Here is a 71,888-nt window from a genome sequence, read left to right as displayed (position 1 = left end):
GCATCTTTCAGGTAAATGCCAAGGAATGCTATGGCTGGGTCTTAAGGTAGAACTATTCCTAATTTCTTGAGAAAGTGCCAGATTGGTTTCCAAAGTGGTAGTACAAGTTTGCACGCCCATTAGCAATGGAGGAATATTCCCCTTGCTCCACATCCTCACCAGCATGTGCTATCACTTGAGTTTTTGTATCTTATCCATTCTGATAGAAGGACCTGGAAGGGTCAAGAGATCCAAAAGAAGACCAATGGTGCCAACAAATCTGGGCAGAGGAGGAGGGTGCTGCAGAGACTAATGCACCAACCAAAGACTGTGCATGGTGAGGACCTAGACCCTCTGTAGCAGATAGGCAGCACAGTCTCCTTATGGGTCTCATAATATGGGGAGTAGGGACTACCTCTGACATGGACTCTGGCCCCCACACATTGATCACTTCCCCCTTGTGGGGTGGCCTTGACAGTCCAGAGAGGAAGAGGATACAGGCAGCCCAGATGAGACTTGATAGACTGAGGTCAGATATTGGAGGAGGAGGGCTCCCTTTCTGAGGAGTAGGGGATGGAGGGAGGGGACATGGGGGAGGGAGGGTAGGACTAGGAGGTGACAGGGAATGGGGCTAAAATTGAGATGTAAAGTGATCAAATTAAAAAGAAAAAAGAAAAAAGAAAAAAGAAATGGAGTATAGATATAAACAGAGAATTCTCAAAAGAGAAAACTCAAATGGCTGACAAACACTTAAAGAAAATTTCAACATACTTAGCCACCAGGGAAATGCAAATGAAAACAGTTACTTACATTGCTGGTGGGAGTGAAAACTTGTAAAGCCACTATGAAAATTGGTGTGGTTCCTTGGGAAGATGGGAATTGATCTACCTCTAGACCCAGCCTTATACCACTCTTGAGCATAAAATCCAAAAGATGCTTTTCCCTACCACAGAGTTGCTTGCTCAACTGTGTTCATTGTTGCCCTATTCATAATAGCGAGAAACTGGAAACCATCTATATGTCCCTCAACAGAAGAATGAAAAAAGAAAATGTGGTACAATCACAACATGGAATTCATGAAATTCTCAGGCAAATGAATGGAACTAAAAAAGTAAAAAAAAAAAAAAAAAAAAAAAAAAAAAAAAAAAAAAATCACCCTGCACCAGGTATCCCAGATGCAGAAAAGTAAATCTCAGCCATCGCCAGAAAAGCTTCCTCCTATGGCAGATGGGGGAAAAATTAATATGTAAATAATGAGAGACCTTAGACCACTCAGCCGTAAATAGGATGTTTCCATAAAATCCCTTTTTTTTTTGGGCTTCAGGGAACCATGAAGAAAAGCAGTCAGAAGGGTATTAAGATCCAGAGGGGATGAAGGACACCAAGGAAACATGGACCTCTTCATCAATGTGAGCAAAGCGCATATGAGCTCCACAGAGTTCATGCTCAGAGTTCATGAGGCAGCAAGCATAGCGCCTGCACGGGTCCTTTGCTTCTGTGTCATACTTCCAGTTTAGTGTTCTTATAGGATTCACAATCATCAATGAGTGGGTCTCTGATTCTTGGGCCTGCTCTTGGGCTCTTTCCCTCTCTTGGTTTGTCTTGTCCAATTGTGATGTGTTAGGTTTTAAAATATCTTATTCATATTCTGCTATGCTATATTATATTATATATATTATCCCTTAGAAGCTGCTTTTTTTTTTTCTAATTAGAGACACAAAGTGAGTGGCTCTGGATGGGAAGGGAGGTGAGGGAAGGGGGGAAGAGTAGAGGGAGAGGAAATCATAATCAGGATACTAGAAAAAAAAAATCTATCTTTCATAAAAGAAAAACATGTAACAGAGTGAAATAGATTTTTTTGCATACCATTTATTATGATTATGGTTTGCCCTCCCTGAAATCCTCCCAGATCTTTCCTACTTCTCATCCCATCCAAAATCAAACACTGCTGTACTCTCTCTTGTTAGAAAACAAACAGGTATCTAAAAAATAATAGTAAAGCAAAATAAGATACGATAAATCAAACAAACCAGAATAATAAAAATCAGCTAACCTAAAGGAAGAAAAGGTGCCCAAGGAAAAGCACAAGAAATACATACAGAGAGAGACTCATGTTCACATACATAGAAATCCCGTAAAAGCACAAAATTGGAAACCCTAATGTATATATTTATATACATACAGATGCACACACATATATGTACATACATATATGTATATATGCACACACATATATACATACATATATGCAAAGGACCTATAAGAGAAAAAAAATTAAGAAAACCTGAAAAAGTTTTATGAGACAAAGAACCCCAAAAGTGCCATTGTGTTTGCTTTGTGTTGGTCACCAGTGCGTGGACCTGCCCTTGAGAGTCTTTCTTGGCTTTTGAACCATAAGTTCTAACTGAACTGGGGGCTATTACAGTCACCTAGACTGGTTAGCCTACAAGCCTCAAGGATCCTCCTCCTGTCCAATGCTGAGCATTATACACAGGTGCTCCTACACCTGGCTTTTATGAGGTTTCTTGGGAATCTGAACCTGTTTCATTCCTGCTCTGTAAGCATATTACTGACAGAGGCGTGCCCTAGCCCTTTGCCTTCTCATGACTTAGTGCATCCCGCAACTTTCATGAAGTCCTTCTTTTCAACTCTGTTCTTTCTTGAGTCAAACTTCTGCAATAAAAGCAATTTGTGTGTGCTACGTGGTCATGGCATTGCTTTCCACTCTCTCATTCTTAATTCATGCCACTGCTTCCTAGCTGCTGAGCTCCACGGAGGGATCAGTTTTGCATGTTTTCATTATTATTGTATCCCAGAGTCTAATTTTGCATTCAGCACTTAGTAGACACTCAGCCAGTGTTAACTGATCTACTCCCGAGTGACTTGTGCCTTCACTATTCGGTGGATTCTGTGTCTCAATTAGTGTCATCATAGCAGCCTGAACTCCTCTGCCTCTTCCCTTTCATCTTTCTTAGCAGGAATTCTACAATCACAGATGACTGAAACTGTGTTGAATTTCATTGCTTGCACAAGACCAGCGGGTCAGTAAACTAGATCCTCATCATGGGGCTAAGAATAGTTTTTATATTTTTTTCAAAAGTTCTTAAAACAGCAAAGAAAAATAATCAAAACATCATAAACAGTGCTGCAGGGTCAGGAATTGATCTGCTTGGAATTGGGCCAGCTCTTGTCAGCGTCACCCCTGTTGTAGTCCATGACTCACCTTCAGGCCAACAGAATATGCAATCCTTGGGGATTTGTGAGAGATCAAAGAAATGCCAACCAAACCCAAATATGCCACTTTGGCCTAAAGATTATGTTGACTTCAACAATATTTTATATGACAAAGAAACCTTCCTAAATCTTTTGACTGAAAGTAGAAATCTTCTAAAAAAAAAAAAAAATAGACTCTCATCTGCTCTTTATCCAGAAGTTTTATGACCACAAAGAAGATGAAAAGTCTGTGCTGAAGTGTATCAGCACATCAAAGCTTTAGTCTGTTAGTTCCTCCGTGTTTCCCTTGCTACAGTTTGGTATCCTAGGAAGCCCCAATCTCTCTTTCCCCTTCCTTCCTTCCTTCCTTCCTTCCTTCCTTCCTTCCTTCCTTCCTTCCCTCCTTCTCTTTACTATTTTTTCATTACTTCTCAACCTTTTTTCAAAGATACCCTGGAGGCTCAAGTTCTAAGCATCTGTTGATTGATTTGTCTCTGTGGATGTCTGTGCACATGTTAAGAAATTCCATTCTTTCATGTATCAGGTATCCTTCGCTGGTCTAACTGACCTCAGCCAATGAGCTTCTGAAGATACAGGGAAGGTTTCCCTCCCCCTCTCTATTTTCATCTACCCTTCCCATGCACACTCACGCTGCCTGATTTTGAAAAAGGCATATGAACAAAATTGGATTGGTCCCTGACCTGGAGAAAAATGTGCAATCTTTTCCCTTGAAGGACCTCGCTAAAGAGCAAAGGCTGGGAAGAAGTGAAAGAGAGGGGCTGTTTCACAATACTTTCAGTATGATTTTACTAGAACCTAGGCTACAGAGCAGATTGGTCACTGAAAAGATAGTGGGATGGATAGCAAGAAACCGGCTTCTTTGTATTACAAGAGTCGATGAACACCCTGGGTGGGGGGACACTCCAGTAGTTGTAAATTCAGAGGTGCTGGCCTTGTATCTAAAGCACAGTCGTGTATTTTTATTCCAATGTGTGGGATGTGGAATCCTTTCTATTCTCTCTCAAACGGCAAGCTGTGTGCAGTAAAGAGCATAAAGTTTCTCTCTCCCTCTTGGTAAGGAAGAAACGACGCAAATACCTCTCTTCCCTGTGAACCCTTAGATTCTCCTGGGTTTCTTTGCCTACATCACCAGTATAGCAAGTGTAAAGCACTAGCCATCACTGTAGAAGGCAGAAAGATCTGGGGGAAGGGAGCTAATGCAGCCCTTACTGTATGTAAGCACAAACAGTCGGTCCCTGCTTAGAAATCTTATGAAGATAAAGCTAAAAGCATCAATATTTACAATACTGACTTCTACGTTCAAAAGGAGGCCATAAGGTCTCATGACATGAGAACCTTTGTAGTTTCCTGTGATATCCTCAGTGCCTGGCACAATTTGGGTTAAAGAAATCTTTGGTGATTGCTTGTTGAATAATAAGCAGCTTTCCCAGGGTCCTGAAGAGTGGCTAAGTGCCACCCTGTAGATGTGAGGGCTGGTCTAAAAACCCTAGAGTTCTGATGGCTCAGCACATAGGTAGCGCTTTCCTGTAGTACCTGAAGGATTCCAGGGACCTCTAGCTGATAGGACCAGCTTGGTGATGATAACACAGTGCCAGTGTTCTTCTCCTCCATAGGTCATTTTTGGACTGATCTAGAACATCACTGTATCTTGTTGTTATCCTGGGTACTTTCCTTGAGGGACTGTTTATACTGAGGGAAGGCTTTGTTTACAGTGCTATCTGCACCTTGCCCAACAACTCTGTAGCCTTCCCATCTGTACCATGAAAGGGTAGTGCTACAGTTATTGTAAGGATAAAAGGAATCAATTATATAAGGTAGTTAATATAATAAAGGCTTATGATGATTTAATTAATTAATTAATTAATTAATATGAAGTGTTCAGAGATACACATTCAATAGATTTTTTGGGCTATTTATTGTTGGTTGTTTTGGATACTTATTGTTTAACCTGAAAAGAGCTCAGAGATAAAATAAAGTCTAGTAGAACTAATTTTGAGTCTAATGCATGAGACAGACATTTATAGCCACTGAAAAATATAGTTGCAACATCTAAATCAATGATGCTGTCTCAAATTAAGAAATTGTTTCTACAAATTCAATAGCTAATTTCATCCCCACAGTAAACTCCCTCAAATTAATTCACAGTGAAAGGATATTCTAAGTGGAATTATCTGGGCTGTGTGAAAATTAGGGGGAAACTTGATCGGATTGCAAGATATGTATATAGAACTACCATGAGAAATTCTAAGAACACAAGTTAAAACGTGATCTCTGCTTTCAAACAAGCCAAAGTAATATTTTCAAATGCTTTTTAAAGCCATATATTTGTTATCATTTGGAGGCCTGCTTTCATAAGAGGAAATAAGATTTTTAGGCGAAGAGGCTGCCCAGGGAACATCTGAAGCCTAATTGTTAACTATAATGGGTTGGCCCTGTTTTTATCCATTCAGCAGTCACCAGTGAGTGTGTGCTGTGGTAGACTTTTGAGTGTTTATTTAGAATGTGCAGTGAGCTAGCTGGCTTCTCAGTAGTCATGAAGTGCAGCCTCATGTCACTAAGGATGTTGACAAGCCTCATTGGATAACACATGGCACTACCAACAACTCAGCTCTTGGTTGGATAGATTGCGAAAGAGGCCAAAGTCTAGGTCTGATTCCCAGCTTTCCAGCACTGTTGGATCATAAACCATGCTTTAACCTAGAGATGTAGCCCAAAGGTTAGAATTGAGCAATGGGTTATGATAGGTCAGATCCGTTGCTGTCACGGACACATGGCAAGCTAACATTGCCTTTGAATCTCAAAGACTATGCTTATTATTGTTGCTCTAGGAATTTACCACAAGGCCTGGTATCAATTATTCAACATTTTTGATACTATCTATGGATACTATCTATATAAAATGTTCTATGTGCCAAACACTAATTACATGTTTTATCTGTGTTAACGTCTTGATTTTCACAGAAATTCTATAAGGAAGAGATTATAACAGCAACTCAATTTCCCAGGCCGGAGAACTGAGGCATTTGAGCTGGGATGAAATCTAGGCCCCCAGTGCTCAGAGGCTACATGGTTTCACAGCTGTGACACCTGGGTGATACCTATAGTTTTCATTCATCAGCACATTCAACATTATGTAAATATTAATATTAGTTTTCATACATTTTAATGATCATTTGATAACATTTTGAAAATTGACTGTAAAATGAATAATGTTGAGATTTTAGGCAGTAGTTCCATTTTAGTTTATACTTTCTTGTCTTAGTGAATGTCTTGTGAGTACCTTAGATATTCAAAGTCTCTCCGCATGAGTTCCCACATTCCTTTGCAACATTCCCAGATACTTTCTTCAATGGTCCTTCTACTTCCCTATGGAAATGATCCCTATCTAACCTCAAGTCACTTTCTTCCTGGAAAGTTTTCACACTAATCAATATTAGTACATTTTCCTGCGTATATTAGGGATTGTTGCATCTCCTGTGTTATTGATATAAACTGCCATTAAAATCATGGTCACTATTTAACATTTCATAAACTTATGTTTTGACTTTTGACATTTTCAATGGGACTCTAGCTCCTTGAGAGCAAAGGGTGAGTGTTGATCATGTAGTGAAAGGCTCAAGTTAGTTGTGTGTGCATATTATAACCATAGCCCACAGGAAAGTAAATATAAATTCTTTCTAAGATTTATAAACATGTCGTTAAAAATGTTAAGATAAGGGCCAACATGGTGCCCTTTCAGGTAAGAGCACTGAGTGCACAAGCCTGAAGTTCAGAGTCAGATCCCTGGAACTGAGGGTAGAAGAAGAGGCCAAGTTGTCAAAAGTTATTCTCTGATCCCATACACATGCATGATGTCTCTTGCATGAGCGCTTCTTTACAATAGAGATAGCTGGGAAGACTCCTCAGTGGTTAAAGCATTCACTGTATAAGCATGAAATCTGGAGTTTGGATGCCCAGATCTCACAGAAACGCAGAGCAGGCATGGAGGCCACCTCTAAGTCTAGTGATCATACAGTAGAGACAAGAGACCACCAAAGCAATCAGTCTTGCCAGACTATCTGTATTATTGATAAGCCTTGTTTTCAAGCCAAAGACTCTGCCCAAATTAATAGTGTACATAGTGACCAAGAAAGACTCCAGCAAGATTTTTATTGTATATCTATCTATATAACCTTTAATCAATAATCCTGGGAGTTATGTGATAAGCACTACAATGTTCCTGACCATTTGAGAGTTCAGAGGATGCAGAGATGCCCAGTCAGTGTGGTTGGGATTTGAGATGGGTCTAGGAGATTGGATAGTATTAAGACAAAAGAGGAGAGAGAACGGGATTTAAGACCAAGAGAAATATATGTATTCATTGCTCAGAGGATAGCACACTGAACAGATAGAAATTGCAAGACTGATCTGTTAGGCTGGGTTGTAGAAAACCACAAGCCTTGTATAAATACCAGATTTGTGGACATTGGGAAATTAGTAAAGGGTTTTTTTTTGCTTGCAGTAATATTATGAGAAGGCTGGTTTAAGGGAATTCATCTTGAGGCAGATATCTATCTTTCTATCTATCTATCTATCTATCTATCTATCTAGGAGTTATTCTGTAAGCAATTAATAGGAAATATAGATTCTATAAAATTTGAATTTGAAGTCCCTTCCTTAAATTGCAACCCAAAACAAAGTTATTTTGCTTGGAAATGAGTTTAAATGGAAAAAAACTACTAAATGCCAAGGCCTATTTAGGGGCCATATCTCGCCAGAGAGGCATAGCTTGGTGAAATAGATCAAATCTCTGGATTTTCATTAAACAAACAAACTTAGATATTAAAGTTTTCATTTACATTTATGGAAGGTAATATACTAATAAATAATTTCTAGCTGTACTGCGTTATTTGATACCACTCTGGGTGTTACCACCACTATATTAAGTGGTGGAAGGGAAATGAAAATAATATCTTATATTTTGTTAATAAGCTCTATGGTTTTATTACTGGGTTTGTCATTACATGGGCTTATATCATTTTCACATCATTTAATAGATTTTACATATTATCAAGGCTATTGGTTTTGAGTGGATTTTAATGTTAGTTTACACTTGGGAAAGAACTAAAAACTCTCATTTCCAACAGGGAGCTTTGATATGTGGACAATAACAGGTTTTCATGAGGGCTCAAGTGAGCAAGACAGGAGAATACTCATAAAATCTAAAACAAAACAAACAAACAAAAAAACCAACAACCCAACCAACCTACAAACAGAAAACTAGACCACCTGCTCAAGAAATTGTCTCAGAAATGATTACCTAAACTTTTATTTAAGTTCTTGTGAAATACATGGTAATTTCCAAAGGCTAAAGGTGATCACTGGAGGTGACATCAAAGAAAAGCCTAGTTTGGAAGCAGATTCTGGAGTCTCTGAAACCCTGCAGAACTCCTTGGCTATAACTTGAAGTATAAATCCTATATAATATATGTACAGTTATCTGGCAGGATTCAAATCTGTTCTAATAACAAGGACCTGTTCCAGGACCAGAATTTGACAAGCATGTTCATTATGCATTTACTGGGTGAATATGCACTGAGTGCTTAAATGACTGGCTGTAAGTGACAAAATCGAACCCTCTAAGCGAAGGAGGCTGGAAGAGTGGCGGGGGTCAGAATGTTTCACTTTAAGTGTCCGTGATGGAAATTCCTTGACTTCTTATATAGGTTCCAGTGGAAGAATAGAAGTACCTCCCGTCTTCCAGCCACAGGCCAGATCAAAGTGACCAGATGATGCCACATACTTTGCAGTGTGGGTACAAAGACACATGAAATGGATTCCTTCAAAGTGCAGCAGGAGAGCAAAGCAATTGATCGAAGTCCATGACCTGCTTCTGCCTCCAATGATCTCTGTTCGGGTAAGTCACAGAAACAGAGACCAAATAATCTTACCATTTATAACCAAATTTGAAATGTGGGTGAAAGGGTCTAGACATAGTCTGTACAAAGATCTGTCTCCTTTGTTCATTAAAGAAAATAATCTTCTATGGGGATGTACACATCAGCTTGAGTGAAAAAGGTAACATTTTGGGATTGTGAGAGAGGACGGTGGGTAAATTGTTTCTTGCAAAAGCATAAGGATCTGAGTAACATTTGTCAAAGCCCATGTAAAAGGCTAGGCATGGTGGTATGCACTGTTTCAAAAATGGGAGGTGAGTAGCTCCTGAAGTGCAATACCCCAGGTTAAATTCTAGCCTCTATGCACACAAAAATTTGCACACATACACATTTGCACACACGCATACACCTCTGTTTATATACACAAAGGTACATGGGTGAAAGCTTAAAATGTTATTTTCTACCTGTCAAGCAGCTCGAACCAAGGAAACTGTACAGCTAGCCACCTCCCCCTTCTGTGTGTGTGTGTGTGTGTGTGTGTGTGTGTGTGTGTGAGAGAGAGAGAGAGACAGAGACAGAGACCAGAGATAGAGAGAGACAGAGAGAGAGAGAGAGAGGCAGACAGACAGAGAGACAGAAACAGAGACAGAGACCAGAGATAGAGAGAGAGAGAGAGAGAGAGAGAGACAGAGACCAGAGATAGAGAGAGACAGAGAGAGAGAGAGAGAGAGGCAGACAGACAGAGAGACAGAAACAAGATGATAGAGAGATGATAAAAAAAAGATGATAGACAGAAGATAGATAGATAGATAGATAGATAGATAGATAGATAGACAGACAGATAGATGTACAAGTTTCCTTTAGAAATTACTGTGTCTTTCATCTAGACAGAAGGAAAATGAAGCCAGGAGAAGAAATAGCATCATCGGTAAAGAGCCACTGTGCAGGTTTTTTTAAGGTGGTGGTATTTCTTGCTTTAAATATAATTAGTTTTGTAACGTTTCAAAATTTAGTTATGGCTCGCCCATCCCACTAATCTCATTACTCTAAATTTTCTTTCTCCTTCTTTTCCTTTCCTAGTTCTCATTTGCAGAAACTTGCTGTGGACTCACTTTGATCCTGTAAAGTGAAGAATCCCTTTAGTCGAAATCATTCATTATACTTTAAGATTATTTTTAAAAAGAATTTTATAAGACCACATCACCATTATAATAAAAATATTTATTATAAAATTTCACATTTCTCCAAACATGACCTAAAAACAGAAATGTAATGCACACATTAATAAGTTAAGTGGGCCTGGGCATTTACTGTATATTTACTAGAGTTTAAAGTTTCCTATGGGTTTATAAATAAGAGGGAGGACAGATGTTATTAAATTTACACAGATGTTATTAAAATCCTAAATAAACATTCTCTCCCTCCCTCTTTCTCTCTCTCTCTCTTTTTTTTTTTTTAACATAGCTCATGGTATTGGACTTAATCAACTAAATGCCTTAGATCTTTGGTAAACACAACTATTAATATGCACAAACGTGTAGCTAAAATTTCAATTAAAAAACAAACAAACAAACCAACAATAATGATACAACAAGTAACCTGAATGCTAACAGTTTTGGGTGATCAACCAAGGCAGGAGGCAAAACCCTGCCTTCACAGTCACTGCCCAGGAATTCCAAGGATGAATCTGAAATCCCAAAGAGTTGCAGCCTCTGTTGCCACAACCAGAAGCACCTCAGCTCTAGGTCACTGCGAGATTAAATACAAATTTCAAACTCAACTGACACACAGGACTGGTAATTTTACAATGCAGAAAAAAAGCATTGACGTTAACTTGACACGAATGAATTTATTATCTCACAAATCCCCTTATCTTGTCAGAGTGTGACCCATTTAAGAAGCCATCCTGCTTTCAAAGGCGCCACTTTCTCCTCCTCCCCACCCAGGGAAACATGGAGGATCTCTGGGGTTAGCTTGGGGAAATAGGAAGATGGCTGCCTTCTGGTTCCTTCCTTCCATCCTCCCACTCTCCATTCCTTTCTTTGTTCCTTGCCTTTCCTTTTCTTTCTTTCTAAAGGTGATCTGCATGGATGACCTCCCTCTGCCAATTACACCTTTATCCTCCCAGGCACCATGCGCACCACAGCTTTTAGTTACTAGTTCTCCATGTCTCCATGATTCACAAATGACGTCATTCTATCATGAGAACCTTTTACCTCCAGACTACTCAAAAAAACAAACAAACAAACAAAAAAAACCCCCAAAAAACAAAACACCAAAAATGATTTAAATTTTAATGCTCTCAAGCCAATTGTCAACTAGAAAACTTCGAGCATATATGTTAATGTTGGAGTGTAGAGAATATAATTAAAATATAAAACACACATCTACACCTGGGGAGTAGATAGATGCCCTTGGATTGGTCATCACTTTTAACTAGAGAACAGGGACTTCTTCTCAATTACCAATTAAGATCTGAATATGTGATTTCTTTCCCTAATTTTTTTTTTTCCCCCACATACAATCTTTGGATCACTTTTTATCTCCTTTTCCAACCCAACTTCCTGAATTCAGCGCATATTTAACACTTCACTGTAGAGAAAACAAACAACACTGGCTTATTGAGTGCAGCCCAATCAAAAAAGGCTCCGTGATAGCAGGACTTGGTAGAGAACCTTTCCTCGGAGTTTGCACATAGCCTGCTCAAGCTCAATAAAGTACTTTGACCCCTCCCATCCTGTCCACACCTATAAAATGTACATTTGTATACATTTCTAGTAATGCTTTAATCTTGGCATGGCAGGAAAACACTGATGTCTTAACCCTTGATGTTCACCAGACACCAATAGATTTGGATGGCAACAAGAATTCTAAAACACCCAGCTGTTGAAATTGCTAACCTCAAACCTGGAACTTGTTGAGAAAGAGATGTTACTCAGAGACGGACTTCTTTTCCGGTACTTGGAATCATCTTGAGTCATTCTGCATTGCCAAATGAGGAGCAGGCCACCTGTTATCTACTGGAATTCTGCCCTTGGCTTCTCCCGGGTCACACAACGAAGCTCCATCCCTCACTGGAGCAATGTCTGTCCTAGTGTTTGTTTTTTTGCTTGCTTGGTTTTATTTTGTTTTGCGGAAACAAGCATCCACACACATTCTTGAGCAGCGCTGCCGTAGACCCACTTTGATCCCATAAAGTGCCCCACGTGGTCCTCTTCACACTGCCGCCTCCTTTGCCAGGTTCTTTGGTTCCCTGCTTGGCATACACCAGTCATCGGCCTCAGAACTCATCTGATAATGCTTGAAGGCTGACTTGTTAAAGACAGGGAGCTTTTCTACAGACTCAGAAGATAAAGCCTAAATGGAGAGTAAAGAAAACATCAAATTAAAGAAATTACTCATTATTCACAATATACTCAGAGGTATGATTCGATATCCAACTAGTCTCATTTAGTTGGCGTTGCAGTAAAAATATACTAAATCCATAGTGTTCTAGGTATTTTACAAAACAAGACCAAGAAATCTACTATTTTATTTCAATAGAATATAGTAGTAGGTATGGGATTGTGAATTTGGGTACAGATTTTGTGTTCAATATTTACATGGGTCCCTCTGATGTAACGGAGTTGAATAAGAAAGCAATTCTTTCCAGAAAGAAACTCACATATCTCTAATATAAACCTAAGATGATATTATTCATCTATTAAAGGGTTACTTCTCTACAGTTTGAACACTTTTGCCGATTTCAGAAATGAATACATACAGGACTATTTGAGACAGTCAAAGAGCACTTCAGCATTTAATTCCAATGAACAAAACACCAGTCTAGAAGCTTGCTGCTGCAGTTCTTACTATCTGTATATAAAATTTCAGTTGAAATAGTTGACTAATGATGTACAGAGCTGGGATGGTGATCTTAACAAATACAGGCTTTATCTGAGACAGAAAAACATGCCCTCTATTTTAAAATTTAAACAGGAAATTCCTGGCACCCCACTGACAGCTCCTGAGCAATCTTTTCTCTGGGTTTTAAATAGAATCAGTTTAAAGTTACAAAGTTCTTGATTTGTATTGTTTTAATCTCGAGCATCGTTAGCATGTATTACCCACAAGGGTGAGGAAAATAGAACTCTAGCTACCCTCACGTCTGTCAAGGGAAAAAGGTTTGCATCAGTGTGCTGTCACTCTCAAACTTAATCTGTCTCTGGGTCAGCTCTTGGCATGGCAGGTAGCATGGCTTAGCTTTCTCTCGGGTAAGTGAGTGGCATATTAAGTATGGTGTGTACATACCAAAACAGGAACTTTAATAAATGGATGTTACTTAGATTAACTTAGTTGGAAGAGTTCATAGAGGTCTGTAGAACTCAGAGATTTAAATGAAGCCACGACTTCAAAAAATGGCTTCCTGCTGCGTTCAAAGCATACCTTTAAGTAGATGATGGCGTCTGTCCCATAGCCTGACATAGAGTAGAGATTTAGATCTCCTTGAAAATACTTGGCATAGAGACGAGAAATTGGCAAGCCATAACCAAAGCCAGCCTGGAGACGGAAGATCAAGTGTTAGTGAAAAAGCAGACATGAGGGTCTAGGCTCCTCACTGATACCCATGTTTGAGTACCTAAATAAATACCTTCTTCTCCCAATCAGAGGTCCTTAGGATCGTCACTCTAAACTTAGCTTGCTTTGTCATATTTCTCATATGCCCACAAGCCTGTTTCACTAAACCAATTAGCTTGCCCAAATACTATTTCTATTGTTCCCACCCTACATTTAGAACCAGGTGCCTGAGATGACGTCAGCTGTATCCTTGGCCTTACCAAAGGGGCATTCCGGGAATTGTCCATGACAGGCGTTGGAGCAGTGGAATATGTATAACTAAAGAGGCGGTCAGTAATCCTCAGAGGAACACCACCTCCTCGGTCAGAAATCTGAAACAGGCAAACAAATAGGTCAGAGCTATACTTTAACAACAATGGACCTCTATCTAAAGAAAAAAGTCTTCCCTTCCTTTAAAAGTCACATGGCACACATGACTTTGAGAGGTACGCCAAATAGAAAGCCATGTTATTATTGGCCCCTTTTAGTTCTCTCTAGACAAAACCAAAAGCAAAGGCGAGATGCAGTTACCTTGATTGTAAGATCTTCTTTTCCCAAGACGACAGTTGCTTCGACTGGTGTCAGGGAAGGGCGATTTTCTTGATGCTCAACCGTGGCCCTCATGGCATTCTAAAGACAGCAAAACCAAAGGAATTCAATGGAGAAGAAGAAGAGACAATAAATAACTGGCTTTATGTTTAAAATAAAAGCAGCAGAGGGTAATTCAAACTTCCTATTTCTTAAGTGAGTGATAAAACATCTCTGTAAATACAGCAGTTTATGAATGTGTCATGTAGAATGGATAATGAAAAATCTTCATTTAGCATGTAATATAGCTCCTGGGAGTAATATCTAATGTAAAAACAATTCTGCTGGCTGTCAGCTTCTTATTTGTAAGCTTAATTTAAATGTAGAAATTGGTTTTTATAGTCCATTTCCTAGTGCTCCATTTTTCTGTCTTTCCATTACATTTTATATCCAAACACCAAAGACTATTACATAAGGAATGAACAGTGAATCATTGAACCAATTTATTGGCTTTTATAAAAACTTGCTTGGAAATAAAGAATGTTACTATTAAAAGGACAGTCAATAATTCTAAATTAAATTTCTATTTGCATTTGAATATCATCTTAACTTTCACCAGTGATGGCAGAATAAATCTGTGTTAGATCATTCAGTTAAAAACAAACCAAATTGATGAAAAAGTGTCACGTGTTCTTTAACACAAAGTAAACTAAAACAAGTCTTATACTTACAGGGGTAATGCCCCGTAGGTAAAGTCTCATTTCATTAGTCTATTTTCCTTTCTGACTATCTTTTGGTATCTCTGAATGATACCAGATATCCACTGAGGTGAAATAAAATATATCAGGTGTTTAGAGTTTAATCAATTCCTAACTGCAAAACATTAGAGTAAGCTGGAAAACAATATATTCTGGGTTTATGTCCATATTAGAGGCAGATTTTAGTTTTTAAAAGACTTCCTCCTGTCAATCTATGAAATCATCTTAGATCATGACAAACTTCAAGTGATTCTTATTTTCTTGCTTAAGTTCAGAGTGTTAGTATGGTCATAGAATGCATAAAAGGATTTGGTATCAGTGTTTAGTTACCCAGAGTAGAGACATTTGTGTCTTCAGAGTACTAGAGGTACAAATTCTCAGTCCTACAGAACGTAAGTAGCTCCATGCATCTGTCTTTTATCAAGGCCTGTATATGGCTGAGGCACACACTGTCTGCGAATCAGGGTTCTGCAGGCTGCTTAGAAAGCATGGACTGTGGATAACCATCGTGTCCTTGGAAAGTCAGAATCCGGGACACCACTCCAGACTGGCATCAGACTTTGCGTTTAACGCAGTTGACACGTGATTCATATTCATGTGATGGGCTGGGCTGTTCTGGACTCAGAATGTGGCCACTCCACCTCTAGAACCTATACCTTGGAATCTGCAGCTGGAGCCTATGGCCCAGAAGTTCCAAGATTTCATTCACTAAAGCACTCACCCCACGCATAAAGACTAGTGCTTTGTTCCACACCTGAGGGAATGATGGGGACCCCCTTTCCACTCTACAGTCCTGGGATACAATGAACCAGGCATGTTTTCAAGCACTTTTCCACAGATCAGCTCTTTGGCTATTACATGCCAAAGCATTCTTGGTAGAATATATAGAGGTCCTTATTAACTGGAGAATGATGCGACTGTGAGCAGCGAGCTACTCAAGACAAGCCCATGGCTGCCGTGAACTGTCGTACCTTGAAGAGTTCAAAGAGCATATGATGGAGGTGGGAAGGGACATACACGATGTGGATTGGCTGCCCTGGAAACTTTCCTAGAAGAAAATTAAACTCGTTAGAATTGAGAAACAGATATTTTGCTGATACGAACTTCCTTGTCTGACTGAGTAATGTTTTCGTTTTAGATAGGATTGAGATAACTGCCATTTCCCTCCCTTTGAACCAGTAAACACAGTTGGCTTACGTTCTGAATGCTGTTCCAGCTATTTCTTGGTATTCAAGACTAGAGTCTGCATTTCTTTGCAGGATAAAAAAAAAAAACAGAAACAAAAAACCTCCTGACACCGCTTGAAAAGAAAAATAAAAGTATTCTTTAATGTCCCAGGACTTGGAAATTTTGAATGAGTAAACACGAGGAAGGTCTGGGACAATCCTGCCTTTGTTTTATCCAACAGCTCAAGCAGTTTATCCGCAAGTATTATCCAATTCTGCTTACTCTGAGCTGGTCATCGTTAGCCCGCCGGCTTTATCTGAGTGTTCACTGACATGCCCTTAAGTCAGACAACTGCTAATCTTGCCACTAATGTATTGCTGAGATATAAGTGCACTGGCTCTGAGCTATCTTATTCCCTATAGGGCAAGTTATGAAATATTCTTGTTGACTGGTCCTGTGAATAACTTCTTGAAAAGGATAATATCTCCATTCACAACTGTTTTCCATACTTCAGATATCCTTATTCTTTATATTCTACTTTTTACTTTCTTCCTTTTCTTTTCTTTTTTTTTTCTTTTCTTTCTTTCTTTCTTTCTTTTTCTTTTTTTTTTTTTTGAGACAGCGTCCTATATAAGTCTGGAGGTTGCAGCGTAGGAAGGACATGAACTCCTCCACTTCCCAAGTGTTGGGGTTACAGGTGCCATGCCTGCAGCTAACAATAAGCCGTCTTTCCTTGATCTAAGGTATAGGAGCCTGGGTACATCTTTGTCCAAACCTTCTTCCTTATGAATCATTGTTAGTAAGTGATATGCACAGTTGAAGCTTTTCAGCTGAGGCAATTAGGAAGAAGTTTGTCTTAAAAAACAAAACAAAACAAAGCAAAGCCAAACTTTGTACCAATTCTAAGCAAGCCCAGGAGACTTAAAGGAACATGAAACCTGCCTTATGTTTACAAAACAATGTTTTCTTAGGTTTCCTTGTGTCTCACTACTAGCTTACCATTTACTTGTGTGAGCTTCAGTTCTGGTGACGTTAGATAATACTGATCACAGAGCATCTTTGCACACTCAAAGGCATCTGGAATAAAAATGTTTTATTTTATAACAATGAAATAAATTTGCTCCAAGTACAATTGTCAAGTGATATCCAATGTGTTTACTAGACTTAATCTAAAATTCTATTCACTGGAGAATTGGCCTATATGTATGAAAAATGTCTCTTTAATATTTTACTAAAACATAATATTTTATTGAAGTTGTAGCAATAGGGACACGTGCACTTCAGAGATCAAATGCAATATATAAGAATATGGCAAGTGGACCGCTTATGTTTAAATATTTTATCATACTGTAAATGAGTGCTTACACTCCAGGCACTCCAAAGCAAGGGACCTTGATGGTGGAATTTATAAAGCATAAACAGAACACGGTGAACACAAATTCATTTACAGAATGACCTACATTACAGATTTGCCAACCATGTATTAACATTTTCACTAAGAGAAATACAGAAGTCTAGAAATTACCTTGGACCACAGCTACCACATCACAGCTTGGGTCGATGCTTCCGATGTGGCTCGGGTTGCCTGTCTTTGAGTCACTGAATATAAGGACTGTTGAAAAAAAATGAAAACAAAAACACGGGGTGGCTATTAGAACTGCCACAGAGGCTATGAGTCCCCAGTCCTGGACCCAGCTTCAGCGTGATTTATACACAGTACCCACAGCTCTGGACCATTTGTTGAGAAGCTCACTTACTGTGCTGGTTCATCAGCATCCGAGTAGAGATGCGATTCATATAAAACCGGTCCAAAAAATACTGAAGATTTTGATTGGTAACGGGATCAACTGTGCAACTGTCTTTATATTCGAGGATCCCTTGAGCCATCGTAGGGACCACATTATGGTGCCTGTTGCGAACTTTGATGAGCGTGTCTACAAAGCTAAGCCAGAACATTTATAGTTAGTGGGCATTAAGGATGCTTCCCCACCCCCCACGTCTCTTCCTTAGGTCACTGCAGAGAAAACTAAAGCTCTTTTTGCATAGCCAATCTAAGCACGGCCAGTTATAAAATTCTGGGCGAAGCTTCTCTTGGATGCTCACTCCATGCTCTTCTACGGTAGCAGAAGAGGCAGCTTCATGAAAGGGTTTGTATTTCTAGGTTCCATGTAAACCTCCTCACTTTTTGACTGGCTCATTCATTAAAAATATTCATTAAGGCTACTTGTGAGAGAATAATTACAATCAAAGATGATTCTAGCATGTTATTGCAGAAAATAAAACCCTTGAAGTTTCCTGCCAGGTTTTGAAAAAGATTGCTAGTTAGCTAGTTAGAAAGCATCACACTAAAAGAAAATATGTAATCACCAATGCCCCTGGAGTCCATTAAACTTACGTTATGGCAAGTTCTTTTGCAAATAGAATCTTTGGAGTAAATTTAAAGTAAACATGGAACTCCTCGGAAAGGAAAAACTGCACATCCTCTATATTTGGTCATATCTAGCATTAACTTCAGCTCCATATTTCTTAATTTCTAAAACCATAATGAGCCAAAATTTATAAGAGGTAGCAATTCACTGTGAAAAGTCAGAACCCCTTAAGCTTAGAAAAGATCCGTGAGTTGTGCCCAGATGGACTCAGATTTCTAAACATGTATTTTCACAAGAGAAGCTTACTCGGATAGAGCTTTCTGGTCTTCTGGACTTTTCTCATGAAACTCCACCAGGTCCATCAAGCTCTGAATGTACCTATGAAGGGAGAAGTTTTGAAATTAATGTCACCATGCAAATAAGTGGCTGCAAATAAAATGCCTTTTGAAATGATGGGAAAGGGGAAAAGGAACCACAATGTTTAAAATTGGAACTTCAAGATGTTTGGAAAATAACATGTTAAGATGTTTTTAAAGCTGCAATTTTCCACCCTCTACTTTCTTGGCCACTTTGGTTTTCAGATGTTTTCATTTCTTCTACTAAAACCACTCAGAATCAACTTAGAAAGTGTTTCTGGTTGTTCTTTTTTTCCTCTGCAGGAGAACTGAAGTCTTGACAGTAGCAGTAAGTAGCACAGACTGCACATAATGTTTCAGATTGGAATCATCCATGGGCATCTCATATTTTTTCAACCACTGGATGAAATGCTGCAAGTCAGTGGACGAGGGTGGGTCTCTTTATTTACCATAGTCTATAGCATGGATCTGTTTGCTAGGCATCATTACAGTTAGTTTAAAGACAAAATCATAGTAACTGACTTTTTTTGTTGTTGTTGTTTTTAGAGACAGGGTCTCTCTGTATCAGCTTTGCCTGTCCTGGACTCACTTTGTAGACCAGGCTGGCCTCGAACTCACAGCAATCCGCTTGCCTCTGCCTCCTGAGTGCTGGGATTAAAGGCGTGCGCCACCACGCCCAGTAACTGACTTTAAATGCTGGCCATGTACTATGTGTGTTAGTTAAGTGTTTAAAAGGAATAAATTACTTCATTTAATTATATACAACAACTCTCATAACAATAGGTGGGGCAGCTGAGGCAGCGAGGGTCGAACACTTGGGAAGACACCAAGGGAGACACAAAGGCAGAATCTGAACCCAAGCCTCCTGTTGCAAGTTGCTGATAAGGAACAAAATGCAGACCCTCTCTAAACACCAGACGTCTCCATCAACACAAAGAGTTGTTTGTGCAATTCCAGATCTTGTCCTTTGTAATGTAAACCACAAAATTTAAAAACCTGCATATGTTAATTAATTCTCAAACTTATCCTATAAATCAAAATTATATTATAGTGGAAGTTGTGTATGGCAGTGCATGTTTATAATCCCAGCAACTAGGAGGTGAAGATAAGTAGAGAACACTTTGAGGTCATCCTAAGCTGTATAATAAGTTCTAGGATTTCCAGGAAGCCTTGACACACGAGATCCTGTCTTGAAAAACAAATAACAAGGGAAAAAAGAGAAAGGAAAGGAAAAAGAAAAAGAAAAAACAAGAGCCAAACCCCCTAAAGTAAAGGGGAGTTATCTTGTTTATATGAACAAATGTCTATTTGTAGATTTATAACTGTCCTAAAGATAACTTGCCTTAAATTAGTACAAACTTATTTACAACATTCAAAACTGTTCTCTTTTAAGATGGCCTGTTATCCAAGTAGGATGCTAATATGGCATTAGAAGCGGTACTTAGGTAACTTTTGAAGTCAGAGACTTCAAAGCAATGCGCCCCTTACCAGCTCTTCACCAGCTGCACCGAGGAGGTGTTCACTAATCGGTCAGGGAGGATGTCAATCTCTTTCAGGATATTAGCTAGTCTCACGGGCAATTCTTGCCGCAGGAAAGAAAAAGAAGTCCTTTCACAGGCGTTTTCTGAACCTGCAATGGTTGAAACATGTTCAGCTTTGGGAAAAAAAAACTGAAAATAAATACCAAATATTTATTTCAAAAATTTCAAAAAAAAAAAAAAAAAAACCCACCAACATAGTGGAATTGCTGTTTATTTTCTTTCTGAGGAAAGTTCTCTGGAGATATCAGAGCACTCTCCGGTTATTCCTACCCGTGAGTGCTGGGCCAGCTTGCACCACAAAGTCAACAACACACTCTCTAGTCAGTATGAACTGAGAGGTAGGAGGCAGAGGGGTTTCCAGACTAGCAAAAAAACCAATACAATATTAACCTCTTTAAATGTTCTTATGGCATCCCTGCAGAAAGGGAGTAACTGGTTTTTATTTTAGTGGCAATGTAAACACTTGTAAAACAATAAAGGCAAACCGGTAAAAGATGTCTGTTATGGTGGTAAAGATGTCTGCTAAGGCATGCCAACAGATCAAGGAGGTGGGTGGGGTACAAGATTAAGTTTATGTTTTTTAGGAAGTATCACATTTTAGGGAAAAATGAAAATAAATAGTAAATATAAAGGACATTTTAAAACGATACCTTAACCACAGTTAGGTTAGTGTTTATAGATACTTTAAGGACAGATATTTTTAGTGTCTCGTTCTTTCTCTTTTCCTTCTTTCTTTTAAGAGTGACTCTGGTGTCTTCCCACTTTGGGAACAAAGGAGGAAGTTTCTAGTCCACTGCTAAGATTTAGACAGTGAGAAGAGGAGAAAGAAGTCGAAGTTGAGCATCAGTATGGTTACAGGTGACCTAGACAAACTGTCAGCAAGCAGCCAAACTAGGAAAACAGGTGCCCTTTGAGGCTCCTGGGTTCTTTAGCCAAGTGGACCTCAGTTGTCCTACCCGTGAGCTCAGCCCTTCCTATCCTGAGAACTCCCCAGCCTCAGCGCCACCCTCCTGGGCCCTGCATCTCCTCTCACCGAAGTCCAGCAGCTGCTTCATGGACAGCGGGGACGGGCTGTAGCGCGAGAACAGCTCGACCTCCCTGGGGACCTCCCTGGGGACCAGGCCGGCACTGCTCAGGGAGCTGGCGCTGCGCATCACGAAGCGGGCCGCCTTCATCCTGACGCCCACCTAAGCTGGATCTGTGGAGGTGGCGAGGGGCTGCGGGGCAGGAGCGCGCTGTGAGTCCCGGGGTGCTCGAGGCTGGGTGAATGGCTGGCACTCGCGTCTCCCCACCTCCGTCTGCCGTGCCTTTTTATCTACCCTACCCCCCCCCCCCCCCCCCCCCATACACACTCCGCCCTCTCCACAACTCTAGCCGGGAGGAGTCACTGGGACACTGAACTTGGGGCCACACCAATCAGCTCAGGGAAGGAACTTTGGGCCCCGCCCCTTGGCCACGGTCACCAGAAAGTCCTGGCACCATGATCCCGACGGGGGTGCTTCGGCCCGCGAGGGGCACTGGGTGAAAGGGAGGCCAAGGAGGCGGTGGGGGTGGAGGAGCTACCGAGGGCATCCGGGACGCGTGGGCAGGAGATTAGCCCCTTGGGACAAATCCCAGGTCACCAGGGGCTTCGGGCCCGCCCAGACTTGTCCTTGTTTACAACTCAAGAGCCATCTCAATGTCATGAATTCCTCGCCAGAAACTGTTTTCAAGAATCTCGGCGCTGAGCGTGCATTGGTGCTTGGTCAGAGCGGGACTTTTACAGTAGCCAATCAGCTGCTTAACAAAGTATGGGCTTCCCTGCCATTGGACCGCGAAAGCAGACCCCTCTATAGTTTGACCCACTTTCTTCTTAGCAAACAGCTCACCGCTTTGAGTTTAGAAACTGCCTTAAAAGGCTCTTTATTCTTGTAGGGGAAAAGACCAGTTCGATTCTCTTTTGTAACACTTTCTACTTGTTAATTAAATGCAAACTAAAAGGATTAGCTGCCGGTTTGACTGGCTTTGTCTCCACCTCCCTCATCAGAGAATTTGTTCACCCCTTCTTTGTCTAAGGCCTTCTAGTTTGCTCACTAATGCCCCTCACAAACTATCTGCTTCAAAAGCTTTCTTTACTGCCTGGCTGCCCTCCTTCTAAATGCAGCCTTTGCCAATTGTAGCCATGGTAGCATAGATAGTTCTTTGGGCTCTTTCGAGTCTGCCCCTGACAGAGGTTAGTGCTCTGTCAGATAGTGCATCCTTTCCTGCCTTGTTAGAACTCAATATTTGCTCAGCTAATGACTGCTATTGAAACATATTAGCCTGTCATAAAACTCTCATCACCTCTCTCTCCCTTCCATCCACTCCAAATGAACTGTAGACTGAGCCCAGTATTTAGGGACTCTGGTAACAACTTGGTTCCAAACGTATCGGAATGAAAACTAATGAGGAGGCAAGGTCAGTTTGTTATCATAGGTCCCTGCTAGCCTTCTACCCTTGCATTTAAGGAGAATGGGGTGTTATGGAAGTCATGGACGACCCTAGGGTATGCTCCCACTTTTCATTTTTTCCTGTGAGATCTCACCCAGTCACAGGACTGATGTCCAATTGCTATCTCTAGTGCAAACTCTGCCCCTGGAGCCAGACTCCAGTATCCTACTGTTTATCTGACTTGTCTCTTCACGTGTCTAGCATCACTTTTCCTCTCAAGTCCATTGCCAAGCTGCAGGTGGTGGCTCACGCCTTTAATCCCAGCACTCGGGAGGCAGAGGCAGGCAGATCTCTGTGAGTTCAAGGCCAGCCTGGTCTACAAAGTGAGTCCAGATAGGCCAGAGCTACACAGAGAAACCGTGTCTATAAACAAACAAACAAATACCATGTCTATAAACAAACAAAGAATCCATTGAGATTACTGGGGGTTCTGAGCTAGTCCTGTCAAACTCTGTGTCAACTTGTGTGACATGGTCAGAAATATCACGCTGGCTTTTCTTTCATCTCTTGCCCCTGTCTGGTCATCACCTATAAACTCTAGCATTTATGATTGCCTTGGTACCAGCCATTTTGCTCTGACCTATTGGAAAAAAATCCTGTGGAGACATTCAACATTCATAGTGTTCTGATAATGATGGTAAGGGATGGGTTCTTAAAAAAAGACACTGAGGAATGATCTGGAGATGAACGAAATGGCATAGGCAACTGCACCTTAGTGACAGCGCTGACGCCACCAGAACTCATACGTTGTGCTCGGAATCCTATGTAATATAAAGCTTTGGGGAGAAAAGAAGTGTCCAGGAGGGCAACAAGTGAAGTAAGACTCTCTTTGATGAAGCAAGTGAACACAAGGTAAACGTTCCCTTTCTATCCTGAACTACATCCCAAGAAATGAAAGTCACACACTCACATCTCCTTTCAAGTATGAGATCAGGCATAGGTGAAATTTCATACTACAAAGGAGGATATTCTAATCTGGAGTGGGAAGGAAACTGTGTAGAGTACACTACGTAAATCTCATTTAGAAAGAAAGTCCCATTTTTTCTCAAGCCTATTGTGTGCTCTGCTTTCCCCTGTGGTGCTGTAGGGTGATTAAGGGTGGAGTCACATGATGCTCACAGAGATGACTAAAGGCTAAGTGTGAACCGAGGTCACAAAAATGTTGTCACCATGTTATCCTACCCAATAATATTTACCAGGTTGCTCTCAGCACACTGCATTTGTCTGTGTCACTTATGTGTGATGCTCACTGATGTTATTATTACCAACATGGACTGTGCCTGAGCCAGAATGACCAGGTCAGGTTTTTACCTAGTTGGCAAATGTGCCATGTGGTACCGTAATTAGACAATGGCCTGGGATCTCTATCCTTAGACTGGCCGTAGATCCTGGAGGGGAGTCAATTGAGACAAAGGTGAAGCACACAAATTATTTGGGAATCTCGGGAGCGAACCGATTCATGTGTTCATTTGAGTAAACACAAAGTGTGAGAAATCTACTATCTGACTCAATGCTGGGGAGTGGTACTCCATGAGGCCCCTTTGCAGAATCTGCTGGATACAACATCCCAGCTTGAAACAGAGGGTTCTTCATTCTGCCAGCTGTACTTTCACCTACATTATATTGTTCAGCACCTAACAATATAATGTTGTTAGGGAAGCTTTTAGAATGTGAGTCAGTTTGTCTAGAAGGTGTGTGTGTGTGTGTCTGTGTGTCTGTGTGCGTGTGTTGGTCACATTGACAGAATGCATCAAAACCTTAAAAAAAAAAAAAAAGAAACCAAATCTTTTTTCCAAGGAAGCAATGAAAAAATACACATAGCCAAACTCCAAAGTCATGATGGAAAAGTTAGCAAATTTGACCATAGACTATTTATAGTTATTTATAGTTAAAGACTGGCACACTTGAAGCAAACATTTACAAAATACTTGACAAATAGTTAGTTCAGAAATGGGTGTTTCAGCAGGATCAAAGCAGTCGTGGTTTGTTCCCTCTCGGAGACTGTGCACTTGAGTAGGGTATGGCCATTGCTCAAGCAAATGGACACTGAGCCTATACAGTAAGCTAGGTGAGAGCTATAGAGAAAAATGCCCGAGAAGAAGATATGAGCTGGAGTGACCTTGGACTTGGTGGAGAGAATGACCATTGAGTGAGATGGAGTAGCTTTCTGTTGGACATGGCAGAGAATGCTACTGAAAGCAATTGTAAATAATAGTTTAGACCAGGCCCTAACATTTCTTCCAGCTGCTGGTCGTTTAGAAGAGATTTGGTCGAGGAGCAGAATTAGGTGTCTTGGTAGATGCGACATCATCTACTCTGAAGTACCCCACACTCAGAGTGGATGATGGAAAACAACGGTCATTTATTTTTAAATTTATGAGAGTTTCATTTGATCAATAGCCTAAACATTGTGACTAAAGGCATTAAAACAACAGTCCAAAAGAAAGACAATCAATGTGTTACAGGCTGTGGTGACAGCAATATTGCCAGATACAATAGCAATGCTATTGAGGCAAAGGGGCCTTTAGAGGGAGAGCTAGGTTGGTGATCAGGGACTTGTACCCCTGAGAACTGGTATTTAGGAGGACCTTAGAAGGATGAGTAAGATTAGCAAGTTACTGGTAGGTAACAAGGAAGAATGTTTGTGTCTTGATCAACGAAGAGTATTCTGAGCCACAGACATACAAGAGGATTAATGGTTTAGTTTGCCTATTGCCTCGAGCATTCTGAGAGAAGAGGGAATGAGGTTGGGCTGCTTATTCAAATTTATTAGCAGCAATTTAATTCCACTAAACTTTATTGAGGGCTTATTGTATAACGGGTACTATGACAGATGTTAGGACCATAAAGATAAAAATGGGACACTTATACCTAAAGGATGGTAGAAAGATTTGTGAATAATCTTGACAAACAAAACAAAACAAAACAAAAAACAGTGTCATCAGCTTTGTGTGAGTGTGGAGTAAGCAGTCAGGGAAAAGTTCCTTGGAAGAGGTGACACACCATGTGTGTTTTGATGGTGGAAGAGACCCTCCCTCGTATGCAAGCAAAGAATTTTTGAGAAGTAAGAAGAAACAACTGTGGTTGTAGCATTGCTGGGCTTTGGCAAACACAAGAAAGAAGTGTACTTATTTCTTTTTCTTTCTTTTCTCCTTTCTTTTTCCTTATTGAAGTTCTCTTGTGTTCTGAGTCTGTGCTACTGGGAGGAGGTGATTTCATCTCTGAAAGAAAGACCATTGGTAGATTCAGGCTGGGCTGGTTGGAGGACAGCTCAAGTGATGAGCTTGTTTGGGAATGTGGTTGTCAATGAGAAGCTGTGGGAGAGTCCTTACTACCAAGAGGGAAGATGAGAACTCAGAGGTCACCCAATCACTGCTGAAAAGTGACGCAGGTGTGGCTTCTGTTCCCAGAATCTTCACTCAAAGGCCTCTTTGTTTACCCTCCAACTACAGCTCACTTTCCCCTTAGATTGCAGTCTTTCTGGAACAGGCTTTTGTCTTAATCTCAGGCTTCTGACACACACCAAGTCCCTAGTACTTCACAACACGGAAAAACCAACTCATTCTTCTTGTTGTCCTTGTGACTGCAGACCTACCAGAAAAAGGAAGGAGAGAAGGGAGAGAGGGAGGGATGGGGGGAAAAGGGGAGGAGGAGGGAGAGAGAGAGGGGGGTGGGGAGGGAGAGAGGGAGGGAGAGAGGGAAGGAAGAAGGAAGGAAGAGAGGGAGGAAAGAAGGAAAAGAAAAAGCGTGAATTCTGAAACTCTTGACATTTTTTTTTTCAGGTAGATAAGAAGAGTGTTTGCCTCGTCATAACTTATCATTCATTTTTCTCCCAAGAATTTTTCTGATTACATTTCATGGTTGCTTTTATGAACCATGGAGGGAAGATGAGGGCTGGAAATGAGAAATTAAGCAAAGAAGAAAAATAAATGTATAATAAATAAACAGAAGCACGCCTGAAGTACTGATGATTAAGAAGATAAAGTAAGATGTTAAGGCATTATTGTCTGCCATCAGATTGGCAGATTAACAGAAAAGAAAAAGCTAATGGAATCTGTTTGTAAGGTTTTGGGTAGCGAGCGCCATTCAGTGCTCTTTCTGTTGGGGTAAAAACAGCAATTAGCTGAGCTGATGGGGAGTTTAGTAATGGGTACATTTGAGCCTTGGTCCCTTTATTTCTAGAGGTCTGCCCTCCAGCATTAAGGACAGAGAAAAATAAATATTTATGTATAAGACATCCCACTGTAGCATTACCTGCAACAACACAAGTCACAGACCCTGCCTACCTCAGGAACGAAATGTAGCCGATGTGACGCATGAGGTGAAGCTTCCCAGGAGCCTTGGAGGTCTGCCACTCAAATCTTGACTGAAGAAAAGCTTGCTGTGAGTTTTGGCGAATGGAATTAGCTGATAGCTCCAGGCTGTAACATCGGAGGACCCTTACAAGATCTGAACTGAGCAGTGCCCTTCCCAGAGCTCTCTAAGTGGTGGGCAAGCACTTGAAGGACTGCCCATATGTCCATCCCAGGCCTTCTGAGGCCCAACAACGTCTACCCTGCTCAGTTCTGCTTGCTGTGCCTCCTTTTCTGTCTCAGGATTCAAGTATGTATCACAGGTGGGAGTGTCCCTGCTTTCCTCTGCTTCCTCCCCAAAGGGAAATGATATCAGACTGTGTTTCACCCAGGACTGAGTTGGAGCAAACAGTTCCCACATGAGTCCCACATTGGGCAGGTAGAGGTTATTTCTCAGGGCCCCAAATATGTGTGAATGTGATATATATATGTATGAGACACACACCATATATATGTATACACACACATGCATACACACATATATGATATGGATTTACATACTTGGTGGATAGAACTTGGAGTAATCCCATACTGGGACTTTGGTCTATGGTACTAGAGCTGTCATAGCAAGAAAGGTCGAGTTTAAGGCCCGCACTCCCCTGCTAAATCAATGCACTGTAGTAGAGCTTTTCTGATGAGTTTGCGGAGGTGTCATCCATATTTAGGGGTGCTGACACCACATTTTTTAAAAGCACACTTTCATGCACTTGCACTCCTTTATGTTAACTGGGTGGTCTTTTGAAGGTGACCTCTGCCTGACGACAAGATGTTGCAGTAGCAGTCGGCACTACACCTGTAGAGGAGCACAAGTCCCTATGCTGGACACGGTGTTCCAGTTGGAGCATAATAACTGCACTGCCATTGTGGAAAACAGTACGCAGATCTCCTGAAAATGTAAGAGAGAAACGCGTATTTGTTGCAATCAGGCTCACTGAAGTAGTAAGGCCTCAGACAAGAACTGCGTGCTAATATGTGAGAGGCGTTTTCAGTCCTAGGGTTGTTGGAGCACTTTTCATAGGCTTAAGTGGCCAGTCAGTGGTGAAGAAATAAAGATAATAAATACGTCATAATGCACAGTGGAATACTGTTCAAACTTAAAACATAAGGAATTTCTGTCATTAAGAAGACATTAAGTGGTCGGGTGTGGTGGCACATGCCTTTAATCCCAGCACTCAGGAGGCAGGCAGATCGCTGTGAGTTTGAGGCCAGCTTGGTCTACAAAGCGAGTCTAGGACAGCCAAGGCTACACAGAGATACCCTGTCTGAAAGAACCAAAAAAAAAAAAAAAAAAACATTAAATTTGGAGAAACAAGCTAGGTACAAAGCACAAATATTTGTGATTTTACTTGTATATGAAATATGGAAAGGAAATGTTGGACACATCAAAAGAAAAAAAAAACAGGTGGACCCCCTCAAAACAGAGAGTAAAATGGTGGTCACCAGAAGCTTGGAGAGTGGGGACTGAGAGGATATTGGTCAAACCCCACAGTGTTTCAGACCTGAAAGCTCAAAAGATCTCTTGCACAGCACGGTGCCTACTGTAAACAATGAAGTGTGTGTATACTTGAAAATTGTTGAGTAGATTTTGTGTTCTAACCACAAAATAACTATACACAAGGTAATATATTATTAGTTCCATCCAGCTGTTCCACAATGTATATCTAGCTCATCGCATTGTGTGTACATCATCGATGGATAGAGTCCTCGGAAATTAGAGAATTTTTAAAAAGGAATGATTTGGTGTTAACTATTTTAAAAAGTGCTCCAGGCTCATGCTATGAAGGCATTAACTTTGGTGAGCTAATGCTTCTATTGAGCGTCTCCCTGTAAATCCTGGCACATTCCTGACGCAGTACACATATATCTGCTTAGAAAAAATATTTCAAACTGACACATATGTAAGTTGTGAATTCTAACTTTTATTTATAAGACAGAAAAATGGTGCATATGTGAATATGAATTAATCTGGGCACAATGTCTCAGAGGGAAACAAACCAAGCAATGGAGGCATTGCAGACGCATGGTGGGAGGAATTTTCAGTTCTTAGTCTACAGCTCCCTTTTTCATTCTCCATGGCACTCAGCTCAGCATACCATATGTTAAAGCCAGCAACGGTCCTTCCATGATTAGTGTGTAAGGCAGACTGATCTGCAATGTTGTTTTCTCAGGATCTTACAGGATGCACCAACAGTGACTTGGGACAACTAGGCATGTGATGTCTACTATTGCTAATGACCACTGCTTGTTCTGCTTGTTGTCTGAGGCTGTGCTGCCATTGTGCAGAGGGCTGGGTAGGTAAGGAGAACATCGTTTCTAGAAATAAACTGCAGCATGATAAATCATGAAGATCCAGCCATATATGCTGCTTCAATGCCAGTGTGTTCTAGAGACAAATATAGCCTGAGACAACTTCAAAGGTCAAGTATCCAACCCTGTATTCATAGTCTTTCTAACAATGGAGTCCCAATAATTTTGACCCCTACTGCATTTCTGTTGTGTTGTGGGAGCACACGTGGGCTGTGATCTGTGGTTTTCAGGTAGAATTACTTCATCCCTAAAGTCAGTGGGGATAGCAATTCCTTGTCTCTGGACTCCCCAAACCTCTTCTTCCATCTTCTTTATTTGTACACTCTCCATGATCTTGCTGAGGTGAGATCCATGAAGATCTTTTGATCCTAGCCCACCCCCTTTACTCACACAGTGCCATTCGCCCTGTTTTCCATCCCCACCCTGTAGCCTGTAACGTGTCTCCATCACTTCTTCCAGTCTCATCTTCTGGCTTTCTGGTTAATAACCATTATTTTCCTAGTGATGTTTCCGACCCCTTTCCTAGTCTACTGTCCTATAGCACAACACTAAATAAATGGCCAGGCTTTTGCTGAACCTTCTGTACATGGAGGAATTGCCTCTGTAGCATATATAGATGCAGGAGTCAACAGTGGCCTTCGGCTCCAATAGTACAGTTGAATGACTATGTTTATATTGTGTTTACTGAATGGCAGAATCTACCTGGTTCTACCTAAATCATGCCTCAGGTCCTGAGTTAACTGAGGCACCTCTGGGCGCTTTCTCCATCATTTCATCCATATTTGACTAGTCCCTCCTCTCAGTTGTTCCGGGCACCCTCTAATCTGAAGTAGTTCTCAGTCTCCTCACTTTTCTTCCAAACATTCCTGCTCCCTGGCAGCTCAGAGTTTGTTTTCAAGCTCCCCACACCTGCAGCTTCTTCTCTGAATCTTCACTTTGTTTTCTTACTGTAATCCGAGGACACCACATATCATGTAGTCTCAAGTAGGGATCACTTCTCTGGCCCTAGGCATTTGGTCTGAAGGTGAAATAATTGCTCTCATCCTCCATCTCATCTGTTATTCCTGCTGCCTTCACACACCTCACGTCAAGTCTTAAGCACAACCGGGTCTGTACAGGTCAAGATGTCAGGCAATACAGCTCATGACCTTTTGTTACCACCATTCATAACGCCTGGCTTCTGTCATCCTTGCCAATATGATTCCTGTCATTATTGTGGTTGAAGGCAACATTCCTGTGAACAATCTGGGTACCACTGTTCCCCCAGTTAACCAATCTCTTCACCTTACTCTCTCCTTAGAACCCAGCTCAATTCCCCACTTCCATGATCATCCCCTTAGTGTCTTGACAGATGATATGCCATGACTAAATAATTTGGTGTCGGCACTCCATTCCTTGAATACTGCCTTTTGTACTTTGACTCAACCATTTAAGTCCACCCTTTTCTCAAGTACAATACCCCAGGATTTTGAAGGCTCCCTTTTCACCTCCCTTCATTCCTTGTATGTCTCCACCTCACTCTTAGCCAACCATACCTCCAGGGGCCAATACTATAATTTTACCCTTGAGAAAACTTTTTTATTGAAAAATGAAATAATTCATATTACATCTCATTTGTTATCCTATCCCATGCCTCCTCCCATTCCTCCCTCCCTCCCATTTTTACCCCATTCCCCTTCCCTATGACTGTGACTGAGGGGGACCTCCTCCCCCTGAATATGATGCTAGGGTATCAAGTCTCTTGAGAAAACTTTTAACTGCCTCTTTATGTTCCACTGTTTGAAAAATTAACCCTTGTTAAACCACACTAAATATAAAGTGTGGGTACAAACTTCAGTCCATAAACACTAAATGTGCAAATGTTGATTTTGCTTTCTTCTGACTTTTATTGTAAGACTCTTGCTCTAAGATTGTACTCTTCCTTCCTTCCTTCCTTCCTTTCTTTTCTTTTCCTTTTTTGTCTTTTTGTTAGGGACTGCATTTATATTCTCAGGAATGTATAAACACCCAAATGTCAGGGCAATGGACATCTAATCTGTTAGCATCCACAGAAATGCTTCTTCTCAGATGTGGTCCTAGATTGTTAGTTCAAGTAAGCTATTGATCTAATATGGTTCTTCCCATCCAAAAGACCAATTTGTGTCTGGCACACCCTCTCTGTGCTTTTGTTCCAATCTCTGGGAAGTGTTTCATTTTGCTACTCCTGAAGCATACTGACACATAAGCTTATACTCATCCACTCCAGTGCCTTGCTGACCTGAGTAGCACATTGGGCTGCCACAAAATGTACAAGGCTGGTCCATACCTGTGTCTCTGCAGTCCCCAGGCAGACAGTTCTGTTCCTGCTGCTTTCTGAGTATCTTGGTAGCAGCATGAGTTCTAAAAGCTTAAAATTTGAAGCCATTTGTAGTAGTGTGACTCTACAATAAATCACATAAAGATTCCCACAATTATTGCTCGAACTATGAAAGAGTGTCTTGGCACAGAGGGAATAAAAGTACAAGAACTAACCACAGGTTCCAGTGAACCATAAAAGGCGACAGCGTGTAGGTCATAGAAACCACGCTTTGATCTTGTGGATCTGCGAAAAAAAGGCAGACCAATATTTTAATTCCTCAGTAAGATTGATCTTAAATTTCTACTAAGTACCTTTGGCTTCTTCTGAGTTCTGCCCCCTCTTCCCAAATGGGAGAAGGGGTCATGGAATCATAAGAAATGTTTCAAAGAAACACATGTGATTAATATTTTGAAACCTTGGCACCGGTGTACACACTATGAAGACATAGCAGACATTCCGTAGTGGTTTTATGTTTCTGGTAGAGCTCCTACTATCTAGCTTTGCTTCTTAAGTACTTCTCTGAATGTTAAACAAAAAGTGCTAGTTTTTAATTATAAGAAAATAAGTATTACTTCAAGAGTTAAAATGGTAATAGATACAGTAAGAGAACTGGAAGAGATTGGCAAATATATTCTCTTTAAAAAGTTTTTTAAAAGTTAATTAGAAGGTACATAAGGTAATAGAAATGGTCCAGTAGCCCTCTTGCCATCATTTCAATCCCTTTGCCATGAAGTAAGACTTAGGATCTACGGAGTTTGTACCCTTATCACTTGGGTTCATGTCTTCTGGGAGCTGATATTGAGCTACATGAGGCTGAAATTCGGCATCCTTCCAAAGTTTATTCCTTTCCTCTGATTGCCAACCATTGCCTAAATTTCCCAAAACAATCACCAAACAGGATATTTCGTCTCCTTCCATGAAGCCCCACCACTCACAGAATTCATGTAGAAAACTCTTTAAGTAGAAAACTCCAATGTTTGTCCTGCTCGGCCCTTGGTTTGCGTGGCTGTCACAGCTTTGGCTAACCTTTCCAACTTTCTACATAGTCAAGCCCTGGGGCATCTGGAAGATACATATTCACTTGAAGAAATCTTGTGACTTTTTTTTTTTCTTAACTCAGAGCAGCAATAAGGCAGAAATTCTATCAACATTACACTGACTGCTTCTTGGTCGTCAAAGGACAGGTACCCAGATGTTATCCCAAAACTTTCTTTGCCTGAAAATCCTAGTTGAATCAAGAAAGTTTTACAAGTGGTGATTAGTCCTTCCGGATTCTGCTGGGATTGCTACCCTAAAAGTAGCAGTGCTCTTTCCTGTTTGGTCTAACAGAGCCTTCCCAATCAGCACTCCAGGTGTTCACGAATTTGTTTCTAGCTTGGGGAGATTTGGTTCTTACTTTTGACCCGGGGTCCATTTGGGCTGTGAGTGACACCTTCCAGCCTGCTGTGCCTTTCTTCAATGACACAGAAGGACAAGCCCTTAGGACAACTATCAGAGATTAAAAAAATAGAGCTGTTCTACTTCTTCACCATCTTCCCTTGCAAAAGACAACCGAGAGCCTTAGCAGGAAACACGAGTCTGTTAAACCTCAGTTTGAGAAGAAATTTCTTCTTGCCTGACCCTCATAAATGCTAATTTTTCCAATTTGTAAATGCTTTAAAAATGCACACACTTTTTTTTTTTTTTACGTTAGTGGTTTTGATATCTTATGGCTAAGATCTTCTGTTTAGTATGTTGATCAAAACCAGGCAACAGTGTTATGTGAGTTCAAAATACACTTGTTACTGCGTACTCCATATTCTTGTTTCTTGCACGATACTGATGTTTTATGATGCTTTTTTATCCGCAGAGTTGTACCCTATCTGTCTGAGAGAAACTAGACTATCTTTGTACCCATCCTGGCAGCAGTTAAGATAGTCTAGAGACATTTGTCCCCTCCTTTTGTCTATCAGAGACTATTGAGACAGTAGTCTGCAAGGGAGTTTCTCCTGGAATCTCCTGTTGGGAGAAGAAAGAAGGTGACGTCTGATGCCAGCCATAGGAGTGTAGTGCCCAGGAAGAGGTTTTATACAATTCTGTCAACTTTTTGAGCCACCTGCCAGGCAAGATAAGGTCAAAGATGGGGCTCCACCCTGACCAGAACTGTTTAATTATGCATACCTCTCACTCTCCATTTACACCCCAAGGATAGACTCAGGAGGGAGAACTGGACTTGACACTGCGGGCACCTGAATGCATTTTCCTGTGTTTTATTCCTTGTCTCTTTAATGTCCTTACTGGGGACTTGTGGAGGAGCCTGGTTTGTTAGGGCTGCCGGGGCCCACGTTCTGACACTGGCCGCTCCACTAACGTCTTCCGTTTTAATAATTCTCACATAGGCATAGAGTCCTTACCTTATTTAGAACCTTTGCTCCAAAAATAAACTGGTAGGTCCAAAGTGCTGAGTGCAGAAACATGTTTATGATCTTGAGTGACAAATAGGGACTTGGCTGGATTTCAACAACCAGTGCTGGGGCCAAAGAGGACACGGGTAGAAAAGGAAAGGTTGGGGATCCCCTTTTCCTCCCGTTCTTCTGCTCTTTTCATACTAACCCTATCACCAACTCTTCTTTCAGTGTCCAGGCTCCTGAAAACATGCTGTTTTGAGCAAAAGGAGAGTTTTTTGCTCTGCCAGAAAAGTAACTCAAGTCTTGTTTGCAAACAAAGGCACTTCCTGTTATCGGAACTGTTTTTTGAATAAAGAAGCAGCTCGCCTTGCAGAAGCTGAGCAGGTACTACCTCGCTTTCCCAAGCCAGATGAAGTAGGTGAAAGGTCAGTGGCACATCCACACCCACAGCCCAGCCGGCACTGCCTGGCAGCTCAGTCAACAAGAGGAAGTTTAGTAGGTGAAGGGTCACTCTTGGGCAGTAATAACTTTCCTTGCACCAACTCTCAGGCATCTAGTTTCTGTTTGTGGAAAGAGAGCTCTCCAGGTGAAAGGTCACGCAGACCAGAAGCAGCCCTAGAATAGCCAGTGCCTTTTCAAGTCTAAGACATGAGACGCTATGGCTCAGATGCCATGACTTTTTCGAATTCTGCTGCCTAAGTGGAAAAACAGATCGGGAAGTACTGCAGAGGCCGTCCAGTCCCCACTAAGAGGAACTGAACAGCCTGCAGGCTCAGACATTCTATGTAAAAGTCTATTTTCATAAATGAGCCCGTGGGTTTTCTTATTACTGGTTCTAGACAAGAGTAGTGACTGTCGTCAGGCGGGGACAGTAAACAAGCTTGAAAACATGTCTTAATAACCAGCTTAGGAAAATACTTTCCTCCATGTTCCACACCGTGAGCTGTGACGAACAAGAGGGCCATGTCATCTGTTTACCAGGTCATGAATGGCAACAGAGCGGGGAGATCATGCTTGTGATGGGATTTTCAAAATTAATACTTTTCTTGCAGATCTCTGGGGTAAGATCTCTGTTGAAGATTCTAGAACAAAAGCTGAGGCCTCAAGCCCACTCCCTTGCTCCTTGCCCTAAGTCACTGGCTAGTAGGTTTTGTTTTTGTTTGTTTTTTTTAATAGGCTCTGGACTCTATAGGACATGGGGTATTGAGTTTGGGAGGCTACCATGGCATAGTTTTGAGAGAGACCTTGCCAACAAGATTCTACTCAGAGGCTTTTCAGAGTTAGGCAAATGGGAGCCCACTACCCCTGAGAGATGTAGCAGGGACAATCATGACCAAACCTCTCAAGATGAATAAATTCAAAAGACAGAGAACTCACTTGCTCATAGCTCTCATGGAAAATTGCCCAATGTAAACTCCATGAAAGCACAACAGGCTTAGCTAAGCGAGAGTCATGTTTGCCCTCCTTATCTGAACGTATGGAGTGGTAGACCGAGGCAAGGAGCAGGTAGCTGGATGAACTTCCGCTCTGAGCGGAAAGGGCGTGGGGACTGAGTACCAGAGAGAACCTAGAAACGGGGATGGAGGGAGGGGTGATTGACTTCTTAGCCTGAACCTTTTCTCCATTAGTTCTGCCCTCTCTAATTTTTCTTTTAAATGACCGCTTCTGAGTTATTCATACACTTCCACAATTGCTAATGGATATTACATTCCAGCGTGCAGTCAACAATCCACACAATACACCAACTTGATTGCAGATAAGAGGCCACTCTTTCCAGACATGTATAAGCTCTCCAAATGACAGGGTTCCCATATTTCCCCACTCCCACCCCCATATTTTGAAACAGTCTCTAATAAAACTCTTAGTATCTTCTGTCTCCGTACTGAAGAGCTAATATATACTCCTTTCTTCAGAGAAAAGTGTCTAGTGGCCTAATCTACCCATTTCAATATTTTGATTTATGCAAGAATTTCTCAAAGTCAGTGAATAATAGCATTTGCCCTTTCTCAAAAGGGACTGTTTGTATGTTCTGGCAACCAAAGAAATAATTAAGCTCATTTCTCCACAGACCTTGGAAAAAGTGGCAACAAATAATGGATTTGTCCTTTAAGAAACATTTTAAGTGAGCATCACATTGGCTACAGAGCCATTTAATGTAGTTCCAGATCAGCCATCGGCTCTTTTTCTCATTAAGGCCTCGTTTAAATTGTATCTGAGTATCATAGGAGACATATCAGATAAACAACACCAGCAAGAATTGGTGAAGTATTGATTTTTCTTCAGTCCAAAAGTTTGCTAAGTAGATGAGAAATTCCCCTTCACTGTAACATTTTCCTGAGGTCTTGCTAAAAGCCAACACACGCTTTTCAGTCAGTGCCCAAAGTTTAATTACCAGAAAAGCCAAGGAAATGTTGGTAAATTACACTTCTTATGAAGGCATTAGGCTCAGTTAGGTGTGAATGTATTTTTTTCACCTTGTCTTCCCCTGACTTCTGACATCCTTCTCCCTGCCCCGACTAGCTCACACTGCTGTGTTCATACTAATTCTGTTAACAACAAAGGGTGGGGATGGGGGACTTGAGTCAGCTTCATATTTGCATCCAAAACTGCACTTCTTTGACATAACAGATGAGGGTTTTGTCACAGGGAAAGATGCGACAGATTCCCAAGTTCTTCATTTCTTTCTTTTTTTAAAAAAAAAAATTACAATTCTTATGAACTTAAAGTATAATTACATAGTCCCCATCTGCCCCCCCGGCCCCCCACCATTATCTCTTTAAATACTGAGGATCTTTGGGAGAGAAAAAATCGTTCATTTATCTATGATTCAGTTTCCACTTTATTTACTTATTTGTGGTTCACTTTTTTAAAAACATGTGATCCACTTACAGCCTGATTCCAGCCCCCTCTCTCCTACTCTCAGTCCTGTCTTCCCCCACCCCTCCTCCACCCCCTTCTCCTTCTTCTGAGAGAAGGAGAGGTCCCTAAGGGGTCCTAACCCACGCTGCCGCCACCTCGAGTCACAGCAGAGCTAAGCTCATCTTTTCCCACTGCGGCCAGTCAAGGAAGGCCAGGTATGGGAAAGGGATCCAAAGGCAGGCAACAGAGTCAGGGACAGCCCCTGCTCCCCTTGTTAGGAGAACCACATGTTGATTGAAGTGTATTGGGGATGGGCTATATGGCCAATGTTCTTCCATCTTGTCAGAGCCTAGGTTCCTATTTCTCCAGCAGTCTGTCATTTACCAGAAACCAGCTGACCCTGTTGTGGTTTGGCAATTAGATACCTGTTGTGGTTTATTGTGGGGGACGGTCATTCTAAGACCCCCTGAGCTCATGGGAAGAGCTACTCCTTTCTGGCTATAAACTAGCTTTTCCAATAAGACTACTGGTAAGATCAGATTAAAGGCTAGCTGCCTGCAAGCAGCAGTTCCGGGAACTTTTTCCTGACGGACCAGATCTTCTACAATTTCCCTTTCTCTCTGGAATTTCTCCCTCTTCTGTGATTATAGCAGCTGTAAAGGTAGACACCTGCTGGAGCATTCCAGAGATAGGTATCCATAGCAACCCTTGCTTACGCAAATACCCATGCCTTCGTGCCTATAAAAACTCTGTGAAATTTTTCAATAAACGGGGCTTGATCTGAATCCAGACTTGCCCTCATTTCTTTGTGTTTCCTGTCCCCCCACACACACTTGTCTGCCCCCTCCACAGGTACCCATTGAAGACCCTGCGGGCCAGGACAGAGGTGCATATCTGCTATGTATGTGTAGGGTGTCTAGGCCTGGCCCATGCATGCTCTTTGGTTGGTGGTTTAGTCTCTGTGAGTCCCCCATTTGGCCCAGGTTAGTTTACTCTGTAGGTCTTCTTTCAGTGTCCTTGACTATTCCGGCTCCCTCTATCTTTCTTCTCGTTCTTCCACAAAACTCTCTGAGCCTGGACTATTGTCTGTGGGTATCTCTATATTTCTATCAGCTGCTGGATGAAGCCTCTCAAAAGGCTCCTGTCTGCAAGCATAGCAGAGTATCATTAATAGTGTCAGGGTTGGCTCTCTGCCGTGGAGTGGGTCTCAAGTTGGACCAGTCATTGGGTTGGCCCTTCACTCAATCTCTGTTCTACCTTTATACCTACACTTCTTATCAGTAAGGCAAATTTTGGGTCAAAGGTTTTATGGGTAGGTTGATGTCACCCTCCCTCTACTGGAAGTCCCTTCTGGCTACACGGGACTTTGAGTTCAGGCTCCATGTCCCCCTGTTGTTAGGGATCTCAACTAGGATCATCCCCATAGACTCCCAGAGGCCTCCCCCTGTCCCAGAGTTGCTGCCCTTCCAATTTCTGTTCTCTCTCCAGGTCCTCCTTCTCCCACCCACTCCTGACCCCTACTCTCCCCACACCTGGTCCCCACCCTTGTAATCTACCCCACCCCTTCTCCCACACAGTTCAATTCTTGGGCCCTCCTTGGTCTTTGGTCTGTGGGTTGTAGCATGGTTATCCTGTACTCTGTATGTGTTTCTGGGCCTGAGTTACCTCACTCATGATGATCTTTTCTAGTTCCATCCATATGCCTGCAAATTCCCTGATGTATTTTTTAATAGCTGAGTAGTATTCCATTGTATAAATATACCACAATTTCTTTATCTATTATTCAGTTGAAGGACATCTAGCCTGTTACCAGATTCCAGCTATTATAAATAAAGCTGCTATGAGCATAGTTGAGCAAATGTCTTTGCTGTATGGTGGAGCATCTTTCAGGTATATGCCTAGGAGTGGTATAGCTAGGCCTTGAGGTAGAACTATTTCCAATTTCCTAAGAAACTGGCAGGTTGACTTCCAAAGTAGTTGTACATGTTTGCACCCTGACTGGCAATGGAGGAGTGCTCCCTTTTCTCCACATCCTTGCCAGCATGTGCTGTTACTTGAGTTTTTGAACTTTGCCATTCTGAGAAGTTTCAGATAGAATCTCAGAGTAGGGGAAAGAAATTAGGAAAATAACACTGTTCACAATAGCCGTAAATAATATAAAACACCCTGGTGTAACTCTAACCAAGCAAGTGAAAGAAATTGAAAAAGATATCAGAAGATGGAAAGATCTCCCATGCTCATGACAATCCAGACACCAGCAGGAGATCCTATGGAATTTCCTCATGTATATGTAGGCCAATACAGTCATGCCTATATATTAATTTCCTAAGACTTGCCTCTGACATCATCCCCAAACCTTCTCATTCTCATAGACTTAACAGTCATACCTGGTTTCAGTGTCTCTCTTATGATTTTTTACACTATCCTCTCAACAACATTGACAAGGGTTGACCTGGTTTATGATATAGCAGTATTGTTGCTTGAGTTGAGCTTGCCAGTGACTTAGACCCCAATACCTTGTCTCCACAAGCACACACATTTAACAGATTGTCGCTTCAACTTCAATAAAGTTGTATTAGTTAATCTCATTGTATTATAGCTGGTCAAAACTCGATGAATTCAGACTCTTAAATTTCTCATCTTTAAAAAAAAAAAATCAACTTGCGCCTTCTGAAATTTGACAACTCTGATCTTGGCATTTGACGAAAGCTGTTGATAAGGAAAAGGTCAAAGTACAACCTCTTTGATGTCTAGAAACTGTTTCTGTAAGAAGATGTAATTTAAAAAGCCAATTTTTCAAGATGCAATGGAAGGAAGAGTATCAGGCTCAAATGTAGATGGGGACATGTTGTGTTATTGAATTGCCCTTGTGGGGATTTAAAACACGTCTCTATTGATGATTATAAATCTAAGGCAATTCAGTTAACCTAGGTAGAGTAGCCTGGGCTGTGTAAGAAGTGTGGCTGAGCAATCCAGCGGAAGCAATCCAGGAAGCATGTTTTCACTTGAGCTTTTCCTTGAGCACCACCCTCATTGGATGACAGACTGTAGCCTGTAGGCCAAAAGTCCTTTCCTCACCAAGTTGATTTTGGTCATGTTGTTTGTCACAGCAATAGAAATCAAGCCAGCACAATATCCTTTGCTTTATAAAGCATCTTCTGTTTGTGTGTGAGCTCAGACCTCAAATATTTTCACAAGGATTTTCTTTCAAGATTGAGATGGTGAATTCTGTAGAACTATTTGCAAGAATATTGAGGGACTATGGCTGTTCCTTTAGCTCCATATCTCCAAAGTGTACATGCAGAGTCTCCATGTACTTGGTCTCACTGATCACACACACACACACACACATACGCACACACACACACCTCAACAATGAGGAAATATTAAAACTATCACTCCTTGGAGAATTCAGACTTCAAAACTCAACTTTATTTTTATTTATACATTTTTTGATTCTCAGTTTCCCATGCTGACCTTGAACTCACTGTCCAGCTAAATATGACCGTGACCTCCTGATGGTTCTGCCTCTACCTTGTAAATACTGGCATCACAGGCATACAAGCTGCCCTCAGTTCAGATGATGCTGAAGTTTGAACCTTTGGCTTCACACATGCTACGGAAGCACTCTACAAAGCAACTTATAGCTCCAGACACACACACAAAAAATTTTTTTAAAGGGCATTGTATCCTAGTAAATCTACCACATCTTGAAAATATGATAAGTTAAAATGCATGTTATTATGTAATCTACCAAATATAATAGCTTAAGCATAGCAAGAGAATGCACTGGGGGTGTTAAATGTTGTCACCTTGAGGTTGTGACTGGCTGGGAGTTGGGCCTAGCCTCTTTTGTACAGCATAGAGAGAATGTAGCACCGCACATTGCTATCCTGAGGAGGTGGAGATCAGAAATGAAGCACATTCATGTGACAAACTCAAACACCTGTTAGGGTAAGCTGTCTTGAAGCAAGGGCTTGGGGTGGATGAACAACACACAGACACACATACACATATAGTATGCATTTTTTGTCTATGTTTTAGACTTCATTTCTTAAATAGTGTCTTTGAGGGAAGTTTATATCCTTGAAATCTAAATATTTCTTTAATGTTCATGTTAGTATTAGTAGTTAGCCTTTCTAAGGATGCTTTGGCCACCACATGGTCACTAAGGCAGAAGTGTGACAAATGTTGGCTCATCTCAGCCACCGTGTTGAGACGGTCTCCTTCTTTCCTTCCCTGACCCCTCCCTTCCCATAGAGTCATCATTAGTTGTCTGAAGACACCTCTAGTTGTTGAGAATCTACATTTGCCTCAGATGGTAAGGCAATTGCTGTGCTCAATTTCAAAAAGATTAGAGAGAATTATAGCCCCTAAACCTTTTAAATTGGAACAATGCTTTGAGATTTTGGGAGGCCTTCTTTAAACTCCCCAGTTAAGAAGAAGGTTTACCAGGATAGTTTTCATCAGATCACCTTGGGGACTTTATTCAAAGCACAATTTTTAAAAATTATTCACTTGTTTACTCGTTTTCCATCTGACCCTTACAGCTGCATTAGACTGTATATATTTTTTATAAAGTTCATCAATGATGACTGAGCGAGTGAGTGAGTGAATCAGTAGGTCGAAGTTGCTGCATACTTGACCATAATGACGTCATTTTGGGGATTTGTGTTTCTTACTACTTCACTGGAAGCCTTCCCTGTAAGTTTCACCCACTACCGTATCTACTAAGTTACTCTATGGGGTAAGGCCTCTGCAAGGAATTGCAAAGCCCATTCCTTTGAAAGGAAGCCAACCCTCTCTTCCTCCATTTGAATGAAAATTGGGATTCTCTGAAACTTCAGTGTTTACCCTTTCTTGGGTAAGGGAGGACTCAGGGTAGGCCTAATGGGGGAATTACGAAGAAAATTGCTTTTTCCTGTCATTTCCTCTCTAGGCTTTTAGATGGGTAATTAACAACAGAATATTGGTTTTCTTAGATTGTTGCCTAGTGGCATAAGCTTGGCTGAAGCAGACCTGCTGGCATTCTAGAAAAGGTTATCTTTTACTGGTGTTTATCATTCAGGTCCTGAATTCACAGTAGGTGAAAATTGGCATGGCAGCTCTCAGCTCAGTGGCAACTTAGGAAAAAAAAAAAAAAAAAAAAAAAAAACAGATTCTGCTTTGCTTAAATTGTTTTCGATTGAGTGGGTAAGAATAAATTAAAGGTCCTCATAGGTAATAGCTTCTGAATTCAATTAAAAATGTCATCAGGCAGCTGCTCTCTCTCTCTTTTTTTTTTCTCTTGAAAGTACAGAAATGATATTGAGCTCTGCATAATTGATTTTCTTATGAAGTTTTTTTGATGGACAGATTTGAGTCAAGTTCTTCCTCTGCATTTTTCCCTCACACTAAAACAGGAACAGATCATAGGAATCAGGAGAAAAGTGTAATTACCCCACTTTGGGAAAAAAAAAAAATCTCAGTTAAAATCTTAAAGGCCAGTTTGTTCATTGTTTTGTCCACTCATTCACAGGTTGGTTTATTGAACAAACAGGCATCTGTTGATGTGGCAACATTTCCCTGGACAAGCATTTAATCTTTATTCACCTGGAATTGGCCATTTACAAATAACTCTAGTTTTCTAGTCTCTAATACTAAAGCAATCAAGGCCATAGCTGGCAGATAGTTAAGTTCCTAGAATGACTGACAATGAATATTGTACTTTAGACGATAGCTAAGTGGAAGGAAGGAAGAGATGGAGGAAGGGAAGGCAAGACAAGGAAGATAGCAAGACCACAGGATTAAAGACGCCATCACGTTATCTTCATTTTGAGAACTGTGGGATGCTGAGCAGGAGTAGGCTGGAAATGTGCAAACCCCTTAGTTATGTGTTTCCTTTTCTTCATTTCAGAACAGTTAAAGGGAGTGGTGTGATAAAACACCATGACCGAAAGCAACTTGGGTAGGAAAGTGTTTATTTCACTCACAGTTTCATATAACAGTTCATCATCAAAGGCAGTGAAGGCAGGAACTCAAGCAAGACAGGAGCCTGGAGTCAGGAGGTGATACAGACCGTGGAGGAATGATGCTTATGGGTGCTTCCTATTGCATGCTCTGCCTGCTTTCTTATAGAACCCAGGACTACTAGCTCTGGGGCAGCCACACCCACAGTGGGATGGGCCCTCCTATCACTAATTAAGAAAATATCCTACAGGATTTCCTACAGCCTGATCTTATGGAGACATTTTCTCAACAGAGTCTCCTTCCTTTCTGATGATGACTCTAATTTGAGTCAGAAACTTGCCAGCACAGGGAAACACCACAAGAAGTTTCCACCTTAATTATACCTTAAGTCTTCTCTTAATTACTTTTCGATTGTTGTAATAAAATATCATTACCAAGGGAACTTATAAAAGAAAGCCTTTGATTTGAGACTTAGAGTTTCAGAGGGCTAGAGTTCATAATGGCCAGGTGTGGTTGCAGTAACAGATGAAAGCTAACATCAGGATCCAAAAGTAGGAGGCAGATATAGACAGTCAAAGCTCATCCCTAGGTGACACATATTTACCAACAAGCCACACCTTCTAATCCTTTCCAAAAAGCTCCACAAACTGGAGACCAAGTATCCAAACACAAGACCTTATGGGAGGCTTTCTCATTCAACCCACCACATTCAACACCTCGGCTCCCATAGGCTTGTAGCCATATCATACTGCAAAATGCATTTAGTCAAACCTCAAAGTCCCATAGCCTTTCACAATCTCAACATAGTGTAAAAAGCCCAACATCCAAAATCTCTTCTGAGACTCAAGGCGAGTTCTTACCTGTAACCTATTGCAAAAGCAAAAGCAAAAAGCAAATTGCATGTTTCCAACATACAATGATATAGACTATACGGAATAGTTCCAAAAGGGATGGATGGGAGCATAAAGAGGGAATACTGGGCCACAGAAAGCCCTAAATTCAGCAAGGCAAACTCTAAATTGTAGCTCCTTTTCCGCTATCAAATAGCTTAATTGGTTTCATCCTTCCAGCTTTGCTTCCTGCAACACACTTCTCTCCTTTGGGCGGCCTCCAGTCTCTGTGGCTCCTTGACAAATGTCTCATGGCTTAAGCACCTCCCACATCTTGGGGTTTCCAATACAATGTAGGCGTCACTTTCACAGCTTCATGCAATGGCCTCTCAGGAATTCTATAGAGGACTTCTCTATCACACATCTGGCCTCAGAAGCTCTGTAATTGTCAGGGAAGATTCTATACTTTTCTTCATGTGTCTTTCATGACTCTAAACCCAGAAATACACCAACAGCCCTGCCAAGTTCAAGTGGCTGCTTTGGATGGAGTCTGGCTCCCTTGAATCTCATTTACATAAATTTTCCTTTGTTGTTGCTTTTTAGAACCACAAAAATTCCTCAATTCTTTCTTTCTTTCTTTCTTTCTTTCTTTCTTTCTTTCTTTCTTTCTTTCTTTCTTTCTTTCTTTTATAAGGAAGGAACTATCTGGGTGGTGTCCTGCCCTGGAGGCACCCCTCCCTTTATCACGCTTCTCCTATCTCTTTCAGCACAAGTCTTGGTGCCAATACTAAAAGTCCTAGTTGTGGCACATGCCTTTAATCCCAGAACTTGGGAGACAGAGGCAAGTGGATTGCTGTGAGTTTGAGGCCAACCTGGTCTACAAAGCAAGTCCAGGACAGCCAAGGCTACACAGAGACACCCTGTCTTGAAAAACCAAAACAAACAGACAAAGAAACAAAACTCCTAATACTATTTTCACTTCAAACTTCTTCTTTTTACCTTGCTTGCCCCTTTTCATTATGAACCTGAATATAAATGGTTACTAATAACCACATCACAGAATCAATATTAGACTGTCTTGAACTCTGTTCCACCAAGGAAACCAACTCAATCCCTTTTGATTTAACCTCAGGTGGATTCTTAGAATCAGGGAAGGAAGCAACCACATTCTTTGCCAAAATTGCACCAGGACATGTCTAGCTCAGTGCCTAATCTTGCTCCCCTCTGAAACCTTTTGAGCTGGACCTCTGTCATTTACATTGTTACTCGCTGTGGTCTTCTGAGCTCCAACTTGGCTACTGCATTAAGCTTGACTTAATTGCCATAATCCAAAGCCCCAAATCTCCCACATTCTTCTAAAAAGCAGAAGGATGAGGTTTATCACAGCAGTAGCCCAAGTCCCAGTTACTTTCCTATTCCAGTGATAAAATACCATGAGCATGGAAATTTATAAAAGAAAGTTTTTTTATTTGGGGGCTTATGGTGTCAGAGGGTTAGAGTCCATGATAGTAGAGAAAAAAGCATATGCAGCCAGGAACAATTAAAAGCTCACATCTTGATCCCTAAGTAGAAGGCAGTGAGAGACGTTAGGAATGGCACAGACTTCTTGAGACATTAAAAATCTGCCCCCAGTGACATACCTTCACCAACAAGGCCACACTTTCTAATTGGTCCCTCAAAACTTCCACCAACTAATGACCAAATATTCAAACAGATGGGAACCTATGGGAACCATTCTCATTGAAACCATCATAGCTACATATGCAAGGCTTTGTTTGTTTGTTTGTTTTTGTTTTTCTGAGCCCAAAGTGGATATTACTGGGTTTCACTAAATACCATAGGATGTCAGGTTATTTTCTTCACATTAAAAAGACAGCACTTGTCATGTTTTTCTGCAACACATGAAATTACTCAGAGAAAGGAAATTGGGGTTTTAATCCATTTTTATTCACTACTAGCTGTGAGATTATGAGTAGCTCCCCTTTTCTTTCTGTGCCTCAGAGTCATTACAACACGAAGAAGACGATAAAGACAGAAATACCCACCCACCAAATTCTGCAAAGCTAACATGTGTATCCATGTGAATGTGCACCAAGGAAAGAAGCTCTGGAAATAAACTGGAGGAAGAGCTGGGACAGTCCTGGGGTTTCATTCCAAAATCACTGTCTATCTAATTGACAAGAGAGACCCTGGGAATGAAGCAGACCCCAAGCTGCACACGTTTTGTGATTCCATTTGTTCCTCGGTGTTACAACTGGCTGATGTAAGTGCATGAAAGATGTGCGGAGGGATGTTGAAGTGTTGCTGAGTTCGCTCACCTCATGGGATGTTACATGTGTACTCATGGGTGGTAATTTACCTGTATGTACTTACGCTTTACGCTCCTTGTGGCTGTTAAGCTTTAATACAACCTGAAAATAACACAGAACATGATAAGGAAAAAACATCCATAATTGAACCGCTAAGTTAAAATGATTAACCTTTTCCTCAGTCCTTTCCAATCTTTTCTTCATTCTGCATGACTACTTCTACATAGATACAGATGATGCTAAAAATGGATGAAGCTCATGCTTCATGGTTCTATATGAACATATATGAGCAAATGCAGTTTTTTAAAAACCTTTTTTAAAGGGTGCAACGGAAACACCTTTGATATTTTTGATTTCTAAAAAAGTGCCTAATAAAGATACAAATATAAAGATATGCAAGGAAGAAGCACAGTTTACCTTTGACCTTACCACTCGGAGAACACAGGTGTCTTAAGAACTTTGGAACGGTGACACCCAGTTTTCTCCAAAACTCTAGCAGAACATCCAGTCTTGCTCCTCATTCTGACTCTGCCGCCTCCAATTGTAAGAATCTTGTTTTCCAAAACAGAAAGTTCTTCTTCCCATCTTAATCTGAGTCTCCATCTCTCCTAAGTCGCTAAGGTGCATCCCAATTAGTCCCAGGTTTTGCAGGTTCACATAATGTTATAAGCAGTCAGAGCCTATCCCACCCACAAGATCCAAATTCAGGATGTTCTAGTGCAGTTATCTTAATTTCTGTCTGCAACTTTTTTTCTCTCATATTGGACGCATCTCTTTTATGGCTATTCATGTTTTCTTATTCAAGACAGTCTGCTCCACATGAGACATTGGGACTTTAGAACATGAAACAAGGCCTCTTCTGGGTATTGTTTACCAGACTTAGAAACACAGTAAATCCTTAATAAATGTTTATTAAGAGGAATAATGTCTCCCCAGGTGTGATGCAGTGAGTTAATCGACTGCTTTGCTCATTTTGCAGTTCTAGGAATGCTTCTAGGGAAGATGTGGCCAAGAGTAGACAGAACTGCACACTGTGATGGGGGGTGATGGAGAGCACGCTGAGCAGTGATGCAAATTTTGTGCTACTGATGAAAATCCAGAAAAATCTTTTCACATCAGGGACTAGCTTGGAGCTCACAAAGCCAGAAAAGATCTGGAAGCTCTTTTCAGTCATTCAGAAGGCCTAATAAAACCAGCTAGTTTTAAAAAATAAGGCTGAAAGGAAAACTAAATTAAATAATCTAGAAACCGCCAAATTTCTCAGGTAAGAGTGACTCATGGTGATGAATAGTAATTTCTTTATGGTATTCATAGCTCAAAGAAACTCTTGACCATTCCATCATCATTTATTTCTAAACAATAAAGTAATAATCCATATGAAATGGGAGATATTATACCATGCTTTTCTAGAAAAATTGGAGTGTCTTGCATTGATGTTGTGGTGTTCTGGGGATGCCTTGCCCCCCAGCTTTGGAACTGTGGAGCTGGACAGATATTCTAAACAGTATTTGAGACCCAATTCCTAGCATTCCTGTTTCATTGGGTTGTGGATTGCCATAGAAATTCTTAGGACAAGATGCTGAGCCCTGTGTAACTACAGCATATGGTATCCTGATATCAAATATCAGTATTGCTAATAGCATTTGCTAATGTCAAATAACCAAGGGTTCTGTGCCCTAAGAGGCTATGTTCTTACTCAGTTTTAATATCCTGAAACACATTGATACATTGACGTGAATTCATGTTTTCATAAACCTTTATGCTAATAAGTAATTTAAACTCTGGATATATAAATATCAACGTAGGATTTGAACTTTTTCAAACCTACTTTATTTGAGATTCTTTAATGCTTATACCTCCCTTTTAACCCCCTACCCTAGATAGGAATTCTACGCTACATTGGCAGGATTCGAGAAAACCAACATTTCAGCAAAGGTGACTGCAACCGCAGTAGCCAGAGTCCAGAGCAGCAGCCAGAACCCAGAACCTCAAAGCATTATCTGGAGTGTTTCTTTCTAGAATCTTCACGAAGCAGAACAATGAATAGCCAAATGATGGGAAGCAATACCAAAACCAAAAACACAAGCTTCTTGTTTTATATATAATATATATATATATGTATATATCCAGCGTTTGTACTAGAATGTTTATCGGTTGGCAAAGACCATGCCTCTAAAGGGGCAGTTCCTCTTCTAGTGGACAAACATCACATGTCCTCTCACAAATCTGTTTCCAGCAAACACTGCACACCCTCACCAACATCTGTTTCACATCCCACACTTGGGATCAAAACAAAAACATGTTTACATCTGCTATACACCAAAAATATACAGGTAGAACAACTTTTTACTTAATATATGTGCAAGGATTTCTGTTTTGGTAGAAAATTTTTTGTAAATATTCCTCTAATGTGAGGGACAGATGAAGTTACTATTTAACAGTTACATAAGAGTAATTCTTCTAGTTCCTTAATTAAAGATGATTGAACATTGGTCTGGCCAATTAAACATTCACAAACTTACTTTAGGAAGAAAAGGGCAGATTAATCTGTGCAGAATGCCAGATTTCTTGGTGGCAATGTTTTTATGAGGAACACTGTAGTTGAAGTGACAATTTTCTTCCTCCTAGACTTTTCAGTCTAGATTCCTAGTCACATAAACCAGCTTAGTCACCTAGTGCTTGAGTTGACTAGTCTAGGATGGTTCAAAGAAACAATTAAATTTCTTGTAACATGAGTTTGGGGCTTTTCTTATTTTCGCCTTCTAGACTGACCTACATTTAAAAAGAAAGAAAGAAAGAAAAAAAGAAAGAAAGAAAGAAAGAAAGCTTTCCTTCCTTTACATTTTGGTAGGAGCAGGATCCTGTCTTGGGGAATCAATCATCCCAGAGAAAGATTAGGACCCAAAGAGGAAGTATTTAGAAGTATACATAGTCAAGAATCCAAAATTTCTTTGAAGAATTTCTTGACTTAGCATTCACAACTGGAGGCCGAAGATTAGTAAGGCAGTACAAGATCTGAACACAGTAAAGCAACTAGATATAATAGTACTCCATGTAACAGTGACAGAAACACCCCTTCCTCAGTTCCACACAAAACACTCCAAAGATTAGACTACATGCTGAACCATAAAACAATTTCACTAAACTGAAAGAATTGCCACTCTACAAAGTATATTCTTTAACCACACTAAAATTAAAAATGAGCTCTACAAAGCACTTTATAAAATTCATAAACATGTAGATGGAAGTTAGAGAGCCCATTTAAAGACACAGTCAAGAAAATTAGAAAATCCATTACGTAGGCAAAAATGATATGAAGTAAACCTGTATTAATAAAGAACTCTCTCACAAAGCAACAGCCCTACTTTCTACTTTAAAAAAAGAAAAAGAAGAAAAAAACAAATCTTAAAAGAAGAATAAGGGAAATAACAAAGATAAAAGATAGATGAAACAGAGAATTAAAAATCAATTGTCAAATAAGTCTATAAAACTTAGAACAAAATTGACTAAAGTTATTCAGAAATCTATAAAACACAATTGAAAGCAATTCAAGCTAACATATTGTTGGGGACAGGCCATACGGCCAATGTTCAGCCATCTTGTCAGAGCCTATGTTTCTATATCTCCAGCAGTCTGTCATTTACCAGAAACCAGTTGACCCTGTCATGGTTCAGCAGTTAGACTAAAGATAAGATTAAGATGGAGCCACCCTGTTGTAGTTTAGCAGTTAGATTAGATAAAGATAGCAAAATATTCGGTGTGGCGGAACATTGTGACCTGCTTGGAATTCTTCGCATCTTGAGATAGCCTGAGCTGGGTTGCCATAGCAATATGTTTCCCTGCCCCCTGCCTTATAAAACCTTCTACCTGAAAAATAAAATTTGAGAGATTGATCAAAGACTTGCTCTCCTTTTTTATGTCTTGTGTTCTGTCCCTATACAGAAGAATTCTCCTCCCGAGCATTAGTCGAACCCCAGCAGGCCAGGTCCACATATAAAACTAGAAATATCCTATGCGTGTTGATTAGAAGAAGTCTTCATGTTGATAAAATGACAACACCTGTGAATTGTCCTTATTTGAAAATGATGATAAACTGGGCTTAACATTTGCATCGAAATTTAAGGAAAACATAATAATCAAGAGAGCTGAAAAAGAAGTTTCTCAACTTCAAGCTGAGAAGTATAAAGCCACAAATAGTCAAAACAGTGGCTGTGTTGTTATTAAGATAGACATATGGATCCGTGGAGTGGAGTCAAGATGCCTGAACCCAACTTCTCAACACACATTTACAGTCAACTGATAAAATGGCAAGATAATTAAACATAAGAGGGAACATAGTCATTTCAATAAATAACATTGGAATACCTGACTGCTGACCTTCCAGTGAATGAATTTGAACACATATTTCACACCACAGTTGAAAATTAAATAGAAGTGTACATAAGCCTATGTGTAAAGACAAAATATATAAGAAATATGATGACATAGGCATAAATGCTTGTCATTATTGCCTTGGTAATAATATCTTAAATTTAACACTAAAAGTAAAAATAACTTAAAAAAAAATAGTACTTGGATTCATCAAATCTAAAACTTCTAGGGCTACAAAGATGACCCAGCCTATTAAGTGCTAACCACACAATCATGAAAACCTGAGTTTAATCCCTAGCATCTATGTTAAAAGGCCCAAAGTAGCACACGTAATTTATAATCTCAGTAATGGCAAATAGGAGACAGGAAGATCAATGGGGCTCGGTAACAGGCTAGTCTAACTGAATTGGTGACCTCTATATTCAGTAAGAGACTCTGCTTCAAAGCATGTAGAGATTATTTGCATAAGATACCTGACAGTTACTTCTGGCCTCCACAAGAATGCAAACACACACACCATGTGTATTTGTACCTACACACAAACATTTATATTCATGCAACAAAAACAACAACAACAACAAAAAACTAACTGAAGCTTGTACTACAAAGAACACTACCAACAAAGTAAAAGGACAGCTTAGTGAGCAGGAAAAGATACTTACAAATCATATATCTTAAAAATATGTATCGAGAATAAAATATAATTTTGGAATTCAATAGTAAGTTGGCATATAGTCCAACTAAAAATGGCAAGTGTCTTAATATTTTATTCAAATATTATAGACAGATGGCAAATCAAAGCCATAATTAGCATCACTTCACACTTACTGGGGTAACTAAAATAATGAAAGTGATAATCATGCCCTCCTTCTGGGAATGTAAAATGATATTACCTGCTTTGAAAAATGTCAGGAGGTTGGACTGACAGTTATTCTTTAACCTACCAATTTCATTGAATGAGAACATTTGCATGCACACCAAAGTTGTACACATATGATTTCTGCAGCAGATTCATAACAGCCCCAGAGAGGTGATATGAGCTCCAAGTGGCCATGGACAGAGAGCATGGTTAATAGCAACCACTCAGGTGAAGACTTTTCAGCAATAGAAAGGAATGCAGAGTTGATGAATACTACATATAGCATGGAATGTTGACAACAGTATAGAAATAAAAGGTGTTAGCCACAGAAGTCCACTCAATGTATGCTTTTATTGATATGAAAAGTCCAGAGTTTGTAAGTTATCAAAGACAGTAGAAGATTACTGGTTACTTCAGTTTAGGAGGACTTGTGAGGGCATTGCTGACCAGACCATGTGTTCTAATTTTTTAAAATATGTATTTTTCATTATTTGAAGTCAAAATATAATTACAACTCCCTCTCCTTCCTCCCTCAAGCTCTTCCCATGTATCCCCTTGCTCTCTGTTAAATTTACAGTCTCTAATTCTTTAATTGTTATAAAAAATACAAAAAAAATTGTTATATAAATACATAAATATGACCTACTCGGTCCACATAAAATAATGTACACACATATATATGATTTCACGGCTGACTACTTGGCTTTGGTTAACTAATTTTAGGGGGATAGAATCCTATTTCTCTCACTCTCATCACTCATTCTTTAACTGCTTGTAGTTTTTTTGTCTTGGGTTCAGGCCCATGAGAGTGTCCCCTTCTATGTCAGCGTGGCTATTGTTGTTGTCACTGTTCGGGTCTTGTTGAGGTAGTCCTGTTGATGAGACTTCACGAATAAGGCTTTCTTAACATTTCTAGGCCATGATATCCTGGATCACACAGTATTTCTACCCTGTCTTCTGAAACGACCTCTGAACTTTAGGTCTATAAGCTGTGTTGCAGATTTATCAGCTGGGACTTGTGACCACACAGTCCCTGACACTTGCTCTCTTCATTTTGTTTGCTTGTGGTTTTCTCTGGCAATCTCTGCCTACCGCAAAGAGACCCTTTCTTGATGAAGGGTGAGAACTCTACTTAACTACAGGCATAAGGTTAAGCCATTAGAAAGCAGTTGTGATTATGTGAAGTGACTGTTTTAAGTTCTTCAAGACCCTTTACTTCACTAGCCCAGGTAGGTGGCTAGGTTTCCAGTATCAGGCCCAATTTCCCTTTTGTTGGTCAGGCTATAAGTCCTGCTCAAAACCTATTGGTGAGCACTAAGCTATGCGCGCCATTATTACACCCTTCAGCATATTTGCCACGCCGTTGGTTGTTTTACTATAGGCATCATAGTTTGGTAAGACTCCTTGGAAGCTTGTATGGTGCCTTCCGATGCCATGACAGCTGTTCCTCAGGGGAGAGGCTTTCAGGTCAGAACCAGCTTGGATCTTCTGGATCCTGGGTCTGAAGTATATAATGTCTTCAGCAATAGGGCCTTACCTTCAACCTCAGGGAGGCGACCAAGAACAACAGCATTAGCCTACATTTGGAGAGTCTCTTGGAGACCACTAAACTCAAAAGGGGCCGTTTCATACTGGTGTTCTTGTTAGTCTGTGGCTCTTGGGGAAAGCACTGTCAGTCCATATGAGAGATTTTTACTTGAACTATATATGTACATGTATATACATATTTACATGCATTATATATAATGCATATTTTATAAAGGTAGATAGTATGAATCTTTATGAATCTCTAAACATCCTTGCAGTTATTTCACTTTCCACTCTCTTTTTCTGTATTAAGTTCCTTATTCTTTTAAAACCACTCCTATTTTTCCTATTCTCTAATTTAAATCATTTGCAGTCTGCTCTTCCCCTCTCTATTGCGCCCTTGGCATTTTACTTTCCCTCATCTCTGCAGTTACTTTAGGATGAATGCTCACACCTGAACATTTGAAGCTAAGAAACTCAGATTAGAGAGAAATGTAACGTTTGTCTTTCTGGGTCTAGGTTACTTCAATTAATATGAGATTTTCCAGTGCCATCTATTTACCTGAAATTTTCAGGGTTTCATTTGTTTTTTAGTTGAATAGTATCCCATAGTGTAGCTGTGCCACGCTTTGATTATCCATTTCTAAGTTAAAAGACAGTTAGGTTGTTTCCATTCCTTAACTGTTGTGAGCAGAGCTGTAATGAACATACCTGAGTAACACCTGTGGCGTGACACACTGAGTCATGAGTCCTTTGGCTACATGTGGAAGAGTGGTTGTCTTAGTCAGGGTTTTATTGCTGCAACAAAACACCATGATCAAAAAGCAGGTTGAGGAGGAAAGAGTTTATTTGGCTTATACGTCCAGATCATAAAATCCATTATTGCTGCAAGTCAGGACAGGAACTCAAGCAGGGCTGGAACCTAGAGGAAGGAGCTGATGCAGAGGCCATGGAGGGGTGCTGCTTACTGGTTTGCTTCCCCTGGCTTGCTCGGCCTGCTTTCTTATAGAAACCAGGACCATCAGCCCAGGGACACCACCCACAGTGATAACCAATTGAGAAAATGCTTTATAGCTGGATCTCATGGAGGCATTTCCTCAACTGAGGCTCCTTTCTCTCTGATGACTCTAGTGTGGGTCAAGTTGACACACAAAACCAGCCAATACAGTGGTATATTTGGGTTATATGAGAATTTTATTTAGTTTTATTTTAGAAATCATACTGGTTTCTGCAGCGGGTGGACGAGTATGCAATCACATCAACAGTGGATAGAGTTAATTTGTTGTCATGGAAAATATTAAAGACTTGGGCTCATTTTTTTCCCTTCCTATCGCCATGCTATATTGAATATGAGATGAAATGATCAACTATTGGTTTTCTTTGGAGAGGCCAGCCTTCTGTAAGTTATATAATATACATGACTCACAATCCAAGAGGGCAGTAAGCCATTGTATCTGTGGTACTATGCTAAGTGCCTCTTCATACCATCCACCACCTTCTTGTGGTCCATAAAAGATGTCACTGGACAGTGACTTCTGCATGCTGAAGACTTGTTCCATCCATGACGACCTCACATTTATTACACAGTGTTCTTTCTCTTCTTATCCAGAGACAGAACAGCTTTCCCAACGCTGACATCAGTGATCCATTGGCTTCCGTGCAGTTGGCAAGATCGGCTCACTGCTCTATCATCATTTGCTTAGGCAGCCCAAACAGAAAGACAAGCAGATCCTTCCCCACTCTGAGCATTATTTGTCCTTAGCACTTAGCTGAGACTTGGCAACAGCCGGTAGAAGCAGGAGGTAATGTGTTTGGATTAGGCTGATAGTCACCCTTTTAGATATTTACCCCTCCTTCGCTGTGCAGCAGTGGTCTCCATTCCAATGTGTCACCAGGCCCATAAATGATTTGGAAAAAAAATCTGTCTCATAAATGATGCAGGGAATGGCTTTATTTTTTAACCTTCACATTTAAATCAATCTGTATCAACAGTGTTACTGACAATCTGCCCACTCACAATGAATTCCATTTTCTTAACTATCCAGAAAATGTAAAACCACATACCTGCTAAGAATAAAATTCTCATTGTGTTTAATACTCTGAATATTTTTACTTTTTTGATATATTAAGTTTAGAAAATTAAAAAAAAAAACAATAATTAGAGAAGGGGCCTGCTCTTTGAAAGTTCCTGTGTAAATTTTTAATTATACTTTATATTTTAATTGTGACTCTTCTTTTAAAAAAATATAGTCTACCCATATCAGATATTCTAACTCTTCCATGAATCCTTGTGCCTTTGAGCGCTTTTTGTTCCATTATTACATCCTTTCTTGTATGTGATTACAGAGTGATTTATGGTTTCCAAGTTTGACTACCAATTTCTGTTCTTTACAACAATTTTGAGATGTAAGAACCAAATATTGTTTGGCTTTTAATGTTGTTGGCTAGGAAATGCCTTTCTTCTTATAATGAGTGTAACTCAAATGAAGTTACAACGCCAGTGACTGTATTTGGAAGAGCAGCAAGATCCTGTACAAAACTCTTTGTAACATCTGGCTTAGTGAGTGGGATCATTGTGAGGGTGCAGAGTCCAGTACACACTAAAGCAATGGAATAGAAGAGAATATTTAGCAAAGTCCAGAGAAAACTGGAGGACCCATTAAGCAAGCCATATTTGGGACTGGAAGACAGTTCGGTCTGTAAAATTCTTGCCTTAAAACTGTAAGGCCTGACTGACTCCAAGCTCCAGAACCCACACAGAAAAAGTTGAGAGTGGTGGTGTGTGCTTGGAAACTTAGCCGTGGGAAGGAAGACATGACCCCTGGTTCACTAGCAAGCCAGGTTAGCGTGCTGAGTGAATACTCAACAACAACAAGAGGTCAGGCCTCAAAAAGTAAGACGAATGGCATCCAACGTTCATCACCAGCCTCCACATGTCCCTGCATACTCATGGACACACATATACATGCATACACTCCCAACTACCACTCCCAATGACAAACATCTCCAAACCAGATCAAGGCCACCTGTGGCTTCCTGGCTTCTTCTATATATTTCATGCATGCTGCTCAGGATGTACACACTGACACTTAATTGCATTTTCTTTGCTTTTTGCTTATATCTGCAAGAATATTCTTTTTTAAAATTTAAAACACTTCTAGACAAAAAAAAAGTTAAGGTGTGCATTGCGAAAGAACTTGAGTTCTACATAAGTCATGCCAATAATTACTATTTTAAGAGCCATAGTGGGAAAACTACCATTCACTTAACAGGAGAAAGAATTCTTTTTTGTTTTCACCACAGTCAAACTAGATCTGATAGATTCATTTTTCAGCAGCATATCTAAGATCCAGGCTGTTTCACAACAGACAATCTTGCTCCTAGGAGAGGAAGGGAGTTAGGGAAAAGACATCAATGTATACTTTTTAAAAACAATTTACAGTTACATTTTCACTGACTGGAACTAGGCATGAAGCTCTAAGCCAATTAAAATGGTCAAAATGTAAATTAGAGAAAAGAGATTTTACAGAACATCTAGTGGAGTCTATTTTCGTCATTTTACAAATGAGAGAGGAATCCCAGAACACCTGGCCAAAATGGCTTGTCAAAAAAGTGGCACAGAGAGAGGTTGAGCCAGTCACATAAGCTTATCTCTTTGAACCCTGAGCACTCACCCTGCTAGACAGTTTTTGTGAGTGAAAACAAAAAACGAACAGATTTCTAGTTAGGAGATAAAGGGCAGAAAGGAAGGAAGTGCAAACCCTTGCTTTTCACCAATAGAATGCAGGTAGTCTTTTCACTATGGTGTCTGGATTCCTCTTGTCATATCATCAGACTACACAGCTTTGGGATAAAATGTCAGTCTTCCACCAAGGAATGATGCTACAGGATCTTTAAGATGCAAACGGCTCTAATATTCTTGTCTTGACGACATACTGAAGATACAGAACCACCATCGAATAGGTTCTACATTAGCATTAGAAATGTACTGCTGGCTGTAAACAGATAAGACCCAGTAGTAAAGAAGTACTTCCTGTTTCTTGGTAGCTGGTTTCAGAATAGTAGCATTACACCTACAAGTATGAATGAGAAAAACTGTATGGGTGGGGAAAACCACTACTGTGCTTGTGATGTGTTTAAGAAGCAACCACTGAATCAGACGTCTAAGTCCTTTCTTGGTTTGCTCTTCTCGATGGCAACAGTAGTGGCGGATTCAATCATGACTGTTCACTTTGGAAAATACAGCAGAGCTCAGAGCTCAGAGCTCTACAGTTAACTGCTTGATTATAAGGTCACACCTCCTCATTTATAGAAACAGGGCACAGGCAATTGGTAAAACACTGCTCAGGGATCCTGGTTGTCTTTTAGTCTTCAGTGGTGCACTCTCAATATACATCTGTGGTCATTGGAATTGTTGTTGAAACCCAGGAGTTAGTTTAAATTTTTGTCATGGTCTCCACATAGTTGATGATGCAAGAGCCTACATGTACATATGCATAGCATATAGATACTTTCTTGAATTACAGTTTATCTCTAAATGGTTCTAATAAGATCCAGTGAAGGCACTCACTTATATCAAAATAATTTAATATATGCTGTAATACTCTGTGGAATAATCTGAAGCTAACAACAACATTTTTTGAGACTGGCCATATGTAGCCTAGGAAGGCCCCAACTCTCCATTCTCTTGTCTTAGTTTCCTGAGTATTGGGATTTTAGGCAAGTGCCACCATGCCTAGCAACTCAACTTTTGAGTTGGTGTTCATTTTACACATAGAAAGTGGCTTTTCCTTCTGCTCATTTTAATTCTACAGCATGGTGAAGTTTTCAGGCTTAACATCAGGAGCATCGCTTTCCTTAGTTTATTTTTGGTAGTAAATTAATATAAAAATTATAACCAAGACTCCATTGCACATCAAATAAGTAATTGTTTTACTTGTTAGTAAAAAAAAAAAAAAATCATGATAATCCTCACTTACTCACACCTATGATTTCCTTTCTAGGAAAGTGCTTTTCTTTTCCCCCGATTTAGTTGTTCATTACTGCACTTTGGAGGCCACATTACTGCACATTTCATGGATTCATGCTTGCAATCATTCCTGAACCTCAGCTCTGGGGAGGGTTTCTCAGAATAGGACCAGGTAATAACCACTTAATTCCAGGGGCCACTATCCCGTTCACACCAAATAATGAGCTGACTTACTCCAAGTTTTTACAGACTAGCTTCTCAAAGTTGCTTCAACTTTTCTTTTGAGATAAGTTAAAGTATTTTACATCATCAGGAAATAAGATGGCAAGTTATAAAGCAATAGCGTTAAAGCTCTTGATTATATTTCTCTTGTGGACAGAGCCTAGATTTAAAATTACATACATATATAATTATATGTATGTGTGTGCATTTGTGTGTTCATGTGTATGTTTGTGTGTGTGTGTGTAAGGAGAATTATGAGAGTGGTGGAAGACATCTAAAGGGTGATAATAAATAAAGCAGGTAATAGATTTCATGTGACAATAAAACAGAAAGGGAACTTCAAAGAACATGGTTTGGTGGTTAAGACTGATTCTTGCTCTTCCAGAGGATCAAATTCAGTTCCAAGCACCCACATCACACAGCTCACAACTGCATATAACTCCATCTGCCCGATATGTGACTCTGCAAGTACCTGAATACACATGACATACACACCCACAGATATACATATAGAATGAAATAAACTCAAAAATGAAAAAAAAGGAAGGGTGGAATATTAACTGAAGTGACTGGGGGAAGGAAGCAGAGCAGCCAAAGGAAGATAGATGACATGGAAGAGGGTGGTGGCGAAGGAAATACCTGAGAATAAACTAACTCTCTCTCTCTCTCTCTCTCTCTCTCTCTCTCTCTCTCTCTCTCCTCTCTCTCTCTCTCTCTCCTCTCTCTCTCTCTCTCTCTCTCTCTCTCTCTCTCTCTCTCTCTCTCCTCTCTCTCTCACTCTCACACACACACACACACACCCGGTGGTGCAACCTACTTTGTAAAAATTAGTAAGATAGGGCACATTGTTGCTGTTAATTTAAAAATATGGCCTAATAAATGTCTAATATTAGGCTATAGTTACCATGGTGGTATTTTCTAATGTGCTATCAATAAAAGACACACCTGTTTTATTTTAAAATAGCCTTGGTTCACCTGGAGCAGGGCAGATATTAATCCCCTAAATTATTTTTACTTCCTAAGCCCCCACACCTTAGCATCTGTTCTAATAATTCCTAGTTGGGCTACCTCCCATCCACAATCCAAAAAGGCTTACTTATGTTTTCTACCTCCCCCATCCATGCTGATTGGTCCCTGTGCTCTCTCCATCGAACCCATGGTTCCATTTTCTCCTCGAGGACCTGTCTGCTTCTCCTTCCCAAGAACCTCTCTGTCCTGCAAGCCTGAGAACTTTTGCTCTGCCCCTTCCTTTTGCCCTGTCCTGCTCAGCATTTTATTGGTCAAACAGGAATAATTTCTCAGGCCAGGTTTATATAACAAGAACAGGTGTACATGAGAATGTGCTCATCTCGGCTGCAACTTGATCTTGAGAGCCAGTAATGAGCATCAGACTACACAGCACCATACCAACCTCCCACAGTGCTTTAAAAATAAAATCAGTAGGACAAAGGAAACCTTTTCTTCATCTTACTGAAGACTCATCTCTAGGCACAATAGGCATTCCTTTGAAGTCAAAATGAATATTGACATATGGTAAAAGGATATTTCCCATGGCTCTGAGAGACAAACTACCTCTTCACACTTGGTCTCTCTCCCCAGGAGGCACTTTTCCCAGGTGAAAGAACACAATGGCCGAGTATCTGTGTAGGCAGTATCTAGCATGCCACTGTAAGATGTCCACGGTGCAGTAATAGGACTTATTGAATGATGAACATGAGATTAAGCAATAATGTCCTAATATTAAGACTTGAAACATTATAGACTTTGCAGTGCCCACTTCATGAATGAGGTACGGCCTCATTGTTTCCCTCTGGCCCACCAACTCCTGATTCCACAATTTCTCAGAAACCAAGAAGAAACAGCAGACAAGAAATTCCAACTAAGTTACTAATGTACTTCATCTCTCTGCCTTTGCTATTAAAATATAAGGATAGGATGCGCATCAAGAGACAGAAATTCCAAAAGAATGAGACAACCATGGGGAATGACCAACATTACACCAAAATCATTCCATATAATTCATCAAAATATCAATATAAAGACCGAAAAATTAGGGTCAAATCTAAAAAGTTTTCACCATAGTAAATAGTAAAGTTAGATGTAAAGTTTAATTAATTGTCAGTTGGAAATTTCTGTTTACTTTAGATGTCAACAACAAAACCAAGTACAAGTATTTTAAATGACTATAGATCCTTTCTTAAACTCAAGCAATTCATTAGAGAATATTTTAATATACATGGCAAGGATTTGTATTAGACAATGAAGACGTATAAAAGACAATTCCTCATGCCATATGTTTATCTTTTTGAGATTTCTCAAGGGAGAGATTACAAAATAAGCAAGAGAAAACGAATATTGAATTATTTAATTTGCAAAGTTGACTGTTGTCTTATAAATTCAAGTACAGTGTGCTTTGCCTACTTTGTCACTCACCAATCAAAGGCCCGACTGTAGAAAGTCAAAGGGTAAAGACATCTCCAGACAAGAGTGCAGGGAATTGGCAAAGGAAACATGGTAAGAGGACAAGGTGGGCCGAGGTACTGTCTTGAGTTGGCAACTGCTATAGTCTACTCAACTGTAGTAGCTAGTGCCTCAGAGTAAACTATATATGGGATAAAAGAAAGGGCTCTGGCATACTAGTGCCCAGCTCTCAGCAGTCAAGAATTTACATTTGTAAAATCTAGGGTTTTATTGCTGTGAAGAGATGCCATGACCACAAAAACTCTTATAAAGGAAAGCATTTAGTTGAGGTTGGGTTACAGTTTTAGAAGTGTGGTCCATTATCCTCATGGTAGAAAGCATAGCAGCACACAGGCAGACAAAGTGCTTGTGCGGTAGGCAGCCAGCAGGAAGAGGGAGTGACACTGGGCCTGTCTGGAGCTTCTGAGATCTCAAAGCCCACAAGTAGTAACACGTTTCCTCCAACAAGGTGACATGTCCTAATCCCTTGATACAATTCCTTATGAACCTATAGCAGAACATTTTCATTCAAACACCCACAGGGTTCATACCTGTAGTTACAGCGTTCATGGGGTAGAGGAAGGACTGCTGTAAGTTTCAGGATGGTTAATGCTACATAGTGAGACTGGTGTGCTATTTCATTTTTAACTGTAAACTTGACACAACCTAGAATGATTTGGGAAAAGACTCTTAAAGCGAATTACCCAGATCAGAATGTACTATGGGATTCTCTGTAGAGTATTGTCTTGATTGTTAATTGAACACGTCCACTGAGGATGGTACCTGTCCCAGGGTGGGGATTTCTGGGCTGTATAATAGTGAAAAAAGCTGTATGAGAAAGCAAAAACAAGCAAGCAGCGTGACTCATTCATTTCTCTCAGCTCTTGACTGTGGAAGTGATGTGACTAACTGTCACAACGGACCGTAAAATGGAATTAAAAGTTAAAATCAGCCTTTCTTCTCCTAAGCTGCTTTTGGTGGGGTGCTCTATTGTAGCAACAGACAGGAAACTAGATCACACTGCCTCACTTTGAAGCATTAATTTTTGCATTTCCAGCTTGTACATGTGTGACAATATGGCAGGTCTCCAAAGATTCTTTCTCAGGGGTTAAAGAAAGCCTGTGGAAAGGTGAGAGGAGAGCGGGAAAGATAACATGATGGGGGGATGCCCCTCAGAGCAGAACCTGTATCTGCAGCAGCTTGTCGTGAAAGGTAGCTGGAGAGGAAAAGAGGAGAGATGTATCACACTTCGTACACCAGCTCTTGTTGCCGCACAAGACTGCCAGAGTGTGGCATGGGGGAGAATCCAGACACTGGCACTGAGCACAAGGACAAAGAGTCCAGTAGCTGTTATGGAGGAGTTATGTGATTATTAGGCTTGTTCTTATTCTGTGTCATCTGGGAATCAAAAGCCATAACGTGATCTTCTTGCTTCCTCTTTGATAGCGAGAGGAGATTGGGAATGAAGGAAAAGCCCCAAACTAAACTGATTTTGTTCTAAATACCTTCTCTTGCGGGAGAATGTTGACACCAGTCTAACATGTAAAATAGACCAACTTTCTTTTGTTGGTGTCTAAAGACAAACATCTGCTATGAATTGAGTTGGTAGAGAACAGCTAGTTCCTTAGGATTGAAGACAATAACCCATAGGGCCTTAGAGATCAGCATTTTCCACGTAAGAGTTACAAGATAAAATGATGCTGATTTCTTAAAAGAAGAAAAAACTAACTGCAGATACAGTGTACCGGTCTCAGAGCCTTCACATTCAGCATGCAGCTCTCATGTAATTTCTGCCTGCTCCATGCAGTCTTGGGTGGTCCAGCATTTGTGTACATTTCCCTGGTGGCTAAGAACACTATAACCTTTTCCTGGCTCATCAATGCTTGTCTTATCATCACTCTTGCTGGCTTCTCTCTCCTTTTTCAGCTGTAGCCGTAAGTGTGCAAACCCATCCCTCTGCCTCATTTCCCAGTTCAGAGCTTACCACCAAGTTGTTGCCATATGACCGTATGGAGAACATCCGGGCGTAATAGGAGCCCTACACAGATAAAGACATTATTGAGAGCAGCTATTTTTAAGACTTAGCTGACTTTTCCATGGGAGCATCCAGCAGAGGTAATCTTGTCTTCGGTGTCAAATGTCTTATGCTGCTGGGATTTGCGCGGTCCTGTGTTCTCTCTTCCTTAAAAAAAAAAAAAAAGTTTTTATTTCTTAATCCGTTTTTCCTCAGTGAATGAAAAACTTAAGTAGAAAGCAAAGGAAGGGAGAGGAGGAACATGACTGGCCCTGGGTTTTGGCATCAAATGAATGAAACAAGAAATACAAAGGACAGTGTCATGCCTCTGACTCCATGGCTCATAAGTCTCAGAGGGAGGCCCTACTACTTCTGTCTATCCTTACTGTCAAGAAGGGGTAGATCTGGGAAAGTTGGGGAAAAGGGAGTGAAAATGATCACAATGCATTGTACAATACTCTCAAAGATTTGAAAAATCAAAAGGAAAATATGAAAGATGACTGTTTCTGGATATGGTGGGAAAGACAGTTTATTGTAGATAAGAGGCAGGGACATCCGGGACAGTCCAGAGTGGACATGACTAGACTGAGCCTCTTTATGTGGGGAGAGTGGAGGCCAGGGGAACCAGATGCAGCAGCCAGGAGGCCCAAAGGTTCAAGGAGAGAAGACAACCAAAATAGTTGAATTATACAGGGAAGAGGAGCCCAATCTCTTGGATAGGGAGAGGATGTGCCAGCCAGAAGGACCCTGTAACAAGTACTGGACTGAGGAATAACCAGGCCTCCATTGTCTGCTTGGAAACGATAAATAGGCACCTCAGCTATTTGTCTTAAGGTTGAAATCTAACACCCACAGTAGCCTGGGGCTGGGTAGATGTCTCCTTGGTGTAGAGCACTGGTTGCTCTTCCAGAAGACCTGAGTTTGATTCCCAGCATGCACATGGCTGCTTACATTGTCACCCTCTTCTGGTTTTCCTGAGCACTAGGCACACACTTAGTATACATGCATGCAACTCACCTATACATAGAAAATAAAATGAAATAAAAATGATCTAGAAACAAACTTTCTCAAATTAAACTTATCAGTTCTTCCATTCATCTAGAGCACAGCTCCAATGTGTTCACTTTAACGAAAGCCAATTTTATTTTCTTCATTTATAAACAGAAGTCCAATTCCCATAGGAAGACTTGAGGCTGGTTTAATTTTAAAGCTTAGGAAGGATTCTAAAGAAATGTCAGGACTCTGTGTGGCTACAAATGTTGTGGTAGAAGGAGAATTTTTTAAAAATCCACATTTATTTATTATTATGTATATAGTATTCTGCCTGCATCTACACCTACAGGCCAGAAGAGGGCATCAAGTCACATTCTAGATGATTGTGAGCCATTGTGTAGTTGCTGGGAATTGAACTCAGAACCCCTGGAAGAGCAGTCAGCGCTCTTAACCTCTGATCTATCTCTCCAGTCCCCTAGAAAGAGAAGCTTTAGTGAAAGAATATTTAATTTTGTCTCTAAGCTAGAAAAGAAGAAAGACATATAGAATTTTTCTCTCAGAATAATAGAGAAAACCAAGCACCAGAAATTATGATATCTTTTGGAGGAACCCCATAGCTTACAAATGCTATGTGCAGTAAAAATAAACAGAACTGAATATTGAAAGAAATTAAAAGAAAAGTAAACAGACAAACAATGTTGAAATTACAATATTAGTACAATCTTGACTTGGAAAGTAAGACTTAAGTCATTTACATTCAGTTTAAAAGTCCAGTGACTGCTCTGTTTATTATCCCTGATTTACAATGGAGTAGAATGCGTAACGAGAGGACAGTGAGCTGGCGGAGACGCACATCCTCTCTGTTTGGTAGAGAGCACGTGAACAGAAGCAGACATTTGCTAATGCCGCTAAACACCCAGGTAGTGCTGATGACTTAAAAATATTTAATGATTCAGCAAAAACCAACTCATTGTCCAAAATGAAAATTCTACTAATATATTTTTTTTTAAAGCACTACTTGTTTAAGACAAGTGGCAAAGTACAAAGCCACAATGCACATGTTAAAGTTAGTTAATACTATGGGATGGGCTATAGCCAGCTGCACGCAAGTATTTACTGTCTTCGAGCATTCCTGAGGCCTTGTTGTCAGCCACACACTACAAACAAAATCAAGCTTGAGTTATTCCAAATCTGGGTGACTTTCCTGCTCAAGTGCAATGGGGTAATTCAAGATGACTTTCTAAGTTAACCATACTCCCAGAATTCTTTGTGCTAGTTTGAAATTATAACACACTTGGTATTTAAACAGTTGATCTTATGCATCCAGCCTGGAATCAGTGTGGCTAGAAACTCAGTAGGAGCAGATACTTTTATAAATTGCAGTTTTTTGCAGTGTGTGTGTGTGTGTGTGTGTGTGTGTGTGTGTGTGTATGTGTGTGTGTGTTAGTGTTATTGCTCTGTTGCTTCCCACGTTATTTTCAAGACCTGTTGTCTTTTAAAGACGTTGAAGTTCAGTTATTATGGCAGCCTGGCTACCCAATACGTTCTGGGAGCCTCTTGTCTCCTCTGCCTCCTACCCCAGAGCTAGGGTTACAGATGTGTGCCACTGCATCTGGCTTTTACACGGGTGCTGGGAAGCTGAACTCAGGTCCGCATGCCTGCCCTGAAGGCACTTAACCTGTGGAGCCATCAGCCTAGCCTGTGCTGCCATTTCTAAGAGCTGGCCTGGGATAAGGAGTGTGGTCTGGGGGTCAGAGCAACTGAGATCGGTGGAAGAACACAAGGGAAAACTCATTCTGTTTCCCGTCCACATGCCGTTTTTCATGTCTGCTCTCATTCTGCCTGTTAACACACCTGTGCTCACAAAAGTACCACCTCAGGCTCCAAACTTATTTTATACCCTAACGCTTCAGAGAATCCTTTTGGCTTGATCTTGGTGGCCTAAGTGGCTAACGTGGAGCTTCTCTTGAGTCCACTGTCTCACAGAACTTTCCCCTCTGATCGACGTGCTCTAACCTGAGGGCAAGCAATGCTTACAACCTCTCTCCTGTCAGCATGAGGCTCCGGTTTTCACTACAGCTTAGATCAGAGCTCCAGACGTTTTTTCCTCAGAGCAGACAATGCTTGTTTCAGCCTGGTGAGAGTATGACTCCGTATGAGGCCGGCCAAGCTGCCAGTCAGTCCCAGGGAACTTGGGTTGCAGATCAGTAACAAAGATAAGGTCTCTGACCCAGATGCAGGCAAGCAGATGACTTCGATGGCTCTTGCTGGGAACATGTGACTAATGCTTGCCTTACCCCACAGCTCCAGCGTCTATGTTGTCATGCCATCTGCCTCTCAACTGTATCTGGGTCATAGTTTTTATCTCGGTTGCCCATCTGTTACCCAAGTTCTTCTGGGCTCAACTGGCTGCTTGGCTTCATCCTATCTCTCCAGCAAGTAGAAACCTGTTCTTGTGTGGACATCCCCATATTCTGAGACATGGGGAACCCTAACTAGACCATCCTGCTATCCTCCTCCTTGTTCCTACTTCACTGGAGCCAACTGTGACACACTATGACCTTCAAGCCCTTTTCTTGGTCATTGTGTTCCATTCACATTTACGGCATCTCACTGTGGCTTCTTCACCTTCTTCTTGTCCCCAGAATGCCCTTGAGCTATCCATCTCTGATCTTGACTTTTAAACAGCTAAGCAGTCTCTAGCAATGACATCGTCTCAACACTTGGTCAGTGCTCCCTTGCTGTCACTATTCTATTAATCACCCCTGCACCTGACAGGGTCTCCAGCTTCGTCTTCTTACCTGTTTCGTCAATAAGAAAACTTAGTCCTGGATTCCTCATTTGACTAGAAGACAGAGGAGACAGACTCTGACTGATGTCTAGCATGAAAACCCATACTCATCCATTTTTACTAAACTGCATCTCTTGGGAATGGTATGGTACATCGTCTTGAATCTTCATTGCTGTGTGAGTTCAAGGCCAGCCTGGTCTATGAAGCAAGTCCAGGACAGCCAGGCCTACACAGAGAAACCCTGTATTGAAAAAAAAGAAGAAAGAATCTTCATGGCTGTTATCATCCTCCTCTACAAACTTCTCCTCAGTGACCAAACAAAAATGTGAGTCAAGGCTGACTCAGAAAACTTTCTTCCACACGATGATGCTTTGTTTGTCAGCCGCACTTACTACTTTTAAAGCCAGGAACTTTCTTTGTAAACACTCGAGCTCCTACCTGAGTCCACTGAAGTGCCTGAGAACAGGATCTTGTGGTGCTGCGTCTGAATGCCGACTCGTGGCTTTGGACACCTTTCTTCCTTTCTGTTGTTCAGACTCTTCGTCTGCCTCCTCCACTTGTCCTTGGAATGATTCATCTTCCATCTTCTCTTCAGAAAGCTTAGATTGCCCCCAAGGAGGCTTACAGAATTTGAAATATTAGCCCAAATGCCAGCTTTAAATTACAGCGAGGGACGGAGCTCTCGGTCTTTCCCGTGACTCATGAGGGCTGATCAGCACCCTCTTTCCCTGTGGGTAAATCTATGTGGGATGCTAACTGTGTAATTGGGAGGTGGGCTAACAAGAGGATTTAAAAGTGTGGCGACTTGCTGCGACGGGCAACAAAAGTCTGACACCTCATCTTTACATTTGGGATTTTGCTACAGTGGCCTGATGAGGTTCAAACAATTTTAAAGAAATAGTCCAGTGACAATCATTAAATATGAAGGTTTTCATGAAAACTTTCTAATACGTAAAAATAAAAATCAGTGAACATCATTTTCTCAAAAGCCTAGAACAATGTGAGCAAAACCCCAAAGCCACTCTGCAGTGTTCTTTCCCCCTCTTCTACTTCCATTTTATTTTTATCATGTGGCCTGTGTTTTTAATCATATCATATTAAAACTCAGGTTAGTTTGGGTGTAGCTGAAGTCCATTACCTTTCATCAGTATGCAGTAATCCATCGTAATAACGCACAACCCATTTTTGTGTTCTGTGCTGGTTGATTGGTTATATGTTGCCAATACAAACAGCACAGCTATGCGCAGTCTTGAGCATTTATTTTTGATGCCTTTATGCATATATGCCCTAGGGTGGAATTCCTGTGTCATATGATTTGCACAATTTCAATTTGATTAGAAAATAAGTTATGCTTTAAAAGGGCTAAGGCCATTATCGAACCTCCTCGGAATTGTAATAAACTCTGGCCTTTTTACCACATCGTCACCAGTATATGAATTGTCAGACTTTAATTTTCCTAGGCATTGAATATGTGTGATATCATCTTACTGGAGTCCACATTCACACTTCATAATTTCTAATAAAGCTGAGCATCATTTCATATGTTTATTTCACTTATAATTATTCATCTGTAGAACTCTTGTCTGAGCTATTTTCCATGCCATTAGATTATTTTTCTTTCTCTTGAATTTATTGACAGGAGGCTTCACTTCCCTTTTTCTAACCATGGTTTTGTGATAACTTTTTGTGAGTTTTACGTTAAGAGGAACTGTTCTCCATTTTGTACATTAATTACATTTATCTTCATTAAAACAACATAATTTTACTGTCGTACTTTTTTCATGTGTGGATGTTAAGGCATATTTCACTGTACGGAGAAAAACTATTTTCCTATCTCATTAGTTTTGCCATTCTTCACCTAAGGGTCTAATTTAGTGAAACTGGGATTTAAATATAATGTTTTTGGGGATATCGTTTTAGTTTGTCACCAGTGGATTCCCATTGGTGCCTGGATAATGAATTGACAGCTTCATCTTCCCAAATGGCCTGCTATACATTTCAGTCTGTCCCAAAGGCCTTTGTTATCATTCCAAGGACAAGTGGAGGAGGCAGACGAAGCCCAATTTCGGGCTTCTCTACAGGTGTCACTTGAGTGTCCCCTTACTGGACTTCACCTCAATGATGCTAGTCTCAGGGACAGTGCATGTGGTAAAGGAAGCACTCTCCTTCGTGTAGACATTTTGCCTTTCTATTTAAAAATTTAAGTCAGTTTGTCAAGTACTACAAAGTTCCTGCTAGCATTTTGAAGAAGTACTTCTAATTCCTGGTCAAGTTCTTAAAACTTGATGTTCCTGTGGTACCAAGCTCTCCTAGCCGTGTCCACAGCGACATAGCTGTGCTTCTTTAGGTTTTCTTTGTCTTTCAGTGATGTCTTTAAATTTTTATTTTTATTCCTAAACACATTATAATTTTGATGCTGATATAAATGTGGCTTTAAGCTTCAATTTCTGAGTTGGGTATTCTGGCTAGTGCCTGCAATCCCTATAATTCCAGAACTTGAGGAGGCTGAGGGAGGAGGAATATCATGAGTTTGTGCCCAGCCTATGCTACATAGTAAGTTCCAGGCCAGCCTGGGCTAATAAATGAAGTGGTATCTCAAAACAAACAAACAAACTAGTAGATTTTCTGTTCTTTGAAATTTCTTTTATAAGTATGTGTCTTGAAACCATGGCAAGTATAATAATGTACAGAAAGACACCATGGTGAAAACCATTACCTGGGATAAAAATTATTTAAAATATTACTTGTTTCATGTATCTTTTAGACTCTAATACAGAGATTATATCCACACTTCATCAACTTTTGATGCTTCACTCTGGTTTTTTTCTACGTTTCAACATCTTCATGTAGGCTAATAACACCAGCACAGTTCCATCACGTAGTGTTAGTAGATATTGTGGTTTCCGTGCAATCAAAGGGGAGCGTTCAACAACTGCCGTTGGGTGCTATTTGCTGCACAGTTGTTTTGTATGTACTTTGTCAGATTGGGCGTGTGGACGCCCATCAGCTGGTTTCTCTCAGTTAAGATGATTGCATCCCTGTCTGTTTTCATCTGGTGACATGGAAAGACACACGAGTTGATTTCTTATACAAAATTCCAACGATGCACTATGCTAATGCCCTATATGCTTCTAAATTATGTTGTTATTCTGTTTCAAGTGTTTGTGCATATTCCTGAGCAAGATTAATCACATTTGTTGGATTTTTGTATCAAAGTTCTACCAGTGGAAAAGAGCCAACTGGAGGTATTTCTCTCCTCAGTTCAGTTTTGTGAGATTGTAATCACTTCCCCTTAATATCTGCGTGTGTTTTTCTTTATTGATTGCTAGAAATTATTAACTATAAACAAACAAACAAACTCAGTACAAGCCAGGCAGTGGTGGTATACGCCTAGGCAAAGGCAGGTAGGTCTCTGAGTTCAAGGCCAGCCTGGTCTACAGACTGAGTTCCAGGATAGCCAGAGTTGTCTGTCTGGAAAAAAAAAAAAAAAGAAAAGAAAAAACAAAAAAGGAAAGAAGAAAAGGTAACACCAAATATACTTCATAATAACAATTAATAATAATAATAATAAAATCTGTGAGAATTTTTAAACTTCTTGCTCAGTTTGTGATAGTTACACATTTTATATTATACTGATACATTTTCTATTTCTTCCTAAATAAATTGTTTTCTAGAGCTTGTTTCCCATGAGCCTCAACATGTACACCATAAAGTTGTTCATAACATCTTGTCTTTGTAACCGTTGGAGCATTGCTGATTTCTTCTTCCCAGTGTTCTGTGTCTTTTCACCCTTTCAGAATCTGTCTCCAGGGTCTTTGTCAGTTCTAGTTGTTCTGTCAGAGAGTCTTGAGATATGTTTTATTCTGATATTCTTTTCCAGGAAATTTCTCTACTCTCTTATAAAACCATTTCATCTGTCAAGCAATGACATTTGAGATTTGCTATAACACTGGCTACTTGAAAAATAACTATTTTGTTCCAAGATGTGTTCAGTGTTTCTTAAGTATGAATGTGTGTTGAATCCCACTATGAGAAATAAGTACAAAGGTAGTCCAGCTAGGGGATTAGGCGGTAGGATATTGCTTTTTGTAGTCTTAAATAATACACCCTGGAAGTTCATACAAAACTTTATTACCTCCATGAGCTTTTACGAACAGGTTCTAACTGGTTGCTTTTAAAATCCTTTGAACAACCAGGCAGTTCAAAACAGCAACCTATAGGAAAGCACAAGCACACAATTCTGCTTCATCCAGAGACAAAGGCAAGGAGGTGGAGATAGAAATGTGTCCTCATGAAACTGAAAAACTTCTTTCAGGCAAAGGACAACTTCAAAAGGACAAAAATGTCAGCCTACAGAACGGGCAAAGATTTTCTCCAACTCCACATCTGACAGAAGGCTGATGTCCAAAATATATAAAGAACTCAAGAAACTAGACAATCAACAAACTAAATAATCCAATTAAAAAATGGGGTACAGAGCTAAACAGAGAATTCTCAACAGAAATCTCTAATGGCTGAGAAACACTGAAAATTGGGAATCGATGTACTCCACGACCCAACTATACCACCCTGGGCATATACCCAAAAGATGTTCCACCATACCACAAGGACATTTGCTCAACTATGTTCATAGCAGCCTTTTTATAATAGCCAGAAACTGGAAGCAACCTAGATGTCCCTCAACTGAAAAATAGATAAAGCTGTGGCACATTTACACGATGGAGTATTACTCAGCCACTAAAAACAATGTCATCCTGAAATTTGCAGGCAAATTGATAGAAACTAGAAAAATATCATCCTGAGTGAGGTAACCCAGACCCAGAAAGACAAGCATGGTATATACTCACTTATAAGTGGGTATTAGTTGTAAAGTACAGGATAAGCATGCTACAATCCACAGACCCAAAGAAGCTAAGTAACAAGAAGGACGCAGGCAGGGGATGCTTGACTCTCACTGAGAAAGGGAAATAGATTAGACTTAGAGGGTGTATGGAGGGCAGGGACTAGGTGGAGAAAGGGGTGGGGATGGAGACAGGAGGAATGAGACAGGGGGTACGTGGAGGACAGAGGAAGAGAGTACTGGGAAAAACAACTGAATTGGGGGTAAGCCTAGTAATCTAGGACAGTGGAAATTCCCACTAATATATAAGGGTGACTCTAGCTAAGATGTCTAGCAATGCTTGATATGGCTCCTGAACCAGCCATCTGCTGTAATCAGGTAAGACTTCCAGCGGAGGAGTTGGAACACTAACTCACCCACAAAACCTTAGATCCACTATTTGTCCTCCCTACAAATGTGCAGGGATTCAAGATAGAGCAGAATATGAGGGAATGGGCAGCCAATGACTGGCCCAACTTGAGACCTAGCCCATGGGAGAGAGCCAGTTCCTGGCGCTGTTAATGATACCCTACTATGCCTACAGACAGGAGCCTACGATAACTGTCTTTTGAGAGGCTTTGTCTTGAAGCTGGTGGAAA

General features: G+C 40.5%; 1 protein-coding gene across 1 annotated transcript; it reads right to left on the bottom strand.

Moving 5' to 3' along the window:
- Positions 1-12,051: 12,051 nt before the first annotated feature.
- Positions 12,052-21,647, bottom strand: Pdk4 (pyruvate dehydrogenase kinase 4). The gene is made up of 11 exons (XM_051151962.1): positions 21,438-21,647; positions 20,352-20,493; positions 18,814-18,885; positions 17,896-18,080; positions 17,664-17,750; positions 17,138-17,215; positions 15,943-16,019; positions 14,217-14,315; positions 13,907-14,017; positions 13,515-13,628; positions 12,052-12,446 (listed from the first exon to the last, which is right to left on the bottom strand). The coding sequence occupies exons 1-11, from the start codon at positions 21,577-21,579 to the stop codon at positions 12,306-12,308; spliced, it is 1,248 nt and encodes a 415-aa protein (XP_051007919.1). The 5' UTR covers positions 21,580-21,647; the 3' UTR covers positions 12,052-12,305.
- Between the last annotated feature and the right edge of the window lie 50,241 nt (positions 21,648-71,888).

This window comes from Acomys russatus, chromosome 10 (genome assembly GCF_903995435.1).
Source record: "Acomys russatus chromosome 10, mAcoRus1.1, whole genome shotgun sequence".
NCBI lineage: Eukaryota > Metazoa > Chordata > Mammalia > Rodentia > Muridae > Acomys > Acomys russatus.
Note: the sequence above shows the minus strand (reverse complement) of the source record. Positions and strands in the feature narration are given on the sequence as shown.

What these genes read in the sequence shown, in the direction of transcription:
- Pdk4 (XM_051151962.1), bottom strand. Translation starts at nt 21,579, where the DNA reads ATGAAGGCGGCCCGCTTCGTGATGCGCAGCGCCAGCTCCCTGAGCAGT. An exon ending in TGCTCTTTGAACTCTTCAAG is followed by an intron (nt 14,316 to 15,942) that starts GTACGACAGTTC and finishes TGCTGTCTTTAG; the next exon opens with AATGCCATGAGGGCCACGGT. An exon ending in ACGCCATCATCTACTTAAAG is followed by an intron (nt 12,447 to 13,514) that starts GTATGCTTTGAA and finishes CTCTCCATTTAG; the next exon opens with GCTTTATCTTCTGAGTCTGT.